General features: G+C 34.7%; 12 protein-coding genes across 17 annotated transcripts in view; 7 read left to right on the top strand and 5 right to left on the bottom strand.

The window, feature by feature from the left end:
- Positions 1 to 1,386: 1,386 nt before the first annotated feature.
- LOC133693622 (mitochondrial ATP-independent inner membrane protease subunit 2-like) lies at positions 1,387 to 6,152 on the bottom strand. Its single transcript, XM_062114866.1, has 6 exons — positions 5,931 to 6,152; positions 4,995 to 5,167; positions 2,975 to 3,158; positions 2,030 to 2,136; positions 1,810 to 1,921; positions 1,387 to 1,706 (listed from the first exon to the last, which is right to left on the bottom strand). Exons 1-5 carry the CDS (start codon positions 6,000 to 6,002, stop codon positions 1,840 to 1,842), a joined length of 618 nt encoding a protein of 205 aa, XP_061970850.1. The 5' UTR covers positions 6,003 to 6,152; the 3' UTR covers positions 1,387 to 1,706; positions 1,810 to 1,839.
- Positions 6,153 to 7,677: 1,525 nt separating this feature from the next.
- LOC133694724 (TOM1-like protein 2) lies at positions 7,678 to 11,366 on the top strand. Of its 3 annotated transcripts, XM_062116397.1 has the most exons (4): positions 7,678 to 7,833; positions 7,946 to 8,479; positions 9,961 to 10,242; positions 10,674 to 11,366. In XM_062116397.1, exons 2-4 carry the CDS (start codon positions 7,994 to 7,996, stop codon positions 11,112 to 11,114), a joined length of 1,209 nt encoding a protein of 402 aa, XP_061972381.1. In that variant the 5' UTR covers positions 7,678 to 7,833; positions 7,946 to 7,993; the 3' UTR covers positions 11,115 to 11,366. The 3 variants fall into 3 exon arrangements, with proteins under 3 accessions (XP_061972381.1, XP_061972380.1, XP_061972382.1); XM_062116396.1 differs by having other exon boundaries at positions 7,714 to 8,479; XM_062116398.1 differs by having other exon boundaries at positions 7,719 to 8,479; positions 10,677 to 11,366.
- A 2,269-nt stretch (positions 11,367 to 13,635) lies between these two features.
- Positions 13,636 to 27,507, top strand: LOC133693294 (structural maintenance of chromosomes protein 1). Its single transcript, XM_062114480.1, has 18 exons — positions 13,636 to 14,340; positions 14,758 to 14,994; positions 15,152 to 15,385; positions 15,688 to 15,926; positions 17,460 to 17,726; positions 17,920 to 18,190; positions 18,411 to 18,535; positions 20,104 to 20,213; positions 20,315 to 20,422; positions 20,515 to 20,654; positions 20,839 to 20,928; positions 21,020 to 21,228; positions 23,673 to 23,842; positions 24,532 to 24,641; positions 24,761 to 25,137; positions 26,122 to 26,373; positions 26,897 to 27,124; positions 27,253 to 27,507. Exons 1-18 carry the CDS (start codon positions 13,903 to 13,905, stop codon positions 27,299 to 27,301), a joined length of 3,654 nt encoding a protein of 1,217 aa, XP_061970464.1. The 5' UTR covers positions 13,636 to 13,902; the 3' UTR covers positions 27,302 to 27,507.
- Positions 27,508 to 28,860: 1,353 nt separating this feature from the next.
- Positions 28,861 to 30,445, top strand: LOC133693491 (patellin-4-like). The gene is made up of 2 exons (XM_062114711.1): positions 28,861 to 29,988; positions 30,066 to 30,445. Exons 1-2 carry the CDS (start codon positions 29,137 to 29,139, stop codon positions 30,192 to 30,194), a joined length of 981 nt encoding a protein of 326 aa, XP_061970695.1. The 5' UTR covers positions 28,861 to 29,136; the 3' UTR covers positions 30,195 to 30,445.
- A 2,858-nt stretch (positions 30,446 to 33,303) lies between these two features.
- LOC133694285 (11S globulin seed storage protein Jug r 4-like) lies at positions 33,304 to 35,070 on the top strand. Its single transcript, XM_062115775.1, has 4 exons — positions 33,304 to 33,610; positions 33,747 to 34,000; positions 34,095 to 34,580; positions 34,675 to 35,070. Exons 1-4 carry the CDS (start codon positions 33,304 to 33,306, stop codon positions 35,068 to 35,070), a joined length of 1,443 nt encoding a protein of 480 aa, XP_061971759.1.
- Positions 35,071 to 36,464: 1,394 nt separating this feature from the next.
- LOC133693342 (uncharacterized) lies at positions 36,465 to 37,367 on the top strand. Its single transcript, XM_062114540.1, has 2 exons — positions 36,465 to 36,766; positions 36,930 to 37,367. Exons 1-2 carry the CDS (start codon positions 36,639 to 36,641, stop codon positions 37,249 to 37,251), a joined length of 450 nt encoding a protein of 149 aa, XP_061970524.1. The 5' UTR covers positions 36,465 to 36,638; the 3' UTR covers positions 37,252 to 37,367.
- Positions 37,368 to 37,475: 108 nt separating this feature from the next.
- LOC133693341 (mitochondrial import inner membrane translocase subunit TIM44-2-like) lies at positions 37,476 to 42,023 on the top strand. 2 transcript variants are annotated; one of them, XM_062114538.1, is made up of 14 exons: positions 37,476 to 37,920; positions 38,016 to 38,128; positions 38,208 to 38,291; positions 38,425 to 38,500; positions 38,811 to 38,855; positions 38,938 to 39,354; positions 39,446 to 39,514; positions 39,614 to 39,678; positions 39,773 to 39,841; positions 39,946 to 40,018; positions 40,119 to 40,223; positions 41,488 to 41,559; positions 41,646 to 41,708; positions 41,824 to 42,023. In XM_062114538.1, exons 1-14 carry the CDS (start codon positions 37,846 to 37,848, stop codon positions 41,953 to 41,955), a joined length of 1,458 nt encoding a protein of 485 aa, XP_061970522.1. In that variant the 5' UTR covers positions 37,476 to 37,845; the 3' UTR covers positions 41,956 to 42,023. The 2 variants fall into 2 exon arrangements, with proteins under 2 accessions (XP_061970522.1, XP_061970523.1); XM_062114539.1 differs by having other exon boundaries at positions 39,621 to 39,678; positions 39,975 to 40,018.
- Positions 42,024 to 42,523: 500 nt separating this feature from the next.
- LOC133694257 (11S globulin seed storage protein 2-like) lies at positions 42,524 to 45,795 on the bottom strand. Its single transcript, XM_062115750.1, has 7 exons — positions 45,693 to 45,795; positions 45,397 to 45,564; positions 44,854 to 44,970; positions 43,910 to 44,146; positions 43,531 to 43,793; positions 42,988 to 43,440; positions 42,524 to 42,904 (listed from the first exon to the last, which is right to left on the bottom strand). Exons 1-7 carry the CDS (start codon positions 45,793 to 45,795, stop codon positions 42,524 to 42,526), a joined length of 1,722 nt encoding a protein of 573 aa, XP_061971734.1.
- A 1,665-nt stretch (positions 45,796 to 47,460) lies between these two features.
- LOC133694371 (uncharacterized) lies at positions 47,461 to 48,651 on the top strand. The gene has a single exon (XM_062115872.1). The coding sequence runs from the start codon at positions 47,640 to 47,642 to the stop codon at positions 48,201 to 48,203; it is 564 nt and encodes a 187-aa protein (XP_061971856.1). The 5' UTR covers positions 47,461 to 47,639; the 3' UTR covers positions 48,204 to 48,651.
- A 5,420-nt stretch (positions 48,652 to 54,071) lies between these two features.
- LOC133695143 (transcription factor MYB4-like) lies at positions 54,072 to 56,184 on the bottom strand. The gene is made up of 3 exons (XM_062116983.1): positions 55,835 to 56,184; positions 55,410 to 55,539; positions 54,072 to 54,711 (listed from the first exon to the last, which is right to left on the bottom strand). Exons 1-3 carry the CDS (start codon positions 55,965 to 55,967, stop codon positions 54,153 to 54,155), a joined length of 822 nt encoding a protein of 273 aa, XP_061972967.1. The 5' UTR covers positions 55,968 to 56,184; the 3' UTR covers positions 54,072 to 54,152.
- A 5,986-nt stretch (positions 56,185 to 62,170) lies between these two features.
- On the bottom strand, positions 62,171 to 66,076 carry LOC133695141 (protein root UVB sensitive 2, chloroplastic). 2 transcript variants are annotated; one of them, XR_009842379.1, is made up of 11 exons: positions 65,922 to 66,076; positions 65,677 to 65,796; positions 65,337 to 65,425; positions 65,138 to 65,222; positions 64,771 to 64,830; positions 64,590 to 64,683; positions 64,349 to 64,446; positions 64,011 to 64,190; positions 63,314 to 63,436; positions 62,726 to 63,238; positions 62,171 to 62,607 (listed from the first exon to the last, which is right to left on the bottom strand). XR_009842379.1 is itself a non-coding variant. In XM_062116982.1 (10 exons), exons 1-10 carry the CDS (start codon positions 65,931 to 65,933, stop codon positions 62,813 to 62,815), a joined length of 1,287 nt encoding a protein of 428 aa, XP_061972966.1. In that variant the 5' UTR covers positions 65,934 to 66,076; the 3' UTR covers positions 62,171 to 62,812. The 2 variants fall into 2 exon arrangements, 1 of the variants encoding a protein (XP_061972966.1); XM_062116982.1 differs by having other exon boundaries at positions 62,171 to 63,238.
- Positions 66,077 to 67,634: 1,558 nt separating this feature from the next.
- LOC133693841 (uncharacterized) overlaps positions 67,635 to 67,654 on the bottom strand; it is a 3,282-nt gene continuing 3,262 nt past the window's right edge. For both annotated transcript variants that reach the window (XM_062115175.1, XM_062115176.1), the window contains one exon: positions 67,635 to 67,654. This exon is cut by the window's right edge and continues 347 nt beyond it. The gene's annotated coding sequence lies outside the window, so the exon portion shown is untranslated.

Genomic DNA, 67,654 nt, shown 5'->3' on the forward strand with positions numbered 1-67,654 from the left:
CCGAATAGTTCTTAAGAAGCTTATTAAATTGCGGGCACTGATTTTTTTTCATTCTTTATTTCCTTCAATAGTTGTAAAACTCTGGATGTCAGAAACTCCAAAAAGATTTCACAGTTTGGCTGACAATGGATATTTGATGGAATGAGTGTTTTTTTTCATTGCAACATTAAAAATAATTGTCATGTAAAAAAATCTTAAATTAATATTTTTTAAATATTTTTAGATGATTTTGATATATAAATATTAAATTTTAAAAAATATTATTTTAATATATTTTTATTTGAAAAGCACTTTTAAAAATAAAAATATATTGTATAATACTAAACACATATAAAAGCATGTTCTTTTTAAATTATTTTTTATGTGAAAAAATATTAAATTAATATTTTTAAATGATTTTGATATATGAATATCAAAATAAAAAAATAAAAACAATTATTTTAATATATATTTAATTGAAAAGTACTTTTAAAGACATCATGTATAATACCAAACACATAAGAAAGCACTGGGCACCTTGAAGTGGTTTGTTAACCAAGTTTTCAAGAGCAAGAAAAAAAACTAAAAGGATGTTTCGAAGTGAATGTTTTTTTCTTGTAAATATATTAAAATAATATCTTTTATTTTAAAAAATATTTTTAACTTCAGCACATTAAAAAAATAAAAAAAATATTAATTTTAAATAAAAAAAATTCAAAAAATCATGAAACACAAATTACACTGCATCCTCAAATAACCCCTAATTACATGGTTAATAATACGGTGCAAGGTATTTTTGTTAAAGTATTCTTAATTAAAAAATCATCAAAATAATTTTTTATATATATTTTTTAAAATAAATACATTGACCCATTGAACCTTTTAAGATTTGTTTCATATTTCATTCTCACTTTAGTTTGAAAAATTACATATTTTATATCTCGAGTCAAATAAATATTTTGTACAAATAATTAAAAAGCTAAAAAAGTAAAACAACAATAAAATCTCGGAAGGTTTTTTGTAATTATTTTTATTTTTAACATTAACACATCAAAAACACCCAAAAATCATAAATTTAGATAGAAAACAATTTAAAAAACAATCTCCACCAAAAAAAAACAAACACTTCCTAAAACTTAAAGTTGATGACAAGAACTCCAAAAAGATTTCACAGGTCAGTTGACAAGGGAGCTGGAAAACCATCTCGCTTGTATACTCAACAAGAGGTTATGTAGGAGTCAGATCAGTAGAGCCGTCAAAGCGGAAGGGTTCACTTATACTGCCACGCCGAACAGACATAACAGGAGAGTTCAAGTCAATGACAAGAGTTCATTCACTAGACAGGTTAAATGATCTCTACAATATATTTGTGATGATAGTAAAAAACAATGAGACTGCAAGACGACATATCCATAAACAGCCAAAAATTTATTTCAAGTTAGAAAAACTATCCAATTGTTAAAGTCCCAGAACCAGATCTGAGCAACGACATATGTGGCAATGAAGGCAAGACAGGAGTCCCAACACAAGCAGCCTGCAAGACAAGAATCCCAACACAAGCAGCCTGAAAGGCAACTGCGTAAGATTCCATTTTCTTTCCCTGGTCTGATTTTCAAATTACAAAACTGTTCACCGCAATACCAAATAAAGTAGAAACTCCAAATTGAAAAAATCCGGCTTCCTGCTTTTAGGTTGCAAAGGAAGACCCAATTATCCGATTGCCACACCTGGCCAAAAATAACAGTAAACACATTTCCCTTCCGTAGCAGATAAAACTGAAGAAACATCCACGGTGGATAACAGAAAAGAAAAACTGATGCATGTACAAACCAAATGATTCAGCGTGTTGGTGGACACAGTCTATGCTTTGTGATGTTTTGCCATCTCTTCAACATCCAATTCCACCTCCAGCACTGGAGAGTCCTTTCTCGAGCTGAAATGGCTGGCATGAGACAGCAAAAAAAAAAATCAAATCAAATATCATCAAAGATTTGCAAAAGAAAAAGAAAGAAAAAGGAAGGTTTCAATAAACTAGCATTCAGCTGCTCACCTGTTCTGTACAGGACCATGGTCTACAGCTGTTTGCAGACAGTATATGACTCGGCCAACTATGTTTGACATGGAAATTGGACCAAATTTTCGACTGTCATTGGCTTCCTGTGACCCCCCAAAGAAAAATGATGAAAGAGGAAAAGAACAATCTCAGGCCATAAAAGAATCAAATACAATCTCCAGGCCAAAAGTCACAACTAAACCTAAATGCTCTTGAGAGAAAAAATAGCCGGGGAAATAGAGCATAAAAGAAGAAAAAATGACAACGAATATGAAACAAGGTAAAGTAGATATAAGAATCCTTCAGTTTGATACATTTAAGAAGAAATACTAACAAAATATAAGAAAGCGCTCTTAGTGATAAATGGCTAACTGGGAAACTGCCCGACATTCTAACTAGTACCAATAGAGCCCAGTCTTAATTGGAATGAAATGCAACAAGAAGGAACTGTCCAAATATTATTGATCTCATTTGGTAATATAGTGTTATGGCATATAGTGTCCCAAAGATGAAAAGGAAATTAGGTTAATTTAGATATCTACAGTGCAATGCATCCTTCATGACAAAAAGACTAGGTTTCTTGAAGCCTCAAATTTTTGTGAAATCAATATCTAATCCCATCACAAGCAAAACCATATGTCTAATTTCCTTGGTCAGCAATGAGACCCATACCAACTACCAAGTTTGGTCATGCTAAAAGCCTTATATGATGAACTTAATAATCATCAAAAGATGACTCGAAAAATTATTATCTTGATGGTTTAGGCATCCTTGGAAATATATATATATATGCAAATTTCAGTATTAGTTAACTTTGGAAAAAAGATGTGATAAGAGAACAGATCAAACAATCCATCAACCTATGCAGATCCTATTCAGAACAGATCAAACAATCCATTAGCCTATGCAGATCCTATTTTACAATGTCAAAGTAGCATGTACCTTGGCTTTCAACTTCTCATTGTCAGCCAATACCCAACATTCATCCTTGTCAAGAACAAATGGCTCATCTTTTTCATCAGTAGACGCCATTTCATAACCTTCAATAGCAGCTAATCTTCTGACAAGAAAGTTATCTGACTTCTCAGGATCCTTCAAAAGCACTACATCTCCGACAAAAACACGCCTGCCAAGAACTATGACTTATTACTCACCATGTTATTTAGAGCAAAAGAATTTTATATATATATATATATATATATATATATATATATATATATATAAAGCATGAAAAAGGGTGTATCAAGGTTGCCAATAACAAATGAAAAAAATAAAATGATCCTCATTTGCAGTAATTGAACATGGCATTGGTGGAACCTGAATGGGATGAAACAATGCTCACAGTCACATTTCTTTAATAAAAAATATATATGATCCCCGTTTGTAGAAAATAAAGAGAATTTTGGTTGAACATCAATAAGATAAACAAATACTTCTTACAATTTCTATCCTTTTCTCTCCTAGGGGTATGCATATGTACGCTTGTTTATCTTAGGCTATTGACCATGCCACATTTCTACAGAAAGACAATAAAATCTTTTCCAAATGATAGGAAATAACTGCAAAATATTCTGTTGTTACACCAAAACAAGCACGCCCATTGAAAGGTGAAGGATACCTATCAAGTATGAGCTAAGGAAGAATTGCCTAAAATGGTCTGGACAAATCCACCACCAACCTAAATAAAATTGATAGTATTGAAGCATTGGGTAGAAAAAAAATAGTGTGAATTGAAGAGAGAAATAATTCTACCGTCACAATAGCTTGTGAAAATTTAGCCTGTAATGTAACTAGATAAGAGGAAGCAGATCAATGTATCTATTAGTGTGCGTCCAAAAAATGGTTCAGTTGAACAAGTCATATCAAAGTCATCAGCCATTAGCACAGATTTCTGTTGCTGATAACCCTAGGATGGTCATGTATGAAGTTTGATATAGCTTTATACCTAGCAGCTTAAGTTTAGATGGATTCCATGGCGTGGTATTGGAATCTAACATCTGTTTTGCTTCAATGTAATGCTGTTATCCCTTGTGCTAGGTTTGTCTATGATCATTGTCAACTAGATTGCTCATGGAGTTTGGTTAGACCTGAACATAAGAGGCTTTCATGGTTCCTCTTTTTTGCTGTTGTATATATAAAGCTTGGTGTAGCTTATATGGCGCTTGGGCTTCTCTACCAAATAGCTCAAGCTTTCTTGTTGGAAAGTTTTACACAGAACAAGTTGAGGAAGCATTAGGGACAGAAGGCTGATATCACAATGTCAGCTTGTTGACCAAATGGTTTAAACTGAAGGATCGTGTGTCTTTGCATGCATATATCTTCCTTCCTCACTTGATCACTTTCTCATAAAGGCGAGACTCTTATCTCACACATGTACGTAAACATTTATGTATCCGGTCCTGAGCAATAGCATTAGAAGTTTTGTGTTAAGTCAACTCTTACGACTTGAATCCACAAGTTTACAAAATTGGCAGCCAAATACTTTGCCATCAAATGGGATTTGATTCCATAAATCCCAAAAGAATGAGCCTTACAGTTAGATCACGCAGAAAACCTCTTAGAGAAGCTCAGTTCAGATGACTAAGCGAGCAACACATCTACTAACAGCATGCCAATTAAAACACTATACAGATGGTATCAAGGATTTATTATCACCAGGCAGGGTGTCATGCATCTCGAAAACCATATGGCCCTCTAAGCACTATAAGTTTTACTCTCAACCGTATAGTTTAGTTTTCTAGCAAGCAGGCATCTATAAATCTGGCCCTACAACCAGCAATCAACAAAAACATCAAAATCCTACCTGGCAAGTGACAAGTTAGAATCGCCTATATGAATCACCCACATGCAGCATGTCACTTTCCTATTGCCTGATACATTATTTATCAAATAGTATGCTTCTCTGTGATGGTTAAGAAATAAAAAACCACAGACCCACACACATATGTGTAAGTATTCTTACATTGGATCAGCAGATGGTAATTTGCGAACAAGAAGGGTCCCCCCCTGGTCTCCAATTGTTGGGGCCATTTCCTGTCCTTTATTCCAGTGTAAAAAAGTCAACTTTCCCTGAAGTAGATTTTTCCAAACTGAATCAACGACTTCTTTATCATTGATTAAGCCACCCTTATAGCTCTGCAACAAGTTGAAGGTTATGTCAGAACAATCAATATAAAAATAGTTCAAAGATCCTTACTTTAACCGCAAATATGGGTGTAGAAACAACAGCAAAATAATGAAGAAGTGTGCGTGGATATCATCTGATGAGTTTGACAATTCAAAAACCAAAACAAAACAAAGCAATAGAAGAATCGGAAAATACAATGAATAGAGCATGTGGCAACAACTCCGAGGAACCTTGTAAAACTAGATACAAATCTTTCCCAATTTGAGGACCTTTTCGTTTAACAACAAAAATCAAGCACAATTCTCGTCACTGCAACACAATATCATAATTAAGCTTCCCAGTCAAAGCATTGTTCCCACATACATACTCATAGGCACCAAATAAACAAGTCCAGAGCAAACATTTCTTATAAGTAAAAGACATGGAGCACGTAAATCTGAATGAAATAATAGCCAAGAAACAAAGCTTAGTCTCCAAAAAAGTGCAAATCATAAAAAAATAAAAGAGAAATGGCATTGAAATATCCCATCACCAGTAAACCCCTGATCAAGATCAACAAAACAAAAACCCATCAAGCAAAAAGAAATCTTTCTAAAAAAGTTAAAGCATTTACACAAGCAAATGAGCCACCAAAACCCAGAAACCAAATACAAGGCAGAAAATCATCAAAACAAAGTATAAATGAGAATACTCACAAACACTCGTTAAAGCAAGAAATGAAATCATTAGAAAATGCAGGAAAAAAAAAAGGCGGTGACAGAGAGAGGGAACCTTATAGCTGAGAGAAACAGAGTAGTCGAGTTTGTTGGCTATGTAACGGAACCAAGTCGATACAGAAACCATTTCCTTTGCAGACAATTACTAATTTTGTTTGGTTAATATTAGTGTTTCCCGTCTTCTTTATCTTGGGCTGCCCGATTTTTTCTTAAACCCCTCGCAGATAATCCACAAGTTTCTCCTTTCTCTCTTATTTAACAGTGCCTCTCGGGAATGGCAACGGGTCCTGGTAACTTACTAACTTGCTTAAAAGTTATTTTTAAAATATTTTTATATATATATATATATATATATATATATATATATTAAAATGAAAAGAGATTAAAATAAAATGATTAGATATTAAATTGAAAAATAAAATTTAATTAAAAAATAAATAAAAATTAAAATAATAAAAATTAAAATTCATAAAAAAAACAAATGTTAAGAGATAAAATTAAAAACAAAAAAATAAATTTTGATACAATTAAAATATTGAGAATTACTCTTCATTGTTGCAATAACAATACACATTTTAAGATGAAAAAAATAAAAAAAAATAAAAAAAATCATCACTAGAAATTTATCGTGTCATGAAGGCTGCCGCATGCCAGCTCATCATTGAACGCCATAATGAAAGGCGATCAACAACTACTAGTAAGCACCGCATACATCAATTATTAATACTCTTGACTCCATATGATAATTGTAAAAAAAAAAACAAGGTAAAAAAAATACCCCTTGATATTAGGTAAAAAAAATCAATCTCAAGAGCTACGTGGTAATTACACTGTATAAAAATATAAAAAACCCCAATTACAAAATGTTTTTTTTTTTCAAGGGCACAAACATAATTATATTATGTAATAAAGTGTAAAATTTTTATTTTTAACCCAAATTTCTATTCAATCCTTCAAAATTAAATGGTAAAATTATTATTTTATAATGGCTTGCATTGTTTATAATCCACAGATAATGTATAGTAATAAATATTCATCATGACTTCTTTTTTTATATATATAATTATTATTGATGTCAATAGACATGGTGATTAGATTTTTTTATGGACACAGGTGATTTAGTTTGAATCGGGTTAAACACTAGATTTTGAGTGTGTTTAGCAGTGTGGTTGTGGATGCTTTTTAAATAACTTTTCATGCTGAAATGCATGCCAATGATATTTTTTTATTTTTTAAAAATTATTTTTTATATCAGCACATCAAAACGATCCAAAACATACAAACCATATTAAATTTTAGCAAAAATAAAAATTTAAATTTTTTTTAAAATATAACCGTAACTGCGTTCCCAAACGTTCTTTTTATGTAAACTCATCCACTCACAATCTATTTAAAAATATAATAAAAAATATTTTTCAAAGTGTTTTTATATGAGAATATATTAAAATAATAATTTTTATTTTTTAAAATTATTTTTTAACATCATAAAATATAATAAAAAATAGAAAAAAAAATTTTAAATTTTTTTTTTTTTAAATCACATGTTTAACTGGAATACCACATAAGTATGCATGGTTCAGAAAAAAAGCCCACAGCACTCGTTATTTGCAATACCGACTCCGTCTTTCCTTCAAAACGACGCGTCATTTTGTACCATGCTGAGTTCCTTTCTGTCACAAACCACGATCTTTTCGCCTTTCTTTGCCTGTTCTCATGCCATGCCTTTTGCCTGATGCCAGTACCGCACCATTCCCCTCGAACGATGTATCGTTTATGCGGGGCCGCCTTATTAGAAAACGACATGTCATTTTCTAGGGCACGTGTATCTTGAATGGCCTCTCATCTCCACCGGCAAAAGAACAGCTGAAAATTATAACAAGCCAATTCATCCAGAGCTTTCCTTTTCTCTGCTTGCCTCTCAACAAGAACCAGGGTTTTACGATAGCATCTGACCTCAGGTTGGCCAGTTGTTTTCCTCTTAATTCTGTGTTTAATCCCATGCTGTCCTTGAGACAAGAAAATCAAAGAAAAAGCTTAACCGATTTTTTGTTTCTTATAAATTGAATCAAGGTTGTGTATTTTAGCTGTTGATGTTTGTGTTTTGAGCACAAAGAAGAGATGGACAAGCTGAAATTATCTGAATGGGGTGAACGGTTGAAGACTGGTGGGGCTCAGATGAGTCGACTTGTAAGCGATAAGGTGAAAGAAATACTGCAAAGCCCAACACCTGAATCGAAGATGGTTGACGAAGCTACGTCAGAGACAATGGAGGAGCCCAACTGGGGTTTGAATCTGAGGATATGTTCGATGATTAATAGCCAAGAGTTTAGTGGTACGGAGATTGTTAAGGCTATAAAGAGGAAGATTTCGGGCAAGAATTTGGTGAGTCAAAGGCTGAGTCTTGATTTGTTGGAGGCCTGTACTTCGAATTGTGAGAAGGTGTTCTCCGAGGTGGCGTCTGAGAAGGTGTTGGATGAGATGGTTAGGATGATCGAGATTCCGCAAACGGATCAGGGGAATCGTGATCGAGCTTTGCAGTTGATTAGGGCTTGGGGAGAGTCCGAGGATCTTGAGTATCTGCCTGTCTTTCACCAGACCTATATGGTAAGCTTTCTTTCGGCAAACAAATGCTGTCATTGCTATGGAAATACACTAATTGTTTGTGTAAGATTAGGTAATAATTCGAGGTGTTTAATCAAGGATCACTATTATTTTTCACACTAGCAGAGTAGCAGGTGTGATACGTATGCCTTGCGCCTTTCAAAAATTAATTTTTTAATGTTTTTTAATATATTAATATCAAAAATAATTTTTAAAAAATAAAAAAAATATTATTTAACAAAAAATTAATTTAAAAAATAATCATTATTATAGTACCTGAAAAGTGATTCATAGTTGATAAGCTAGTTGGTTTGGAAAAAACAAGAAAACTAGTTGGATATTTCAGCTATCTGCATGAATGTTGTAAATGGGTTATTGTATTGAACTGTAAATTCATCATTATTTGACAACTTCTTGGGTTTTGCAATATGCTGCAAATTCATAAGCCTAATAAGCTACAGTTTTAAAAATGTGGGGTTGCGTACCCTTTTCCATCCGTATCTTTCCTCGTAGCTACAGCTTTTGAATTCCAATGTGAGGCAGAGTTACAAATTTAGCACTTAACTATATTACTTACCATTTCTTTTTCCTTTGTAAATTAGCGTGGTAAATTTAAAATTTTGAAAAAATGGTATCGTTTGAAAAAGATAGGTAGAATGATATAGTTTGATTTCGTTCCGTTTCAAAAACGTTACATTAATTAAAATTTAAGTGCTTTTCTAGATTGAATAACACATTCCAAACACAGTTTCTTTGCAAACCGACATCGCCTTGACTTAAACCTAACAAAAATCCGTAAAATACTTATATTTTTCCTTCAAAACAACCAAAAAATCGAACCCTTCCTAATTTATAAGCATCATTTGATGTTTTTATACTGAAAATCCACCTTTTCTATATTTTGAGTTTAGTTAGAATTTATTGATAGGAGTTTTTTTATTTATTTTGAGTTTAGTTAGAATTTATTGATAGAAGTTATTGTGTTTTTTTGCATGTTTTTTGCTTTTTTAAACGGGATAAAATTTAGGTATAGTTATTTATAAACTTTGTCTAAATTTTGTTAAAATTGTAAAAGTTTTTACTCTATGATCATGATCATGATCATAAAGTAAATTAAATTTTGGGTGCTAATTGACTAATTTACTCAACATTTCTTTGGGATTTGTGGTTATTAAGTGATAAACTGGTGCCACCTTTTTTCCTCGATGGAGAAAGATTATTGGATGGGGGTCATGCTAGAGTATCACTATGTCTCCCTGACTTGTGTCATGTCTTCGAATTTTTGATGGACTAACAGTATGCCCATTTATTCCTTGTGTTGATGGTCAGCACTATAAATGGACGTGCCACCCCCTCCCCCCCTCCCCTCTCTTTCCTATATTATTTTGTGCCAATTACTACTATGGTTCTCGTAGATTCTTGAAAGACAGAAAAGCCTCTGTTATTCTTTTCTCACATCTAATATCATTTTCTGGTTGTGGCAGAGCTTGAAAGAAAGAAGTCTGCCTGCACCACCAGTTGAAGATGGAAGTTCATTCCCCATGCAATATTCGTTGGAGTCATTTGTTCACCAGGATCCATTGTCTCCTCCTGAAAGCTATCCTATTCCTGACACGGGATTGCATGGTGCAGATCATGGTACTCTTCCATATAACTTTGGGGGGGTATCAATTGAGGAAAAGAATGAAACACTTGTAACAACTCGGAACAGTCTGGAACTTCTTTCTAGTATTTTGAATGCTGAAACTGAGCCAAAACCCGTTAAGGTAATTCCTTCTTCTTTTTTTGGGTGTTATTCAGTAAGAAATTACCACTCTCATCAAACAGCTAATCCACGTTCACCTCTGTATATGCATTTTAATTTTTTTTGGAGTAGATACCAGCTTTAAGTTCATTTTACATTCCTTTTGGTATGGCACAGGATAAAAAAATTCTCGTCTTTCAGTTTTTTTCATATTTTCTAATGCTATTGCATTCCACAAAATGATGTTGATACAAGCTCTAGTGGTAGTGATAAACAAAAAATTGTAATTACGAGTTTGAAAGCTCTTTGTGCTTAATATAATCCCTTTCTATGATCCTTCGCCTCATTGTGAAACACATGGCTGAGTGACTACATTTTTTCACAAGCAAGATAGAGGAAAATAAAAGCACAATGAAATAATTGCTGCTTTCATTAATAGTTCCTGTGTGGCAGCAGGATGATCTTACAGTAAGCTTGTTGGACAAGTGCAAGCAGTCACAGCCTGTCATTCAGAGGATCATAGAAAGCACCACTGATGACGAGGCAATGCTTTTTGAGGCCCTGAATCTCCATGATGAGCTCCAACAAGTCATTCTACGATACAACGAGTTGGAAGCTGGTATAAAATCCAGAGAGCACCTGCCTGAAAGTTCCAGTAACACCGGGGCCAATATATTGCCTGCTCAAGCTGAACCTCGTAATGAAACCAGGATAGCAGATCCTCCAGAAGGTCCTGCTCAAGCTGAACCTCGTAATGAAACCAGGATAGCAGATCCTCCAGAAGGGCCTGCTCAAGCTGAACCTCGTAATGAAACCAAGACAGCAGATCCCCCAAAAGGAGAGAGTGCTGAATTTAGCAGCCAGAAGAAAATTGACGAGCGAGAATTCAGTTAAAGCACAGTATGCAGGGTTTGTGAAAATGTACGTTGCAGGTGTACTTTCTTTAATCCTCGATTCCTTGTATGCTAATAAGTTGTCCTTTCCTGCTATGTAGTGATACATCGATAATCAGGCTGTTTTTGTTAGTTAAGAGATTTTACGTAATTAAGTTGGTTATACTTATCTCCCTCGGACTTTACCAGCTGGGAATGATTTCTGGGTTTTGCATTCCTGTGTATTATAAAAAATCATGTCAGATTATTGCCACGAGCTTTTTTTTTTCTCTGCCATTTTACTTAATTCGGTGTTTTTTTTTCATCAATGACTCCAAATTCTTCATCTTCATGTAAAAGATTGTTCGCTTCGGGAGTACGTTAACCTAATCCATCAGTGAGCTTTCATGGTATTGTTGATTAAATTTATAATTAGAGTTGTTTTACCTACCCAGTTCCTTTATATAATCCGAATTTTCCTCCATGACTAAGGTACCGTTTGGGAACGCGGCTGCGGCCGCGTTCCTAAAAAATTTGAAAATTTTTTGTTTTTTTTTTTTGTTAAAATTTAATATGGTTTGTACGTTTTGGATCGTTTTGATGTGCTGATGTCAAAAATAATTTTTAAAAAATAAAAAAACATCGTTGGCATGCATTTTGGCACGAAAAGTTATTTGAAAAGCACTCGTAACCACACTGCCAAACACGCTCTAAGACTTCATTTCGGAATGCGGTTAAACTCTATTTCTTTAAATTTTATTTTTTTAGTTAAATTTTTTTATGTTTTTATATAATTTTGAAGTATTTATCTTAAAAATAATTTTAAAAAAATAAAAAAAATAATATTTTAATATATTTTTAAATAAAAAGTATTTTAAATCATAACCATTATCACAATTCTAAACATATAAAAAACATGTTACTTTAATTTCCATGTAAAAAATAATTAATTTTATATACAACTACATAGATAAATACATTTGTTAATATAAATATTATAGCATTGTTTTTGCTGTGAAATCATGTTTCCAATTTTTTTATTTTAAATTAATTTTTTTAAGGTTTTAAAATGTTTTTGAATATATTAATTTGTTAATTTAAATTTTTTTTTATTTTAATATATTATAAAAAAAACATTTTAAAAAGAAAAATACCAAACACTATTTTTGTAAAACTTCGTGCCATTTGGAAACGCGTTTTAAAAAATTTTAAATTTTGTTTTATAAAAAATAAATTTTTTATATTTTTAAATATGTGTTGATAATAAAAATAAAAAAATTATTTTAATATATTTTTAAATAAAAAACAATCCTAAATATCCCTTTCAAGTTCTCTTATTTTCTTGTTTTAAAATTCGTCCAACGGTGGCTTTGACAACTAGAATGCTTAAAAAAGTTCCCACGTCAATCACTTTCGTTCCTATCATCAGACTACGTGGCACTAGTTAATTCGAATCAATTATGTTTTAATAGTATTAACTATTTCTTGCGCTTAGCTGTGATATATAGTGTTTTTTCTCTCGGTAATAAAAGTATTTGCGTTGTTAATTTTTTTTACTATTAATTTTTTTTGTTGTAAACTCAAAAGCAAAAATTTTATATATACATTTAATAAAATAAATTTAAAAAATATATTAATAAATAACAACAAATATATTGATTATAACAAAAAATTAAGTTGAGAAGTTAATATAAAAATATTATATTTTTAAGAGATAAATATTTGTTTTTATTTGAAATTGAATTCTAAATTTTTTTACTGGATTGAATACATAAAATTAAATATTATTTAATATAAAATGATTAAATTTAAAAATATAAAGAAAAATAATATTATAAGTAATTATTACAACCATAATAGACCGTATCTTTATTCACTATTTTTAATTTTTTTAATATTTATTTTAATTTATATTGTTTTGAATATTTATAATTTTAAAAATTATTTTACAGTTGATAAAAATTAATTTTGCGAAATCACAAAATAATTATTAAATAAAAAATAAAAAAACTCAAATACAAGTAACATTAATTTGATCTGACAAGGAAACAAATTTAGACCCTAAATCATATAAGATTGTACGGGTTTGTTTGAAATTATAATAGTGATAATGGTTTAAAATATTTTTACTTATAAATATTTTTTTATAATTTTTAAAAATTATTTATAATATCAATACATTAAAACAATTTAAAAATATATAAAAAAATTATTTTAAATAAAAAAATAAAAAAAATTTAAAAATATAATTTACACCAAACGCATCTTGCCCGGAGACAGAAGTTGAAACTTGAAACTTAAAACTTCCTCAGCAAGCTAATTTTTCGGTAAAGAGTGCGCAGCACACAACTGAGTGACCGAGGGATCCCAAGGACATTAATGTAAATACTCACAAAATACGGGGTCCAACTGAATTCGCGAAAACAAGACGTGATCGAGCGCGTATAAATAAATTATTGAAATTTTAATAAATAAATAAATACACGATTTATTTCAGCCAATGGCACAGTAAATAATCTTAAAAAAAAAACTTCATTTTATTCCGTGCAGTTGCTCGCACACTCGCATGAAAACCCACTACTGCTCCCCCCCCTAAAATTTCCTCCAAAATTCCCCTCCCGCCAATTCCCTCTATCCCCCAAAAATCTCGCGACTTCCCCTCCTCTCTCCACTTTCCCGGAAAATCCCCTTTCCAGCACCCCACAAAACCCTAGCACTCCATCCTTCCGCGTCGCTTGCTTCGATTTCCACTAAAAAAAACCCTAATTCCACTTTCTTGCGCACTGACGATAAACCCTAGGTCAGTCAAAATGCCTTCCATGTCTTCTCCAGGCAAAATCCTGAAATTGGAGATGGAAAACTTCAAATCCTACAAAGGTCTTCAAACAATTGGTCCATTCAAGGACTTCACAGCCATAATCGGCCCAAACGGAGCTGGAAAATCTAATTTAATGGACGCTATCAGTTTCGTTCTCGGTGTCCGTACTGGTCATCTCCGTGGAGCGCAGCTGAAAGACCTTATTTACGCGTACGACGACCGTGAAAAGGAGCAAAAAGGACGGAGAGCCTTCGTGCGCTTGGTTTACCTGTTGCCTGACGGGTCGGAGCTCCAATTTACCCGGGCTATTACTAGCTCTGGTGGCAGTGAGTACCGTATTGATGGCAGGGTTGTTAATTGGGATGAATACAATGCCAGGTTAAAAGAGTTGGGCATTCTTGTTAAGGCCAGGAATTTTTTGGTGTTTCAGGTGATTTTGTTTTCCCTGGTTTCTTTTTTATTTTTGATTCTTAAATTATCATAGTATTGTTTAACTGTTATTACTAGTGTCTATTTGGTAGATTTGGTTCTTCTGGCATGCATTTTGTGTTACAGAAGTGTTTTTTTTTTGTTTTTTTGTAAGATGTTGTGGTGACAGTGTATGTCATCCAATGTGGAGCTGCGTTGCAAATTCTGAATAATATCGGGGAGTAATCTCGTTTTTATTGAATAGGAGAGTCACATTTGTCTCGGCCTGAAGGAATCCGAATCTTGAACTTGAAAATATTTTGCTTGATTTTGAGAGAGAATTGACATTTTTATGTCATACTATATTGACATGGTGACTTGGCAATTGAATTGCCTGGAATCAGAGTTACATCTGACAAATGTGCATCTTTGTCTGTAGGGCGACGTGGAGTCCATTGCATCTAAAAACCCAAAAGAGCTGACTGCGCTTTTTGAGCAGATATCTGGATCTGAAGATCTCAAGAGAGAATATGAAGATCTTGAAGAAAAGAAAGCCAGGGCTGAAGAAAAATCAGCTCTTGTTTATCAGAAAAAGAGAACAGTAGTTATGGAGAGGAAGCAAAAGAAAGAGCAGAAGGAAGAAGCGGAAAAGCATCTACGTTTGCAAGATCAATTGGTATGAACCATAAGATTTCTGTACAAGTTCTTAGCATGATTTACCTCCCTGTACCTTGATCATAAGTGTGTTTTTCTGTTGACCATACAATATGTGAATAGCTTGTTGGTGTTTTCACAGAATTAATTGCTTTCCATCATCCTCTTTTTCTCTATAGAAATCTTTGAAGAAAGAACACTTTCTATGGCAATTGTATACCATACACAATGACTCAATTAAGATGAATGCTGAACTTGATGCTGAAAAGAGGAATCAGGAAGATCTCATGCAAGAGCTTGAGAAGTTTGGACATGAAGCAGACAAGAAGAAGAAGGAACAAGAAAAATACCAGAAAGAGATTACGCAATGTGAAAGGAAGATCAAAGAGAGAAGTTTAAAACTTGACAAGCATGTGAGTTTTTGCAGGCATTTGTTTCACTGATAACGATTATTATCTTAAATGTCTTATAATGTGGAGGACTTTAGAGTTTTAAACACCTGGGGAAAGAAAGTTCTCCATGCCCATTAAGTCAGCAGTACATGCACATGTATGCATGTTTGTGGTTCAAGGTTGCATTCCATATCTTATGGATATGTGAATATTTTTGGACTTTTATGTTTAATGAATAACCATGTTTTTTGTCTATTGTTTCATTGATTACTATAGGTAGTATTTTGTGGTTTATTTGTTCTGATGTTTTCTCCTGTTCACAGCAACCAGAACTTCTTAAATTAAATGAGGAAATGTCACGCATAAATTCAAAAATTAAGAGCAGTCGTAAGGAGCTTGAGAGGAAAATGGTAGAAAGGAGGAAGCATGCTGATGAGATAAAAGAGCTGGAGAGTGGCATTCAAGATCTGAGTTCTAAAATGGATGGTCTACGTGAAAAAAGTCGAGATGTTGGTGGAAAACTTCCCTTGGCTGATGGTCAACTACAAGAATACTTCCAGATGTAAGTTTCCTTTTAGTTTAAATTGATTATTTAATCCTTTGTTCTCTACTTTTGTTTTTTCTGGAATATACTCCTTTTGGGTCCTGAGTACACATTCCTTTTTATAATTGAGATACAAGGTTTTGGACAGACTGGTGGGCTATTCTTTTTGTGTGGAACTTCTAAGGTGTCTAGTTCATCATTAACTTCGATAATTGGAACAATTGACTGGGAAGTATGTATTCTTCTATCAAAGTAGTATATGCCCCTCTTCCCATCCTTTTTCATTAAACAGAGTATTGCTGTGAAGCATATTCCTTGATGTGGGGACAGTTTTAAACTCGGATGGAATCTCTTGGCCATGGAAAGCTTTGATGATGGTAAGGACCATAATGATATTATGTAAGTCAGAAATCCTTTGAATATAAATGTAGACATTGACCTTGGTGTACCATTTCTGAGGGAGAGAGGATGATAAATTAAGTGCAAGTGAATAAACAATGGTCCCTTTATCTTGAAGTTGTTGATTTACTAATTTGTTAGTAACATGTGATAGAAGCTTGTAATTTGTGTCGGTCTGTATCTCATTAACGTTCTATGGATCTGCCATCCACAACAGCTATTTGGAAGGTTGCATGCATTTTATTCTTGGGTTCTAGCTATCTCACCTATCAACTTTCTTGTTCTTCATGCTTTATCTCGTAAGTCCATAAGTAATTGCAGGCTGAATGAACAAGCAGAAGATGGTGATTGAGGTAATTAGTAGCAGTCATGGTTTGGGGGAAATGTGTAAAAATCTGGGCATTATTTTTCCATTAAATGGTTGAATACTGGGTTTTGAAAGGAGTCAAGCATTTTCTTTTGCTTATATATGATAAAGAAGGGACTTGTAAACAATTTCATTATGCAGTTTATACATCATCTTCTTTTAGATGCAGATAAATCAATCATGATTTGTGTCTCCACCAAAGCTTGGCCTACTTCCATAGCTGTACTCATGGTTATTATCAGCAGTTTCAGTGTAATAAAATTTGTTCATGATGGTTGTCATTGTTTAGACCATTAAAATTTCATATCAAATAGAGAATCAATGAATTAGTTGGGCTTTTTTCTCACTTGGTTTGCTTTAGGGTGGGAAAAGGACAACAAGTGATTACAGACTTGTGCTCTTCTCTGGGTACCCTGGTGCTTGTGAATTAAGAGGAATTGAGGAAAGTTTTTGAATTGCTCACTTTCCATGCAGCCAGCATGGATTGGAATTCTATTCCGAGCACCCCTGTGGTTCTTGTCTTCTGTGGGTTTTGCAGGGTTTGTCTATCCAGCATTTAAAGTGTTTTGAGAGGCCTTCTGTTTTGATTGTTTTTTTTTCCCTTCCGGTTGTGTCATATCAAAGGGGTGATTAATTCCCCCTGCTGCAAAGCTGATATGTAACATCTTTTCTATGACAAGATTCCTTTAAAAAAAACACAAGGCTTTATTTCTTGTCCATTGATCTTGTTATTGCATCATGGAATTCCTGTTGCCCTCTTCATTGTTGGAATTATAATGGTGCAGTAAGGAGGACGCTGGCATGAAAACTGTCAGGCTAAGGGATGAAAAGGAGGTTCTGGACAGGCAGCAACATGCTGATATGGAAGCGCAAAAGAATTTGGAAGAAAACCTCCAACAGTTGGAAAATCGGGCACATGAACTGGATGCACAGGACAAACAAATGCGTGAAAGAATGAAAAAGATTCTTGATGCTTCTACAAAGCATAAAAATGAGGTGATTGATCTGAAAAAGGAATTGCGTGAGATGCAAGATAAACATCGGGATTCCAGGTTATTTAACTTGTTCCCTTGTTGGTTTGCTTGTTAACATTTGTCTTTTCTCCATAGTAGTAGATGTTCCTTGTCTTAGAGAACTGTGTTCTTTGGCATCTATTTCTTCTCTTTTTGTTTGATCAGATGCTGAATAGTTCTTTTACTCAAATGAAAGTGATATTTGTTAACTAGAGATCCTTTTTGTTGTCAGGCACAAATATGAGAACTTAAAGTCCAAAATTGGTGAAATAGAAAACCAGCTACGTGAATCGAGAGCAGATAGACATGAGAATGAGAGGGATGCTAAGCTGTTTCAAGCAGTTGAGACTCTCAAACGCCTATTTCAAGGAGTTCATGGCCGGATGATTGATCTCTGCAGGCCAACCCAGAAGAAGTACAACCTTGCTGTTACTGTTGCTATGGGGAAGTTCATGGATGCAGTTGTGGTTGAGGATGAAAACACGGGGAAAGAGTGCATCAAGGTACTCATTTTATCTGCTGAGTTACTATTTTTTCTCTAGCATGTTTTGTAATTCTGGTTATTAATATCTGCACATTTCATTCCTGCATTATTTCATCTATGCTGTTACTGAAGTTCTGTTATTGGTCTCTTGATTGCTAGATGTAATTGTGATGAAGTTCGTTGAGAACTGTAGTTTGTCTGAAAGTAATACAACAATTCATTCATTTTGGTTTCTGCAGTATTTGAAAGACCAAAGGCTTCCTCCTCAGACATTTATACCCCTTCAATCAGTTCGTGTAAAGCCAGTAATTGAAAGGTTGCGTGCCTTAGGTGGTACTGCAAAGCTGGTCTTTGATGTGATCCAATATCCTTTGAAAAAGTTTGGTATCAGCCAAAATCATGATTATGATGCATTTCATGCTTTTGACATCAACTTTTTGATTGAGTTTTTGTTATTGAACTATTAATTTTATTTTTTTATATGCGATACATTTGTTTCCTTTTCACCGATTCTTCATATGGATTCTATGTTTTTATTTGTTTGATGGCAACATGCATGTTTAATGATAATTTTTTTTTGGAGAATGAACAATATGGTATTTGATGTTGCGTAATCAGTCACTCATGGATTGCATGTTAATAACTTAGATCCCTTGTGTGATCTTTTGTCTCTTGTAGAATTTAATGAAAAAGAGGTTATTGTTATTGTTTTTGATTTTATGATTTTCCTTTTCTGTATCAAGTTTAAGAAATGAAAGCTGTTGGGACTGCATGAATCACTGGTGGTTTTTACCAATTTGATAATTTTATGTATTTGCTGCGGCAGATATTTCTTATTCGATTTGCCTGTCTGTTTGATGTCTGTTGATAATGCTTGGCTGTTTCTGTTACACTTTAGGAGTTTCTAGCTGGCCAATATGGACCCTATTTTAATCTTTTGATGGAGTTTGGTGTGTTTGTTTATGGCTAATGTCTAGGTTTTACTGTCAAACTACAATGACGATAGCGAGTTAGTTGACATACTGTGGGGCTAGCATATTCCTATGGAAAAAAGGATGTGCTAACAAGAAAGAACAAGTGATGTTTCTTTAAGCTGAACTGATCTCTTGAACATCTTAGTGGGCCATCTTTCCGGTGTACACTAATGGCTGTTTAAGGTTTGGAGGCGCATAAGGTCGTCCTCTAGCTGTATATTTTGTGTCATGATAGAGGATATCTCTTAGCTCCTTTTTTTCCGAGGATGCCATTGCCAGAACTTTATGTTGGATTGATGTTTTTAGGTCTAGGTGGCTAAAATCTGTGAGACCTTTTCTTCCAGCAATATTCTATTTTCCTAAAACCTCTTTTTCATAGCTGAGACATGTCCTGTAGTGAGTGTTATGCCATTGGTGAATTTGTAGGGTTTGGTAGCAATTTTGATTGTCTAAATAATTGGGGAACCTCAAGGAACTTTTGTAGTCATAAATTTAATGGTAATGGTATGTGTTGTGAATCTCAGATCCACCTCCAGTAAGTGTCCTGCCCTTCCTCTGCATGATGGTGATGAGGTTACGAATAGCCAAACTCAGGAATGTGTTTCAAATCAAATCACTTTCTGCTTAAATATTCTCAAATATTTGTTGCATTGACTTGGAAGCTGCCATTCTGCCTTTCATCTCAATATCTGTTTTCAGTTTTGTTAACTAAGTTCTGGGGTATTGTAGCAAGACATGAGTAGATCTGCTCTCTTATTTTGAGCTTTATCTGTACTATAGATTTCTCTTCTTTGCTTTTGTGTTGCTCTCATCCTTATGTTTTTTAATTAAGAATAATTAATGTGTGGGTCAATAGATATTCAAGAGCGCTGTTAATTGCAGTCGAAAGAATTAACAGAAGAAACAAAAAATCAAATCAAATCAATCAAATTCCATGATTTTGACTTAACAATTGCACATTTGATCCTGTCCTGGAGAAGGCAATTCTTTTTGCTGTTGGAAATACTCTAGTGTGTGATGAACTTGATGAAGCCAAGGTTCTTAGCTGGACTGGGGAGAGGTTTAGAGGTAATTATTCAATACCAGTTTTTGCTACTAATGATTGGTATCTTTAGTTCCCTTTGTTTTCTATATAATTTAAAATCTGAAGTTATTTGTGCTTGCATCAGTTGTAACAGTAGATGGGATCCTGCTCACAAAGTCTGGCACAATGACTGGTGGCACCAGTGGTGGAATGGAAGCAAGGTCAAAACAGTGGGATGATAAAAAGATTGAAGGTCAAAACACCTGATTTGAATCATAGTTCTGCTCTGAATTACTCTTTCTCCTTTTGTCTATTTGCTGCAAGACTAATGTTGGTATTCTGTAGGCCTGAAAAGGAAGAAAGAACAACTTGAGTCTGAGTTGGAGGAGCTTGGGTCAATCAGGGAGATGCATTTAAAGGAGTCTGAAGCATCAGGAAAAATGAGTGGGCTTGAAAAGAAGATTCAGTATGCAGAGATTGAGAAGGTAATTTTCCTGACTAAGATTGTTTAACTTCATTTCTCTTTGTATGCAGATAAAACTTCTAGTCAGTTTTAAATGGTTTTGGGAATACTTGATTGGTTACCACTCAAATGTGTTTCCCCTTTGTAGCCCCTTTTGTGCTTCCACTGAGTCGACTCTGTTCTCACTTCTGCTGATTTTGTTGCAGAAAAGTATTGAGGACAAACTTGCAAACATGAAAAAGGAGAAGCGGGTTATTAAAGAAGAAATTGACCGTATAAACCCTGAACTTCGTAAGGTGAATTTTCAATCATGACCATGTGTGTATCTATCTTCACCTAGACATATTAAAACAGTTAAATATATTGCTTCTTTGATATTGCTTCCAGTTAAAAGAAACTGTCGAAAAGAGGGCCACTGAAATTAGGAAGCTGGAGAAGAGAATCAATGACATTGTTGACCGAATATATAGAAAATTTAGTGAGGATGTTGGGGTGGAAAATATTCGTGAATATGAAGAAAACCATGTTAAGGCTGCACAACACATGGCTGAAGAAAGGCTAAGCTTGAGTAACCAGCTAGCAAAGCTGAAGTACCAGTATGTTATCTTTTCTCCCGCTACCATATTTTATCTATATTTGTGTTGTGGAATGCTTTCCTTTTTTGCATGTATGAATTGTTGGCTGTAGTTTCTGTGGAAAATATGACTAACACCCTTTTCCCTGGCAATCACAAATGATTTTCAGTCTCTGGGAAAATAAGAAACTTCAATTGCCTGTAAACCTACAGTTTCAGCACCTGTAATCTCGTCTGGTCTATCGTGTAGTTGTTTTCATTGGTCTTTATACTCCCACCATAGCTGCTATGGCCATCAATTTTCTGTTGAGGCGATTCATCCATACAAATTGCAAGTTCACCACGTGATCGATCTTGATGCTGATGGTTGGGAACTGTCGGTCTTGTTAACTGTTTTAACAGAATAGCAGGTCTAGGACTTCTTCCTGGCTTCAATGCCTAAGATTTCTGTGTGGCTTTTTCTTTCCACCTTGACAAATATCTTGACAATATAGTTTTATTAAACCCCTCTCTAAATGCTGGAAGCTACAATGATGATTTATCATACCTTCCCCTCATCAAAGGGCATGGTCTGGTTTTGGATTTTGTTATCTGCAACAGAAATGCATGCAAGTGGGAGATTCTTGTTTTCCACTTTAGAACAACAGGGGTACATAATTGGTGGCATCAAAGGCTCCACCAATATTTCAAAGGTTTTTTGTTGTTGGAAAATATGTCGACTTAGATGTCTTGGATACAAACATGTTCTCTCAGGGACTTCTTTTCCTGTTAAATGACATGTTAAACATTGTTACTTTCAAGTGTAAAAACCAATGCCATTAATGGTTGCAAAGACAGGTAGGAAACATACATTAATCTTCTTCAAATGTTTCTAAGAGTTACCATCATCATCCAATCCTAACAGGCCTGTCGATTTACTTCACTGAGGTTTCTGAATCTAGTCCTGTTAGTTTCACTTCACTGGAGTTTCTGAATACTTCATCAGTCTTCTTTCAGTAACTGTATTAGCATAAGCACATCTAACATTTACTCTGTGTATTTGTTCACTTTGGTGTGATAAAAATGCTTAACTCTGGTGCTAGGAAGAAATTGGGCTGTCAAAAGAAGGAATAGAGGGAGGTAGAGAGACTAGTGGTAGCTGGTTTAACTTTGCAGTTTGGAGGATCCTTTTCTTTTATTTTCTTTTTGTTCTTCATCCTTAATAAAGCTTCTTTATTCATCCACAAAAAAAAAAAAAAAAACAGGAGTGAATATAGGAGCAAATTGTTTCTGTTCTTGTAATTCAAGTTTTTGTTTCCCTAGGTTTATATTGTGGAGAAGGAAGTTAGTGCTCTTAGTTTAAGAACATACCTTGTAAGCTATACATCATGCACATTTCAGAAAGTTTAGTTGATAGGGCTATAATACAGTGCCACGATTAAGTCCTGCAAACTGGTAAAATAATATATGAGCCATTGGACTAGAATCTTTTTGCTAATTTTGTCCTTTTCCTATAATTTCACTTTAGCTCTAAGCTCTGAATCCCTAAATTTAACAATTTATATGAAATAATCCTATTTACAACAAATGCAAAAAATTCCTAAAAACAATATCAATAATACAAGATAGTTCCAAAATATTTAATTTTTTACAAAATTATTCTGAATTTTATTATTGTTAATATTATTTTTGGTGTTCATGAGAGATTGAACAATATATGAATTTTTTCTTTTATATATTTAGATGTTTAACTTCAGTCTCAAGTTTAGGCAAAAACCTCCAATTCCAATCTAATAAAAAATGTTTCAAACATGAAAAGTACCAAATCATATATAAATTTGAATTGAAATTGATCAATTGTAAATATATTTAACCAAATGGGCTTAAGACAAAATTGATTGAATGAATAAGAGATCCAAAATACACGTGCCTAATTCTTTCTTTCTTTCTTTCTTTTTTTAAGAATTTGATTATGATTAAGTATTGATAGAATTGGCAAAATTAACAGAAACAAAATTGAATTCTTGTTCCATTTTTTAAAATTAAACAGTTAATTGTACGCTTCATAAATTAAAATAAAAAACCAAACTATTTTAGGACTTCCATAAATATTAAAGACTACAAGCCAAAAAAGAAAATTTTTATTACTCTATTTTTTTTTTTGTCTAGGACCTAATTACACAATCACAAAATTTAGGGATCATAATGTAATTTGATGTTTGCATGATGTGGGTTCCTTTTATGGGTGTCTCGGTGCCTTTTTCTGAGTTGAAATAATTGAAGACACATGCTAATATAAGGATGAGCCTCTGAACTTCTGTTGTGATGTGCTAAGAGCTGATGCAGTGATGTATAACTTGCCGAGTCATTTTATCTTTGTATAGTTGAGATTGTATTCGAAGGGAGCCTTCCTGTGATTATTAACTCTATTTGACCATTTATCTTCATATGAACTGTCATTTGCAAACCTTTTTCTTTCCTTTTCAGGTTGGAGTATGAGCAAAAACGGGACATGGAATCACGAATTAGAAAACTAGAATCTTCTCTCACTGGCTTAGAAAATGATTTGAAACAAGTTCAGAAAAAAGAGGCCCAAATTAAATTAGCATCTGATAAAGCTACTGATGAGATTAATAAATGGAAGGAAGAAATGAAAGGTAATTTGGTTCTTTATTTTCTCATATAAAGTGGAGTGTTTTGTCAAGGAGTTAAACTATAAGTAACAGACCCACCCTTCCAAATTTGTTCTACTGTAAGATGCGCATTTATGAGAAGAGATTATCTGCAAGTCTAGCCCATGCAAATTTCTGAGGAATGAATTTGATTTTCAATTGTATTCCAGGATGAGAAAAAAAGGCTGCTAACATGGTTGCCATTGTGTATTTGGTTGCGTTCATCTTAGTATGATTCACCATGACCTTGCTTTTTACCTTTCTTCCCTTTAATTTTGTCTCATTGTGACAAACTCATTAGTTATATAGAATAATATTTAAAGTAAGATGCTGCTGAAAATGTAGAATATTAAATTTGTTTTATGGGAGGCAAACAAAAAGAAGAAAAATACTTACCAACTTATCCTACTCAAAAGAACTAAAGGGTATTAAGAATTGAGGGAGCTTCACTGTCACAATCTGTATACTGGTAAGGCAAGTTCATTTGGAGTGAAATTTGCATGTTCAGCTAATTGAACATTGTGGTCAATGAAAATCATGTAGAATTAACTCCTGAATCTTTGAGAGGCCAATTGGCTTAGAATGTTGTTTTTTATTTTCTGCCTTCCTTCTCCTTCAAGTGGATATTCTTGTTTGGTCACATTTACAATTTTCTCATCTTCCTAATCTTATAGAGTGGAAATCCAAGTCAGAAGAGTGTGCAAATGAGATACGTGAATGGACGAAGAAGGGTTCTGCAGTTACAAGCAACTTATCTAAGCTTACCCGTCTTATAAACTCAAAGGTCCTACAAAATTTTCTTAGTGAATTTTTCTTTACTGAAAGATTCTCTTTTAACAGCAAGGAAGATGTAATGACCTAGCCCTCAAATTGGTGCTGACATATTTTCTGATGGTTTTACAGGAGACACAGATTGCACAGCTATCTTCCTTGAAGCAGGATATAGTGGAGAAGTGTGAATTAGAAAATATAAACCTTCCCACTGTTTCTGACCCAATGGACATTGACTCGCCAATTCCTGGGCCGGATTATGATTTTAGTCAGCTAAATAGATCTCTTCAGGATAGGAGACCTTCTGTCAGAGAGAAGATTGAGGCAGATTTCAAGCAAAAGATGGATGCCTTGATATCAGAAATTGAAAAAACTGCGCCAAACTTGAAGGCACTGGATCAATATGAGGCTCTGAGAGAGAGAGAGAGGGTAGTCACTGAAGAGTTTGAAGCAGCCAGAAAGGAGGAGAAGCAAATAGCTGATTCTTACAATGGAGTTAAGCAGAGAAGGTAATAATTGCATAGTTTTCTTCGGCAAGCCATTTAGTAAGAATGATCAGGATTCAGGACAAATTTTTATCTGACTTGTGTTTGAAGGAATAAAATCTGGTCAGTAAACACAATCTGGGAAAATAATTGCCATCTTTATACAAAAAGTGCAACAAATGCTTGATAGTTCTTTAATACGAAGTTGGCAACTGTATCTTTGATATTGGTTTCCTAATGATTGTCATCTGAAAGAGCAGACTTGGAGTGCTTACACAGAATTTCTTGTCATAAAAATTAGCAACTATTTTTATGGAATTTCTTGGAAAACACCTGCACTGCTTGGACTTGGAACTTGAACAATCTGTTCATTAGCTTAGTAAACCCCTTAATCAGAAGAAACCTAAGGATAGTCCTTGAGGGGAGAAAAGGAGGAAACTAGAATATTCAAATATATGGGGAATTTATTTTGGTGCATTCTGCATTCTCTCCCATAATAGAACTTTTGTTTGTTTTATCATCAAAAGGTGTTGTGGAAAAGGAAAGGTGATACTGCATAAACTTGCATACAGAGACAAAATGCATAAACACATATCTAGCATTGAGCAAAAACATATGATTGCTCATGCAAGGGCAGAGTATCTGCACTCATTCACTGGAATGCATGCTCATACCGATTATACAATACACATGTCCATGTTTCCTACAAGTAAAGAGGAAAAAGAATCAGATAATGGCTGACTTCAACTTCTTTATTCTTTAGTATGCATAGCTTGATTTTTTAAATGGGAATCGTAGTTGGTGGAATTACTGATAATATATACTTGGCTGTATATGTATTTTTCAGTTTCTTTGGTTTTGTGTTTATTAATCTTCAATCTTGTTCTGCTTGCAATGCCATCTGCTTCTTGATATTTTTCTTTGTTACTTTGATGGCCCAAATTAACTCAAAGTAACTCTACCAATATTTTACCAACAATACTTCTTACTTCATTTCTGTTTACAAAGGTACGAGTTGTTTATGGGAGCTTTCAACCACATATCAAATAGTATTGATAAGATTTACAAACAATTGACAAAGAGCAGCAATCATCCATTGGGCGGAATGGCATATTTGAGCTTAGAAAACGAGGATGATCCTTTTCTACACGGTATCAAATACACTGCTATGCCACCACAAAAGCGTTTTCGAGATATGGAACAGCTCTCTGGTGGGGAGAAGACTGTTGCAGCACTGGCATTACTCTTTTCCATCCACAGGTATGTCCTTAGAGATCAGTGAAGTTTCTTAAATGTAACAGTTAGACATTGCATGGTTTCTAATACCTTTGCATTTGACTCTCTTGTTCCTGGGGTAAAACTACAAGTTCTTGGCCCCTCGTGTAAAAGTAGGTGACCAAGTATATAATGTTCAGGCTTGGATTTTAGTTTTTAATAGATTTTGAGCATCAAAAGGTGGTGTGATGGTATGCTGAAAAAGCGTTGAATGCTTTATATACACTGGCATGGGTAGAAAATGCAGTTTTCCCTTGAACTAATACAAGTTACCCCTATTACGACAAAGTCCTTAATTTCTTCTCTTTTAATCCTCCATTTGGTGATCTTATTTATTTTTTAATGCAACTTTTAGTTTATAGGTGCTTCTTGTGGATTGATGATTTACTCATGCATCAAATTTCTGAAATAAAGCAGCAAAGTGTACTCGAGGGTCAGGGATGATCCTCACATGATATGCATTTTCTCATAATCTAATATTACTCCTTTTCCCGGAGAGTTGTTTCAGCTACAAGCCTTCACCATTTTTCATACTGGATGAAGTCGATGCTGCATTGGATAATTTAAATGTTGCAAAGGTAGCTGGATTCATTCGAGCAAGATCATGTGAAGGAACCAGGGGTATTGTGGATGCTGATGGTGGCAGTGGTTTTCAGAGTATCGTGATCTCTCTGAAGGATAGCTTTTATGACAAGGCCGAAGCATTGGTCGGGGTTTACAGGGACTCTGAGAGGAGGTGAGCTTTATCTTATAATCAGCATCATTATTCACGCAACTTTATCGGGTTATGGTTTTGCATGTCAACAAGTTTGATCTGTGACACAAGTGTTTTTTTTTTCTTTTTTCTTTTTTCCCTTACTGCAGTTGCTCAAGAACTCTGACGTTTGACCTGTCAGTATATCGACCATCTTGAGAATCCAATCGCAGATTAGCATCTTGTTTGTTTGGTTGGCTCAAATCTTTAAACTTTGTAGATATGACATTACAACCTGCGTAGCTAGTTCTCTTTCTTTCTAGGCAGTGTGATAGTCGTGCCAGTTTCTCACCTCCTCTGATCATCTAAATCCTGAGACGTGTATTAATGACCTTAGAGATGGAATATAAAATCTGATTTGTGAATCAAGGTCCCGAGAAATCTCGTACCGAAGCATTGAAGCATGCATTTCTATTACCATGCCATTTACACGTGCACCATATCTTCAACTTTTTAATCGTATATTTGAAATTGTTGTTAAAATCTTGATTAAAAAAAAATTATAGCCTGTAGTTTTTCTTCAATTTATTTTTTCAAACCACAATTATAATGCTGCCAGTAGAAGGCTGAACAAGATTTGTGATCCGAACCAAATTTTTATGGGTGCTAGCTAGGATGCGGTCTTATTTCATTTATAACTAATGATTGATGATCTATTTCCTATGGAAGGAGGCTCTTCTATTCGAGATAAGTTATATTCTGGCATTAACGAGTTCCGATTCCAGAAAATGACTGATTTCTTTCGCAAAAAAGATTTATTGAAAACGTCTTTCGGTTCAAATTAATTATTAATTAAGAAAATCTAAAGATCAGTGTTGTTTTTCCAAATAAGAGAAGTGATTTTTTAGAAAAAAATGGAATTTTGTTTGGTTCTTGAGTGTTTTGAGAGAGGAGAGAATCGATTTTTTTGAGTTTCTAGAGCCTGAGGTTCCAAAATAGTTCTTAGTGGAGGTTGGGATGATTCTGAAGTGCTTGGAGTTGAAAAAATAATGTAGAAATTAGGTTTAGAAGTTCAAAACCAACGATTTCCAATTTTTTAACAAATATTAGTAGTTGAAAGTGGCAGGCAGCGACGTGTCATCCAACTTTGTTCTTTTTATTTTTTTATGCTTGGGATGCGCATGTACAGTTCAAGTTTGTGGGCCTGGTGCATGGCTTGATCCAGCTCCCTTTCTAAAAAAAAAACAAAAAGAAGAGTATTTTCCTTTTTCATGATTTATTATTTTAAAAAAAAATTAAATTTTGTCAATGGTTATTTGGTGATTTTTCTATGATTTTATTAAATAAAATGAATATAAGTGATCGAGTACCTTTTTACCATTGATTTTCACATTCCTTCGATTATTTACTCTTCTAATTATAATTGTTTTTATTAAATAAATAGCCAATAGAGTGTTTTTTTCTTAATTGTTCAAAATCAAACATATTCATATAATATATTTAAACTTAAACATGAAATGTACACGTGGTTTTAAACACTACAAAATGCAAACTAAATTAAAAAGAAAATCATATTGATTCATTTTAATTTCATTCGCATAATTTTTTTTAAAATCAATTAAAATATTTAAACAGGTTTTATAAACTTATCCACGACAACGTGCCTGCATTATACTACATTTTGTCTCAAACTAGACAACACTTACCCAAAACCTCTAGCTTTTAAGTCGAAGATGTCCTGAATTTGGCTATGAATTCACATTGATTGTCTATGAATTTGCAAATATCCTGCGCCTAAACCGCAACTATTGTTAGCTATTGCATAATTTTGGCTCAGGCCTAAGTGGTTGGACTTCAGCAACCATCTAGCTTTTAAGTCGAAGATGTCCTGAATATATCACCTGTCTTCCTCGAAAAGTGGAAAAACATCTCATATTACCTTTTCCACTCTGCCTCAATTTCTGTCTGCATCCCCCTCTTCCTCTTCTCATTGAATCCCAGCGGCTGGATGGCCTCGGGGTTCAGCTCCCTGTAGGTATTGTCCATTTCTTCGGATGATTGAATCTTCATATCAACAACAATTAATGGAGGAGAAAATTGAGAAGAGACACCAAGACAACGAAGACAGGATGATTAAAAAAGGGCAGGAAGAGGGTAATGGGAAAAAAGTCACCTTCCAAGACCAAGAGATCTACATAGAAAATCTTGATCAATCAGCTGTTCAAGAAAATGAAGAAACAGCTGATTCTATTGAATTGGAGATGAGAAAGCAGAAGGCCTTGAACAAATTCAGGAGCATGGTGGAAGGTGCAATTATTGATAATTACCTTCTAGAAAAACCCAAAAAGAGTTTCTTAAGGAGAGAATCAGAGAGGGAGAAACAGCAGCAGAGGGAGATTAGCCTTTGGGGTGTGCCTTTATTGCCAAGTAAAGGCCATGCGAGCACCGATCTTGTGCTGTTAAAATTCCTGACAGCAACGGACTTTAAGGTTAACGAAGCTTTCAAGATGCTTCGCAATGCTCTGAAATGGCGGAACGAATGCAGGATAGATGCTATTCGTGAAGAGAATTTGCATCTCGGCCTTGAAAAATTTGTGTACATAAATAGCGTCGGAAAACAAGGTCAGCCTGTGCATTATATTTTGTACGGGGCTTTCAAGGACAAGGAATTGTACAGGAAAGTATTAGGAACAGAAGAGAATCGCGAAAAGTTTTTGAGATTAAGAATCCAACTCATGGAGAAGAGCATCGAGCAACTTAGTTTCAAAGCTGGAGGGGCAGATTCTATACTTCAGATTACAGATCTCAAGCACTCGCCAGGGCCAGAAAGGGAGGAGTTCCGTTCAGTCCACAAAAGGACCTCCACATTGATTCAAGCCAATTACCCTGAGCTCATTCAAAAGCATGTAAGAAGGGTAAATCATCTCATTGCAAAAGAACTGCATATTTTAAGTTAACATCAGATGTTTCCACTATTTTGCAGATTTTGATAAATGTTCCATTTTGGTACTACACATCCCGTTTTCTAACATCCAGGCTCAAGCATCAGAGAGGTAAAAAGAAGGTTGTTCTTGCTAGACCATCAAAAGTCACAAAAACCCTTCTAAAGTGAGCAACATTGTAATTAATCAAAGTATATATAACATATGCTTGTTGTATTATTATTATTATTATTTGTATGCCAATTGTCTCTTGAACAATTTGATCCAACTTTGATTGCATATGTCAAGGCACATATCCCCTGAAAACCTTCCAGTTAAATATGGTGGTCTGAAAAGAGAGAATGATATCGAGTTTTTTCCAGAGGACAAAGCTTCAGAGCTAATTGTCAAACCAAATTCAGCTAGCTGCATCCAAATTCCAGTCATTGAGGTACTGATTAGCTACGTATAAAGGTTGCATAAAGATTCAAAGATTTACCCGTATAACAGTTTTTTTCTTATCCACAGAGATTCACGAGGGGTGAGATAAGAACTTGCGAGATCATGGTTCAAATCTCACCTCTCATAAATATGCAAAAACCCCTCCTATGATTTTATTGTTGAGCCGTTTCCCTATGATTTAATCTTCTTCAATCTTTTCTGTTTAGGCCGGGGTAACAATTGTATGGGACTTTACCGTGGTTGGATGGGAGGTGACATGTAAACAACAGTTCATCCCAGACGACGAGGGATCATACGAAGTTCTGCTCAGGAAGGACAAGGAGAAGAAAATGGGTGACAATGTTAGGAATTCTTTTTACATAAGTGAACCAGGGAAGATTGTGATAACCATTGACAATGCAACACTGAAGAAGAAAAGGGTGTACTACAGATCCAAAGCCAAACCCACCGCACCGCCCTATATCATTTTCAAGAAACAGCTTTAACCTTTGGTTTAATTCAATCATGCCAATTCTCTGATGCGTTTATTTATATCTAAATTTGAGTTGCAAGCTAAATATATTTGACAAATCTGATGCTCTAGGAAAGCGTTCAAGTGTTGGTCGAGACGACGAGGAAAGGATGATACATCCAGTTCCATGTCTGAATCTAGCCATTGGTTTCTTGAAAAAAAATGATACATCAACTTGCATCTAATTAATCCCTTCTGCATAAGTAGACGTAGGATTTTTGGATATATATATGATATGAAAAATACATAGTTCTGATGAGGATCTATCCATACATTCATTTCATGAAAAAAAAAAAACAGAAAAGGTCTGGCTGCACACACACACACCCACATAAAGAATCTGCATGCATCGTCTTAAATTTGGTTTCTCTTTTTCCTGTATAACAGAAGTAGACTAACTAATTTACTTAGCATCACAGCAATTAACCAGCCAGTTATCACTACTCACTGCACAAATTGTATTCCCAGGCATCTTCGTCTTGCCAAATATATATCCACTGATTACTCTTGCGGAATCGACGATGAACATACACTACGTACACAATACATGCTGAAGTACCGAACCTTGTTTAATTCTGATTCAGACATTATTCGCCCAGAAGCAAATTCCTCTCCTTATTCCTTTAGGCTTTACTAGCAAACTTCCCGCGACATGCTGCGGGTGGTACCAAAGTTTTTTAAATATATAAGAAAATTATTCAACTTGGTATAGTGAGTTAAATATTAAAATTATCATTTTTTATATAACTCGGATTTTAAATTAAATTATATTAGAATTGTTGTAAAATAACTATTTCTATCTAAGAGTTTTAAGTTGTTAAGTGAGGCTTCAAAAATAATTTTTTATATTACTTCCTAACATATATTTCGATGTGATTTAATCAACTTGTCTTATCAATAGATTACCTCTAGATAATTGGTAAAGATATTGTTTGATGTTTTCTTAAAAAAATAATTAAAATGACATTTTTTTTAATATTAAGACGATAATATATTAGATTAATTGAGATTCATACTTAACCCATCATCATTTAATAAAAATTATATTTTTATTTAATTATATTAGGATAAAAATAGATACTTATAAAATTAGACATGAATCAAATGTTGTGATGTTTATTTGAGACTATGGAAATTCACAAATCATGAAAAATAATTAAATATCAATTAAATATTAAATAAAAAAATTAAAACTCAATATTAAAAAAATTAAAAACTTTAAAAAAATATCAACAAAAAATAACCAAGCTCTGTTTTTTACCTACTGTTGCCATAATCTAGCCTCTACTATTGCCAAAATCTTGCCATTACTATGATGGCCATACAATAAGGAATAAGGGTTTTCAGGCTGAAAATTTATTTTTATCTACAAACAACTAATAAACACTATAAAATCCTCTTTAAACTACTACGCAACCCTAAAAACCTAAAAGTAAAGAAGAAAAAAAACTGAATAAAAAATTAAAACAGAACATGATATTTTTTTTAAGACATGTTTATAGAAAAGCTCCACCAAATTTAATTTTTTTTAATGGAACCATGTATACTAAAATTAACAATTAAGTTAATTTCGTCACTAAAAATAGCCAAACTAACCAATTTATCTTTTTTTATTGTTTTCATGCAATTTCTCTCTCATGTTTCAAAGTTATATAAGAAGTGAAAAATGAACATAATGAATTTTTACACCACAACAAAAAAATGTTTAGAATTTGAGATTATACATGTATTTTTTCAGTGTTTTATATTTTAATTCTCCTCCTTTTAATTTGTTAATTTTACTATAATACCAAAACTAATTTCATAGGTTATAAGAGAGTTATATTCAAAGAAAAATGTTAAAAAATGAAAAGAAGAAGAAGCTAAGTGCTTCTGTTCACATGTGAACAGTGATGAAGCTTTATCAGACAACCCTTGATGTTTAGTATAAAAGGTAATAAAAGCTCGAGTGAACTAATATTAAGCAAGTATACGGAGTTTTGATTATGATAGAAACGACAAGCTTAATTATGTACAATTAATACAGATATTTCAAATTTCGATACAGTTCAAATACGTACAGACATAAATATCGTTCTGTCTCATGTTTTTCTTTTCTCTAGCCTTTTGTGCTGTTCTCTAAAGCTCGGGGACACCTGCCTCGCCTGATCTTATGAGGTGTAAGACGTTAGGGTCAAGTAGCCATGCAAACTGAGAAAGAGCTGAATACATCTCACCTGCCATCTCCCTTATGTGTCACTCACTCGGTTCCCTTTCTGATCTATAAATACCAACACCTCCCAGTCGCCACTTCACCTCAATCCACTAGCAACAAGCAGCCTATATCTATGCCATCCATGGCTAAAACTAATTTCCTGCTCTCCTTTTCTCTTTTTCTTGTTCTCTTCCATGGCTCCTTAGGTTTGACAGCTGATCGCTCACGTCAGCATCAAGGCCAGTGCCAGCTTGATAGGCTCAACGCCCAAAAGCCTGGTAACCGCATTAAGAGTGAGGCCGGTGAGACAGAGTCCTGGGATCCCAACCATGATCAGTTCCAATGTGCTGGTGTAGCCGTCGTCAGGAGGACCATTGAACCCAATGGCCTTTTGTTGCCATCCTATAGCAATGCTCCTCAACTTGTATACATCGTCCAAGGTAACTTCAAGATTAATTTAATTAATTACCTCTAGTTGGTTATATAGGATACTTTTTTGTTACTCTATATTATATGTTTTAGGACAAGTGAGCAAGATTATTAATTCGCTAATTTGTGTATGATTCTGATATTCAGGTAGGGGTATGACCGGGACCTTGATGCCTGGATGTCCTGAAACATTCCAAGAATCTCAAGAATCGCAAGGTCAAGGCAGCCGCAGGTTACAAGACCAGCACCAGAAGGTTCATCGCTTCCGAGAGGGTGATGTCATTGCTTTGCCTGCTGGAGTTGCCCACTGGTGCTACAATGACGGCAAGGAGCGTGTTATTGCTGTTACTGTCCTTGATATGGCTAACAGTGCCAACCAGCTAGATGACATGAATCCTAGAGTAAGACTCAAATCATTTTTATTCATGGTAACTTGATCCACCAAATCATTTTTCAAACACAAGAGTTATTGACATTGCTATGATTTTGTAATAGAATTTCTATCTAGCTGGTAACCCACAAGAAGAGTTCCAGCAAGTACAAGGCCAGCCACGCCACCGTGGCGAGCAGCGAACAGAGCGAGAACCATTTCGCGGGCATGGCCAGCAACAATGCAACAACATCTTCTGTGGAATGGACACAAGGTTCCTTGCTGAAGCTTTCAATGTTAGTGAACAAGTAGCAAGGAAGCTTCAGAGTGAGAGTGACAGAAGGGGCAACATTGTGAGGGTGAAAGGTGGACTTCAGATTGTCATGCCACCCAGTTTGAGACAAGAGGAACAAGAGCAAGGACAACGTGGAGAACATCGCAATGGCTTGGAGGAGACCATGTGCACAATGAGGATTAGAGAGAACATTGGCGACCCCTCACGTGCTGATGTGTTCACCCCAGAAGCAGGTCGCATTAGCACTGTCAATAGCCACAATCTCCCTATCCTACGATACATCCAACTCAGTGCCGAGAGAGGCGTTCTTTACAATGTAAGTGTGCGATATATATATCCTCGCCAAATTTCTTTGCATGGAATTAATGCCATCCTCAAAAGAAAAATTCTTAATGTTTGTTAATTCACAGGAAGCTATGATGATGCCACACTGGAACCTGAATGCGCATAGCATAATGTACGCAATCAGGGGTCAAGCACACGTTCAGGTGGTGGATCACAGTGGTCGAACTGTGTTTGATGGCGAAATGCGCGAGGGACAAGTCTTGACAGTGCCACAGAATTTCGCTGTTGTGAAACGGTCTGATCAACAAAGTTTCGAGTGGGTATCCTTCAAGACCAATGACAATGCCATGATCTCTCCTCTGGCTGGTCGCACCTCGGCACTCCGGGCCATGCCAGCCGAAGTTCTTGCCAATGCCTTCAGAATCTCAGTAGAAGATGCAAAGAGAATCAAGTTCGAGAGGCAGGAAACCACTTTAACTAGCCACAGGTCGACTCGATCTGGAAGCTGGGCTGAGGCTTAGTTGAGCATAGATGGGGCTACTGTTTAATCTGATGCTGCATGCAGGCAGTATCATTTTTTCTTAAAAAGAAATCAAGGTAGAAATAAAAAGGGGCTTTGAGGTCTCTTGTTATGTAAAGTAGAGTTTGTGTATCTACTTTCTAATAACTACTGCTGCTTGTACCTTTTTACAAGTGAGTAATGAAGTCCTGTAATTAGGCGCCTCTGGAGCTGTTTTCTTCACTTCATGTTGCTGCTTTCTGCTTTCTTAACGTTGATTATATAGATATGGCAGGTTTTGGTAGAGCTATAGCCATGGCTATTCTGAAGAAAGAACCTTAATATATCAGTATAGAAAGCATTGAGCTCACGAAAGGATCCATAAAAGAGGTCTGATATTCAATTTCAAAACCGCCCTGAAGCCCCAAAGCAATAGAAAACCATAATTCTAACCTCCGATTTGGTGACGGATTTAATGTTTTTTTTTCCCCTGTGAAAAGCACTCAAAAACATGTAGAAAGAGCCTCTAGATTTTCTGCATCGATCAATTACGCGTAAAACCCCAATAATCCCTCCGCCAAGAACAACGAGTTCAAAAGTTAATGCAGTCCTAGGACAACATAGGAAGAAAGCACGTGATGGGACTCTTTCCAGAGCTTCTATGCCATCCCAACTCACGTGCTATCTTCCTTCTCAACCCTTGGCTTTACTTTTGGAGCAGAACCGTCTCCGCAATTAAGCTTTGCATAGATGCAAGATCTCATTTGGTAGCCGAACACGAAAGCAACGGAAGATGCTAACTGCTAGAGTTCGTCTTTAGTCCACTTGGATGACATTTAAGAACTCGACATGGCGTTAAATCTGTTTTATAAATCCACTCGGATAATAAAGGTATGAAAATATTTTAAAAATTAATATTTTAGTTGTTTTCATCTATTTTTTTTTAAATTATAATTTATATAGCTTTTTTTAATATACAGTCATTTCATCACTATTAAATCAACTTGAATTAGTTATTTTTATTAAAATAATAATAATATTATTTTTTTAATAAAATCCCGTGAAATTAACTTGATTAAATTTCATTATATCAATATTTTTATATTTAATTAAAACTTAACTCAAATAATATTTTCAATCATAGATTTTTCAAATTAATATAGTGAATCAGATTTAATAATTATAAATAGTATATGAATATTGAATATAGTTTTACATCTTGGCTTGGTCTATGATTGTTGGACGGTCAACTAATTAATCATGCTAATAATTTTTTTAATTTTATTTATCATTTTAAAAAATAAAAAATAAAAAAACATCAAGCCTCGCCAAATTTTAACCATATGCTTCAGTTATGTTCTGTTTAATCTTTTCTTTTCTAATATTATTATATTATAGAATATTTTTCGAAAAACGGAGTCCGGTCCAAAATCACAGCTACCCGTGCTAAAAGGACAGAGACACTCACTGGTCTCAAATTTGAAATCGTGTCCAAAGATATATAGCTAGAAGAAACTCAGATCCCAAACAGCGACATCAGAGGAAGAATGGAAGCTTAAGCACAGCCGTAACAAAAGTTAAAGCACGACGATGGGTATGCCTTTTCTACTGAGTCGACTCGTTCTCATCATCTTTGTTGCTCACTTTGCAGCTTCAAAAGCAGCAGCCACAAGACCTGGTTTTATCTACACAAGAACCAGAGGAAGATGCACTCCCCAGTAAGTCCTCTGTTCCCCAATCTTCTCTCCTTCAGTTTCAGTCTTAAGAATCATGTAGAACGCCTTCCACGTACATGTACGTTACATACGTACGTATGGTGTTGTATTGTAATGTATAAAGGTTGTGGATTGAGTGACATGAGCGGACCCGAGTCTGTCTCAGGTTCTGGAGCAGCAGGAGAGAGTCATGGCCAAGGATGGTGCCGCAGAGAGCAACAGTATCAAAGGTGTTTGGATCAGGAGTATTTGAGCGGTACGGATTGGATGTGACCTTGCTGGAATCAACGACTAGGAACGACGATGAGAACGCATTTGCTGGGTTGTTGAAGCAGGCGAGTGCAGCCCTTCTGAACTCATATGCTAGAGAGGGGTTTCCATACTCTGCTTGGGAAGTGAAGACTCTGCTGATACAGGCATTGGTCTCCAAGGAGGCTGCAGCCACTCAAGCCAAGCAGTTCTCTGTTGCCAACGAAGCTTGTAATTAATTATAAACTACTATACATTTTTACTTGTTTTTGTGACCAATCCTTCTATGTGTTTCTCTGTTATTGTTGTGTTGCAATGTTGCCCAGATGTAAAGAACTTGAAATTTTAGCTTGGATTTTGTCGTCTGGCGTGCTGTGCTACTAGGATTGAATTGTGTTGTGTGTGCGACTAGGATATTGTATCCTCTCTTGTTTGATCCAGTTGTGAATCTCTTCACTAATCTATTTGTGTTTCCAATCTTATTCTTGAAGTGAAATTTGAAGCGAACCATTTCTCTTAACCCAGCCCAGCCCATACCAGATCAGCCCAGACCAGAAGTTCGGCCCTAGGTTACTGTTTGGTCTAGACTCATATGCTAACCCAAACGAGCTCAAGTTATTCTGACATCCTGAGTTCCGTACAGATCTCTCGTTACCCGAACAAACCCTTCCCTTCTTCTCTATAGGCAGCAGCTAAATACAAACACACGTTAGGGCAAAAGAATAAATACCGCTACCGTTGCTGGTTTGTTTCTCACGAAACATTGACAACCTCCCCCCCCTCGTCCTCCTTGCTCTGGAAAGAATTAAACCAAAAAAATTGTTCTGTTTTAAATGGCGAGCAGGAAACTTGTTCGAGACTTGGTCCTCTCAAGACAGCCCATGTTTCTTCACTTGATATCCAAGCAGGTTATTTTCCAAAGAAAGCCTCTCTCTCTCTCTCCCCCTTTCTTTGTCTTTCTGTATTGGGGTTGTGACTGTATGTTTTGTTTTTGGCGTTGCAGGTTCCAAGCAATAGATTACAGGTGTTATCAAATTACGGGTGCCCGTATTCCGGCTACCGTCGATTTAGCGTCTTCAATGAGTTTTCCAAGAAAGTTAAAGGAGAAGCTCAAATGTATTTATGGTCCCTTTTTTTTGTTAGTTGTGGAGTTGTAATAATTTATTTATACATTTGTCGTTGATATTGGGTGCAGAAATCTAGAATTTAAACAGTCTGTGAAAGAACTGAAGGAAAAAGCAGAGGAACTGAAAGGGGTGAAAGAAGAGCTCAAAGTAAGGTAAGGTGTGTCTTGAGAATAAATAGCAGGTTCATGGTTTGTGTAATTTGTTAGCTTTAATTAGTAGTTAATAGGCTGAGACATACCGTTGTATGTCAAGGAAGAGCCTGAGATGATGAAATGGCGAATGCAGAACAAAGCAGACAACTGAGAAGCTGTACAAGCATGTGGATTGCGTTTGGACTGAAGCTGAAGCTACTGCGAAAAAGGTGTGTGATTCATATCATTGATCTTCAGATGTTGTTGACCGTAGAAGTATCTTTTGCTTGGAACATTCCATTTCTGTGAATAGATTGTTCATATTTTGCAAGATTAATTTTTTCTTTCCATTCAGAGAGTTTCAAAGTCTTTTTTGCTTTCTGTTCAGAGAGTTTTGAAACTGACCTATTAATCAGATAGGCGGACAGTGGGGTTGGTTTCGAAGTCTCGGAATTGGAGAATCTAGGATTATTGAGTTTGTAATAATAACACGTGTTAGTTGGATATAATTTACTATTAGCATTTGTTTGTTGTTTTTAGGTTTCTGCCAATGTTAAAGAAAAAGTTTCAGCTGCCACAGAGGAGGTATGCTTACCTTTTAAATTATCAGCCTATTCTTTGGAGTGATGGCCGTGAAGTAATTATTTTTCACATCCTGGGTGATTAGGTCAAAGAAACTTTTGGGATTGGGAAAGAAGAGTCATCTGAGTCTGCTGGCACGTCGGCTAAAGATGGTGTTGGTGCTGAAGAATGTAGAAAGGCCTTTCCTGGTGAAGAAGCAGACAAGCAAACTGGAACCAGTGATACAACAGAAACATTATTTGGAAAGTTTAAATCAAGAATTCCTTCCTCAAAAGTGTCTTCAGCCTTCCAGAAATTGAAAGAAGCAAGGGTCAGTGAAATGATGAAGAAAGGATATGATGTCGTGAAGGATGAGTTATATGGTAATACCAATACGAGAAAGCGCCTAGAACACACCCCTCCTCCTTCCTTCAGCGGTGAAATAAGTACAAAAACTGACATTGCTGTTCTACCCTCAAACCAGTCTCGATGGAGTAAAAAATGGGAGGCAATAAGAGAAAAGGTAATTTTTCTAGATATGCATACACTTTTTTAAATTATACTGTCTTGCTTCTTCACTGCGATGATAATGTTTTCTGATCTTTTAAACCCAGATGCAAGGTCATCCTTTATTCAAGCATTTTGCTGGTCTCAGTGAACCTGTTGTGACAAAGAGTCATGAGGTCTGATCTTCTATTATTTCATATCAGATCTCGAGGTGTTAGTTCACCGTGCCCCTCTCAAATTGTTTTTGTAACTTCCCTTTTGGTTGAAATTCCTAGATTGCAGAGGACATGCGGGACAGATGGGAGACAAGTGATAGTCCCATTGTTCACAAAATCCAGGAGTATGACCCTCTCTCCCTCCCTCTCTCCTCTGTGCTCTTGCTAGAGAGGATGAATACCTTAAAGAGTTCATAAAACATTTTCCTTTCTTGACAGTGTCAGTGATTCCATCTTTCAAGAAAGTGACGCTGCAGCATCAATCAAGGAAATACGTCGTCGAGATCCGTACGATCAAATGAGCTTCATTTTTTTGTTTCACAAACTAATGTTCTGTATTCCAACATCTTAAATTTATGAACTTTTTTGTTCCTCGTATATGTTTTTACCAGATCATTTTCTTTGATGGATTTTGTGGCAGAAGTTCAGGAAGCTATTAGACCTGTCCTTAATGCTTATATGAAGGTGAGCACAAAGTTCATTTATCACGAGTCTCCACCTTTTGCCCATATGAGTAATTGAAATTCTGTCTCATCAGCAACTAACTAATGCTCTCTATGTACAGGGGGATATAGAAACTTTGAAGAAATACTGCACCTCTGAAGTGACTAATCGGCGTGAAGCAGAACATAAGGCATTTGAGGCCCATGGTATATTCTTTGATAACAAGGTAACAATTTCCACTTTAAAACACTTTCTTTATTTTGCAATGTTCAAGGCTTTTAATGGCATGGCTTTTGCTGCATTTAGCTGATTGGAGTGCCATTTTGTTGAGCTTAGTTTTTTGTGCAGAAGAATGTCTGTCTTCCAGTGGGTTTGCACATTCCTTCTTAATATTTTTTTTTATCCATGGTAGAGGCAACTGTTGTTCGTTTCAATTATTGTATTTTTAGAGGACTGTGTAGATGCTTTTGCCAAGCATAATTATTAACTTAATTCTCTTAAATGAGTTATCAGATGTGATAGTTATTCTATCACATTTCCGCTTCAAGTTAGACCGTGGTGCTGTGCTATATATAACTGTTCTTAGAATTACTATATGCCGAGTTCGAAAAACGAAGAAACAATGACAGGGTATGTTGAGACTCTTACCCACAGTGTATGCATATCTAATATTTGATGGATTTTGCTACATTTACAATAATTTGGCAAGTTTCTTGAGTAATTTGAGACCAGAAAATAGCTAGGCCTTTAATGCTAAATATGTTTCTAAAAGTCAGAAAGAACTTGTTGTCATAATCAAAATTGACAATATCACGTATCAGGATGCATACTGTAGTTATTTGCTGATGTCATGGGTGCTGAGTTCTATCTCATCATTAGCATCATAAACATGTGCCTGGGTAGAGGGTGGTGTACGTGCAAAGCATGCATGTCATGAATGAAGTAATCCATTTGCATTTCTTGTTGACCTTCAAATTGCTTTAGTGATAGAGCATGTGGTCAAGTGATTCATCAGACATAATAGTTAATGTTATTGTATTGCCTATTCAGTAAATAACTGTTTTTAGAATTACTAAATGATGAGTACAAAGAATGAATAAACAATGACTGTATAGTGATTCATCAGACATAATAGTTAATGTTATTGTATTGCCTATTCAGTAAATAACTGTTTTTAGAATTACTAAATGATGAGTACAAAGAATGAATAAACAATGACTGTATAGTGACAAGTGTGTGCACATCTAATATTGAGGGATTTTGCTACATTTACAATCGTTTGGTGGGTTTATCGAGCAATTTTAGACTAGAAAATAGCTAGGTATTTAATGGGCTGGATATGTTTCTCGAAGTTGGGAAAGAACTCATAGTTGTCATGACTTGTAGGTATTGGATGCAGACTGCAGTTATTTGTATATTGTTTTTAGATGGAATGCATGGTATATTCCAGTTTGATAAGTTGATAAAAAATATCCTTATGATTGGTGCAGATTTTACATATATCTGATGTGGAAGTAAGGGAGATCAAAATGATGGGAACCTCTCCGCTAATCATTGTGGCGGTATGCATCCCTTTTTGGCCAACTTTATTGTAATCATTAAATGATTTTCTGCCTATTGATGGCCATGTTTCTTGGAATAAATGCAGTTCCAGACACAGCAAGTCCATTGTATACGTGATCGAAATGGTGCAATAACAGAAGGGGGTCAGGTAAATATGAATGTTCTTTCTCAAAACGTTTTTCCTAGAAATCAACACTCTTCTTTCTGCATTTTCTTGCTTGCGAGAGTTTGAATGTATTTTTTGGTATTTATGGCTATCGTAGGATACAATCCATACTGTATACTATGCATGGGCTATGCGACAAGTAGATCCAGAAGAACTTGGTGGGGGTGCAATCTACCCAATATGGAAGCTAATGGAAATGCAACAGCTTGGAGTCCAATCCCTCATCTAGTTTTTCATATTTTCAAGTTACTGATGGATGTTGTACAATTGAAATTTACTGAATTTTTTTATTTTCCAGTTTTGTTTTTTGGGCCTTAACTTCCCAGGGTTTTCACTTGGCCTGGGAAAGCTTAGCAAGCATTTATTTTTCATTTGATCAAATAAAAAAATCACTTACCAAGTAAAAAAATCACAAAATTCATTGTCTGAGAAATGGCTGCTGTTATTTGCACCAGAGTTTTTCTTGGCCGTCGTTTTCAGAATAGTACTGCAGAGTTTATGCTGTCATTCCAGGATATGCGACATTTTCAGTGGCTATTTGTTCTTCGTTAACCTGGGCAATGTTAGGGGAAGAAAGATTATATGAGCCAGAGTCCATGTAGAAATGGAAGGCTGTCATAAAAGAAGGCCACGTTTTATTGATCATAAAAGAAGGCTTACATGCATTCTTACACTCGCCCACTAAGTATACAGAATCTTCTGGGTTGATGGATCCTTCTCTAAGGAAACAAGAAGGGATGTCTTAGTAGTAGTGGCCCTCATAGTACTGGAAGTGGCTAGCAGAACAAAAATTCTGTTCAAGATGAGGTCCTGGTAGGGGACAGCAGCATGGATTGTGGGTCTCTGTTCATTTTCAATTGTTCAGCTTCTCTAGGGGAAATCTGGTAAGCGTTGGAGATGACATCAATGGGCATGGCCCTCATCACGGAAATTGAACCAGCCATAGGACTCTTCATTGGCTGGCTGCTTGATTTGAATGACACCCATTCAAAACCATTGTTTCCTGCCCTCATCAATGTAGCATAGAATTGAGGGATCACAAACATGTCACCTTGCCTTACTCTCTCGTTCATTATGGTGTTTCCTCTTTCATCCACAACCTGTGCGTTCAACTCACCGCGGAGAGCATAGACGACTCTGTTGTCTGTCATGGACCAGTGTGGCGTGTACAATGCATTCTGCGAGAGGAATGATTCTAAGAAGTTGGATTAAAAAAATGCACTGTAAATTAAGGGTTGAAATTGGGTTAAATGTTACGTACTGGCATAAGATGGCCTCTCTCAGCGCTCATGTCAATGAATTGAAGGATAGGAAGCTTTTGCTGGTTGGCAATGTTGATTCTTCCGCCCTGTTTAGTGTAAACATCGGCTTCTCTTTGGAGTTCAATGTTCTGTTTGATTTTCATGTTGCAGAAAGTTTCTTCCAAGCCGTTCCGAGGTGAAGATTCGCTTTGTTCCTCCTCTTGATCGGGTGACATGATTCTCATTTCTTCTCGGCACTTGACAATGAGTCCTCTGTTACTATCTTGACGCATTCTCCTTACAGTCTCTCTTGGAACGTTGAAGGCCTCAGCCATCAACTCTTCGTCAAATCCACGGAATATGTTCTGAAAGGTCTCTTCATGGCTCCTCTCAGATTGACCTGCATATCTCCGAGAAGCTCTCTCGTGTCTTTCCTGTCCATGCCTGGATTGGCCGCCCGCCAGCATAAATCCCTTTGTACATAAACAATTACCAACATTTAGCTCGCTCACCACAGATTAAAAGTTACTGGAACTTCGAAGGAAAATGGAGAGAAATATTACTCTAAGGTTCTGGTCCAGCTGGTTAGCCTGGTTGTTCAGATCAAGAACAGAGACGGCGATGAGCTCCTCATTACCATCATTGTAGCACCAATGGGCTGCTCCTGCTGGCACGGCAATGACATCTCCGCGGCGAATCCTGTGAACTTTCTGGTGCTGGTCTCCTGACATTCCTCTCTGGCCTTGGCCTCGGTCTCTTGAAAATTGCTGATCATTGTGATATGTCTCTGGGCATCCAGGATAGCTGACTCCCATTACTCCCCTACCTGTTCCATTTTACTTCTCATGTTAGCTACCTTTTCTCAAAGAGCATACAAATGAGCTCTTAATTATTGGTCCATATTATCAGTCAGCCTGATCTTGTAAAATCGGTTTATCTTACCTTGCTCAATGTACACCAAGCGAGGGGCAGAGAAGAACTTGGGCAAAGAGAGGGAATTAGTCTGTATAGTGTCCCTCATGGGAGCGAACCCAGCACACTGGAATTGGTCCTCCTCTGGGTCCCAAATCTCAGTCACACCACCTTTGGACCTCATCCGATGAGAAGGTTTGCTGGTAGAGATCTTCCGGAGCTGGCATTGTTGTGCTTCCCTCTGCTGCATTTCAGTGCTTGCTACAGCTGCATAAGCAAGCAAAGAGAGAAGCAATAATGCAACAAGTTTAGTCATGCTGGAAGTGTACTGGGCAGCAGAAGTAAGAAGAAAAAACTGGGAAGCGGTGACTTGGGCTGGCACTTGAAGCCCACTTTATAGGGTGCAAGAGGTGGTGGCTGGCGGGGTTGTGTGGCATGGAGGGTTGGTTTGTTCTGCATGGAGGCATTGTCGTGATGTTTAAAACGATTCGCCACCTCGCCTGGGTTGCAAGTTGAGCTGGTAAGGCCATCTATTGTACGCGGTGCTGTTCCTAGCTAAAGTCCTAAGAACAACATTTGCACCCGCCACTTGCCTTTGCTTTCTCTATTTGTCACAGAAACAGAGAAATCAAACCAGCCAGCCAGCCAGCCAGTGCTCATTTAATTTCTATGCTTTCTGAAGTATCGGTGTGGGTGACAAGCTCTATGACAAATGTAGAATTAACCTCTTACGGATGTGTTAAACCAGTGATGAATGTAGGGAGTGGCCCTCAAAGTTTGAAATTCTTTCAAAATCATCCTTGAATTCATACAATGTTTTAAGGTATTTTTATGAAATGGCCCCCAAACAAAAAAAAACTACACATTCTAGCCCCCCATTTCACTAACTGAGATTTTACCACAAGAAATATTCTTGGGAGCGCAAGAGTGCTGATGTTGGCACGTGTCTTTTAGGGCTGTTCTGGCTTTCCTACAGCCCTGTAAATCAGCACCAAGAGCTGTGTTGGGCCTGTTGGCCCATTTATTGTATTGGAGTGAGTCTGGGCCGTGAACGTCAGGCTGCCTTCTTTGCCAGCACTCATCAGTATTCCCTTTTTGCGGGATAATTACCAAAATCCTTTTATAACAAAACTTTTCTATCCAAAAAAAAATATATATATATTTATAAAATACTAACTTTTTGGGGGATAATTTCGTACTGAAAATCCCAAATATCTAACTCTCTCCTTGTTTTTTTATTTATTTTTGTGTATGAAAAATTTCTTTTTATGGTGATAGTGCAGTCCTTGGAAACGAATAGGAGAGATAGGAGGCCGAAGCTTTATCATGAAGCCAAACAGTTGAAATTCCGAGAAAAATAAAGTGTAATGGTCACTGGCACATAATTGCCAGTAATACAGAGAAGCCTAGCTTGGCTACATGGAGACCATCTCCTTATTCATGTCCTCATAGACATAAAAAAAAACGTACAATTAAGATTTGAATACTTGGAAAGCATGCAGCTTAATTTGATGTGCCTTCAACGCAAAGCCATTGACCAACAAAGAGCTTGTCACAGTCGAGATTGGGGTTGATTGCTTTGAAGTCGTTAGCAGTTAGGTCGAACTGCTTTTCAACAGCAGTGCAAGTGTCTCCAGTTACTACTCCATGCACTGAGACACACTCTGGTGTGGATGCTGCTGCCCCTAAAAACCCGAAAACAAGACTAAGGGCATCAATTCATACTGCAATATTGCCTGCTATCCTTATGGCCAAGAGAAGATAAAATTGATCAAAGATTTGAAATTACACTAGTGTTTGATCTAAGACTTACTGCCAAGAACTGATCTGCTTTCGACGACAGACGCAATGAGGAGAAAAGACAGCATCAAAGCCAAGTTGAAGAGCAGTGTTGTTTTGTTGCTAGACCTGGCCATATCTTCTGTATCTGTTCTTTCTCCGAGGCTTATGTTAATTTAATTCTTACACCCTGAGGAGAAGTATATACCTCAGTCCTTCTATTTATAGCTTGAAACCTATGGTAGAGACAAACCAGTTGAGCATTGTTACCGTTAATCACACAGTTGTACACAAAATGCCGGCTTCTCTATGCGGCATGAACTCAGCATTGGTAGTTTACATGATTCTTTTTGTGAAATATTTTAGGCGGATTACACTAAGCCAAAGAGATGCAATGCAGTCCATAGAGAGACTTCATTGTGATCAAATTCCTATTGCTTTTTGGCAGCATCTTCAGTATAATTGATGCCCATTTTCTAAGTAAAGGGAAAGCAAAAAAATATATCTCAACTTAAAAATTAAGTTTAAATTGTTAGATTTTATATTATTTTTTAATATATTTTTAAAGTTAGTTGTTCGAGCTTAAAACTTATAAATTCATCATTATTATATATTTAATTTTATAAAATAAAATAAGATGATGATAAAATTCAAACTTCTAATTATGTAATTAACAAAATTCTAATATCATATTAAAAAATTATTTCAATTCAACTTCAAAATATAATTTATATTATTTTTTAACAATAAAACCTATTGCTAGCCATGCTAATGTTTCTTATCCAATTTCGATCAAGAACTCTTGTTTCAGACAGAAAACACCATTATGGTTCACTTTGTGCTGATAAAGTATTCTGTGATTAATTATTATTGTACGTTGTTGTTGTTAGATTCGTAAACACTGTGACAGAGAGAAGAAACAGTGGTTTTAATAAGATTGGAATCTATCCTATATAAATTTCTCGCTACCATGCATGTAGCCTTCAAAATGGAGAATAAAGATCATTTTTTGCTGAACACTTCTACACGACGGTGGAATCTTTGAGTTGGTAAAGAAAGACGCGTTACAATCACAGATGTTGTAGAGAACTGGAAAGGCATATATCAATCCCTATCGAAAATTTCGATTCCTTAGGTATATATCTTGCAAAGTGTAAACTCAGGTGAGGCCTAGACTAAAAGCTGTTCGATCTATTTAAGGCAGATATTAAGAAGCCCTGATTTAAGAAAAATGCTTTCTGGCAAAACAAAATCACGAGTCCGTTTGGCCTGATTTAAGAAAAACAACTTGATCATAATTCAAAAGTTATCAGATAGAACTGCAGTAAAGAGGTTATTCTTTAGTCACAATGCAAGATATTACGCGTTATCGCTTAGAGAACAAATATAGTCAGCTGAATCCTTCATCACCTATACATTAATATCTGCTAAATTTCCTAGAATCATCTGGCAATCGTAGTTTCATGAAATGTTCCCTTTGCTAGCTTTTCATTTCCCTTTGTCAGCAGGTGGCCATTTCGTGCGTAAAATGGGTATATAACTTCACATATGTAGCTCCACACAAAACAAAAAATGTTGGAGTGATTATCTAATTATAACCATCAGTAAGTGAATATCTAATTTATATTATATTTAGTCTTAAGCTTTAAGTTGATCCACCGAACTGGTTGATTTCCTCTTCTACCGAACTTGATTAGTTGATTATAATAGCGTAAGAAGTAAGCGGGTCCATTTATAGCTACTTGTATTTTCTCACGTCAAACATTTAGCGTATGGACTAAGCCAGTCCTGAGTCCACAGAAAATTTATGGCACAAGTCGAATACGAATCCCGTACCCGTCAGACAAAACAAATACAGTGCAGAAAGAACAATCTTAGCTACTCTTCTTATAAAGCACAGGTTTTAACACATCATCTGTTGATCTGTACTTGAACGCGCACATCTTCTTTTCTTGTTCATCCCCTTTTCTTTCTTTCGTTCATGTCTTGCCTGAATCTGAGGCTTCCGCCAGCCAAGAAGGTATGGAAGAGCTTCACATCCAAATTCCAAAGAAAACTCCACAAACTCAATATGTCCAAATCTATCAAGAAATCAAAATATCAAACAAACAATATTATTAACAACGCGTTTGATCATAAACGTGATGAAACCAGAAAGAGGCCTGCATACCAACGTCGTGCACTTCCTTTCAAACAACGTAGCAGCCGGTTTGGCCATGCACACAAAAAATTAGCACCTGTATATATTGATAAGCTCTTTCGAGAGCCTGTAAGTGCTAGTGAGTTGGTGGCAAAGTTTCCGCCAACTACAAAGAATATGAAGATTCTTGATCATCAGGCTGCGACAACAGCAGAGCCAGGAGGAACGAGCATGGGATTAGATGAGATCATGAGAGGGGAAAGAGGCTGCACGGCGGATGATATGTGGGAGTCATTGGGATTTGCATCTCCCCAGATGCAAGGAATAGATGAAAGGGCTGAGCAGTTCATTGTGTCATTCAGGGAAGAGATGGAGATTCAGGAAACGATTGAAAGAGGTTTATAGCCTTGTTAGTTCATATAATTAAGGAACCTTCTCAATAAGATTTGCTTTCTTTTGCTTGCAGTTGCTAGAAATATTGATTAAAAGATCTGGTACGTAGACATATATATACTGATCAGGGGTTGTGGCTTGGTTATATAAGATTATGTACATGTGAAGTATTGCTTATGATGAGGTTGTAGACATATGTATACATCAAAGTTTTTTCAAGGTAGATGACTGGGCTGGAACGTTGAAGATAAGTTGTTGGGTCTGAAGCTCACAAACTTCTGGGAAAAACAAAAAAAAAACTCCTCATGGAGGCTCTCCAATGCTTGAGTTAATAAAGCAATAATGGATGAGAAATCTCAAGAGGTTATGTTATGTATCTATGTTCGCTTTATATGTACTGTGTGTAGATGAAGATGGCCAATGTGTTGAAGATCTATAATGAAATTAAACTTCTTCTCTACCTTGAGGTTCATGGATGATGGATGCATATTTATACCTATAAACCCTGTCCATTTGCATGGTGATGATGAGAGTAAAAACAAAACAATTGTGACACCTAAGCGGATAGTAATTATTTAGATTTATAGTCACCAATGGGTAATGCTATTATATTAGAAGAAAACGATCTTATCAATTGTTAACTGAGACTAAACAAGTCCAACGTGACAATTGATGTGTAGGCTACAGAGGCAAGTGACCTCATTCGGGGTTGCAGATGCAAGACCTTATAGAAAGAGAAAGGACCCCGAGCCTATTAGAAGGCAACTAGGGTGTTGGATAGGTTGAGCCGTTGAGCCTCCTAGAGGGTCATGCCTGGGTCCAAGGTGATCCTATCCGAGTATGGGATACCCAGATGGGAAGGACGATCTACCCAATCCAAAGTTGGGGATCAACATGGTGATGGGTAGAAGCCCAATCCTAGGCTAATTGAAGATCGAGCTGGGTTTAGACTAAGAAATAGAGATGATAAATCTGAGCCTATCTGCTTATTAATTTGGGAGATACTCGTGTTTTATGTGAATGCATGGGATTACTTCGAACAAACAAAAAAAAAACTACAATTGAAAATGTCTGTAGATTAATTAGAAGGCTCCGAGAGATCCCTATACCCCATATTCAAGTTTCGGCGAACTATTTTGAAAGCTGCTATATTGGTGGCTGATGGGTTTGTAGCGCGAGCAGGGAGATGAAATTCCTGAGATATTTATTTCTATGTATATAGCTTCACGTATCGCAAATCCCAAACAGTTCCTGTGCTCCCACCCCCTGATGTTCACGCTTCTCAACCTTTGCAAGGCCCATATTTGTATATGACTTTTCAAAACCAGAACGAAACACGCGCAATAAAACTTTTAGGTTGGATCTGATCCATTTATTTTTCTCTTCTTAACCTTCGCAAATTGGGAAATGGTTCAGCGAAACCATGCGTTTTGTACAGCTCCCTTTCGTCAAGGCAGTTTGGGCTTACACTCTTTAGCCCTTTGGGATTCGGAAATCCAATCTTGAACCACCAGCCATTCTTAATAGAGACACAAAACATGAGCTGCTCGGCTTGGGCCAAACTTATGTCCCATTAGGTTTGGTTAAATTAGAAATCCAATCTTAGATTTCCTCTTTCTCTCCATATGTATGTATGTATTTATTTATTGTAATATAATTTAGTAGTTAAACTAAATTTCTTGTATTTTAAAAAATAAAATAAAAATGATTTGCATATAAAAGCACTGCTGACCATTATGAAAATGATGGTTCCAAGTCTTTGAAATGGCTTGTCTATGACCACCTAATAATAAGCACGCAAGAGGCATCACACAATTTTCATCCATATAGTTGTTTTACTATTTCTTTGACAAGAGAGGTCAGCAGATCCCATACCTCTTTCTTTATATCTTTTACAAGTTTGTCATTACTGTTTCATCCAATCAAATTAAGATTCTCAATTCCATTCCAATACAAACACACACATATATAATTCAAAATATTAATATAATTTCAATTCAAATCCAAAGATAAAATAACTTGAAATTATATAATTTAAATTTCAAACACAAGTAAAAAAATAAAGAGTTGAATCGATATAACCCGATTAACTTGACAGGGTCAAAGACAACCTGGACAAGTAGTAAAAATATTATTTGATTAAAAAATATTCAAGGCAACATCATTTTTTAAAAAAATATATATTGAAATGACGATATTTTTAAAAAAATATTCTAAATTCATGACCCGGGTCATGAGACTATGATAACCGTAAAAAAAAAAAAAATTATAAAGCTCAATTACTAATAAATTCATTGTTGAATGATAAAATTAAAAAAAATAATCTAAAAAAAAAAACACAATAAAATGACATTTCCGAACAAAATTATGAATTTAATCAAAATTGCAAAAATATCATTCAGTCTTGCAAGGCCCTTCTAAACTCTGATTATTCTAAAATTTTAACTTGAGATATAACAATATGTAAGGTCCCTGTAAAAATTTATCCAGATCCAACGATCAAATTAAGAGATATAATTAGAAATTTAGATGAAATTTCTGGAACAGGTGGATATTCTAAACGAGATGAAACTGTTCTAGTTTATTCTGTTTTTTAAACTAGAACAAGATATACCGGCCATTCCAGATGAAATGAAATAGAATTAACAACCTTGCATCAAATAGTAAGTTTAGTGTTTAAAAATTTTTTCTTTTCTTTTCTTTTCTTTTTTTGATTTTATGAGTTCAAAAATTAATAAAAAAAATATTTTCTAAACTAAGATGGAGGTTATGCTTTAAAAATAGTCTAATAATTTTATTTTTTAGTTTTGATTATGTATAAAGATAAAGCTAAAAAAAACTTTTATAAATCAGGCTTTTTTCGAACAATAATAGATTGGAATATGGATCTTATCTATAAAATAATCCCTGGATGTTGAAGTTATTTTAAGGGTTTTTTTGTGAAATGATTTCATATGATAAGGAGAGTTAAGATTATATGTTTTTTTACCTTGAAAATATCTGAAAAATTCAGATATGAGCTCAAAAAGTTTTTTTGTTTTTAGTGGATTTCAAGTTTAAAGCAGTTGTTTACATTTTTCATAACCATGAGTTGGTTTAACAAGGTGTCTAGGATGTTTCCTATGTGTTTTGGATTAAAACTGAGTTGAAAATAAATTATTGAATAAAAAAACAAAAGACCTTATTTTACCAGCCACCATAGTGGCTGATTTTTTATGATGAACAAACGTGTCTTTTTTTTTCTGATGCATGAGGCTGGTAACACGTTGTTCATCCCATTAAATTTTAAAAAATATAAACCCTCGCGTGGGTCATTGCTTGATTGAGCTAGGCACTAAGTCTAGCCTAATTATTTTTTAAAAAAATTGATTTTTTTAAAAAAATCATGATGAATTACTTGATATTTTTTTTCAAATAAATTTTGAGTTTATGTTTTAATTAGTTTGTGATGAGTTTTTAATAATATTAGGTGTGTTCAGTTTTTAAATAAGTTTGTATGATTCATTTGTGATTTTCTCTTAATTTTATATATAGATTAATTTTTTTTATATAAGATTTTTCATATGTGCAACCTTACATTTTTTTTTATTATTCAATAAATTTTATATGTTTTTCTATTACAAATTTATTTTGCAATTATCTATTTTTTCTTTATTATATAGTTAAATAAAAAATATTTTTGATAAAAAAAAATTATAATCCCACTTGAATTCATAATCGGGTCTACAAGTTTGGTGTGCTAGCCCGAGTTGCCCGATTTATGGGTCTGACGAGTTCATCCACTGGCCGAATATGTTTTTTTAGTTTTTGGTTCATTAATTCTTTTTAATAGTTTTTTTAATTTTATCTTTCAATATTGGATTGGTTGGGAAATAAATCACATGATTTTTTTAAGGTTATTATTGTCTCAAATAAGTTTTTAATTTTAGGTTAGTGCTTAATTTTATATAATTAAAAAAATATATAATACAAAACAAATTATTAAACTCAATGGAGTCTATAACACTATTTACTTAAGAATTGAGATCGATCTAATCTGTCATTGTCTCAATAGTTTTTATGAAAAAAGTTATTATCTTAAAATTTTGTTAAAAGTTAAGTCATATTTTTACTGATCATTAAAATTATATTTTGATTCATAAAATTAATCAATTTAATTTAAATTAATTTTTATATAATTTAATTTGAAATTTAAATTAGATAAAAAAAATTACAAGATTTTAAAATTGATTTCATTAACCGATTTGATATCACTCTTCAATATTTTTTTTATATTTTTAATAAGTTTTATATTTTAAAAACTACAGCGGAGCAAGAAACAATAAATTAGTAATTTCTATGGTGGAGTTAGCACAGGAATAGGACAGCCATCTCCATTCCTTCCGGCCAAGTATCCCGGCTCGGGATAGGATCAATCATCGCTCAATTCCGGAAAAGTCTACTTGTTTCTGTGGTTTGCATGCCACCCCGATTTTTTTATCGCAAGTCAAGTGCAGCTACAAGCCTAGGAGTTAGCACAGGACCAGCTGGACAGCCAACCCCATTCCTTCCGGCCAAGTATCCCGGCTCGGGATAGGATCAATCATTGCTCAATTCCGGAAAAAGTACTTTTTTCTGTGGTTTGCATGCCACATGAGCCCACACAGCAGTGGACGTCACACTAGGCTAGTTTTGTGTTTAGTAACATAGCTCCATCATCCATTAGAAGCTAATATTCTGCATAATGGCCCTTAAAATAGGCTAGATAATGTTTCACCACTTTTGCCCGTTTCTCTACGCAATTTGATGTTTTCCATGGGTACAAAAGCCTCATGAGACACAAGTGAAAAAGAGTTCTTACAACACAGAATATTTCTCCTCCTACTTTGTTCATGTTTATTTACTTCACTCCCCATTTCTACACATTACATCAGGCATTTTTCTACACATTATACCTAGCATTCAAGGCAATATATTTTCTTAAGTATCAGAAAGTTTAACGTAATGGATTTATTTTGTGAGAATTTGGGGACTACCCACCCAGTTTCTTCTTTGCCAACTCTCAAAGCTCAGCACATAATCTCCAACCCTCCTAGCTTAATCAATCTGTTGTGAAAAGGTCTAAGTATCTCTTGAAGCTAGCTTCAAGCTTTTCCACAAGTACCCTTTTCAAGATTTGATTTAATGTTCAATATAGGAATAAGTTAAAGATCTGACAAAAGGGCAATCCTTCATTGTAGAATTCAAAATCCGTGACAACTTGTTGAAACCACAAGAATCTAACATCATTCAAGGCCGGGGGTTTTCATTATGTATAATTCTGTCTTGGCTCAGTGCGTGTTAATTTAGTTGGAAACTTCATGGAAGATCACCATGCTTATACTTTATAGTTGCGATATATTTACTCATTGATCAGAGGAGAGTGGAATTTTTTTCTTTGAATCAACTTAAAATAGAGTATATCTCATTAATTACATCGTAATCTCAAGGAGTTGGTTTAAGTGATAAGGAAAAGATTCATTCAGCTCGAGTTCAATTACTAATCTGTTGATAAAATGATTAAAGGATGGCAAATTCCTTGCTTTCCCTGAAGAGGAAACCTCATTATGCTTGGTTTTGCTCGGTTTTATTTACCGGCAACAGCAGGATTTTTTAAGTAGAATGTTAATCCTCAATTTCGAACCCGTCAAGATAATCATGCTTATACATTTTCTCTTCCAGTTTTCCTTGCTTGGAAAAAGATTGCTTGCTGGAAAAACGAACTTCTGGTTCAAAAAACGGGACAGTTTTGCCGAGTATCTGTGCTCTTCCTTTCTTTTATTATTATTATTATTATTATTATTATTATTATTATAATTCTATAATATTTTTGTCTTCCTTCTAAACAGTCAACAAACTGGATAGAAACAATCCATGATCATCTGCCATCTAACTAAACAATAACTAAACAAATATAAAAGGAGGAAAAAAGGTTACAATTGTTCAAATTTCTGGTAAATCTAGTGATCCCCCGGCTCTTGTGAAAAGGTCGTGCCAATATTCAGTGCTATCATACATATTTGAATTAGTGGCATAGACTTGTTCCACCTCAATTACTAGTGGAGAAAATGGAAATTGAAGTTGTGGCTCAGTGCCAATGGCCGAAAAATCACTCACAATTCTTGAATTATCGGCAGACAATACTTCTAACCAAAAACTCTCATCCATTTCAGGAAAATCATCCGACGACTCGATCTTCATGCACATGTTATTACTGATATCAATATCACCTGTGATCAAAGAGGAGGTGTCACTTGAACATTGTTGCGATGAGATTGGTCTATGTTCCTCGGTCTGATCAGATCCTGCTGCAAGATTTGATGAATCGAGTAATTCTTGATCTGTCTTTAATTCGTGATCAAATCTAGAAATATCAACGGATCTTCCCCTGATTTCTGGGGTGACATGATTTTTCTTAAGTCTTTTTTTCAAGTGGGTGTGCCAAACATTTTTAATTTCGTTGTCCGTGCGTCCCGGTAATCTTGCTGCAATTGCAGACCATCTGAATAGAAAAAAAAAATCATGTCAAGACATGCACTAACCTTTATTTTGATCCTCTTTGATTTGCAGAATTTAAAATGCTAAATGACTTGTTGGCATGTATCAAGTCACATGAATGATTACTATTGTGTCCATTAACCAAAGTGTGCCAATCTTGTTTGAGAGTGCTTCAACTTGAAAAAAGTGTTTTTTTTTTATTTGCATACGCTAATGGAAACTGCCAGGAATCTGTTCAGACACACATGTTTCTGATACAACCATGAAAAAAAAATGACATGTTGGTCAATCACATGAGGGGAAAAAACTTTAAAATCATGACAAGTTGAGTTTTTTTTTTTTCTTTCTAGTTTTTTGGTCTAGGGGATATTGTGGGGTGGCGGCTAAAATGACAAAGTCATTTAATCACGTGAGAAATAAGTGTTTTCTGCCTAGCCTATCTCCCATCTCCATACGAGGCACTAAGTATCAATTCTATGTTCTTCAGCTCTAGAACAATGCCCCATTAGCAAATCTTAACCTTAATTTAATGATAATTGCTTCCTTGCATAATTTTTTTCCGGCGAAGCCATCCTATCCTTCCCTTAGCGCTGAATGGCTTGCCTAGAGCCTAATTTAGCATTCAGTGTGTCTGTGTTGTCAATATTATACCATGTAAATTATGATAAACAGTAGTTTGACTGAAATGCTAACATTGCATACCTGTTTCCTAACATCTCATGCAATTTGATGATGGTATCCTCTTCTTCTCTGCTGAAATTTCCTCGTTTGATGTCGGGCCTCAAGTAATTTATCCATCGGAGCCTGCAGCTCTTTCCACACCTCAGTAAACCTGAAAAGGGAGTGAAAAGAGAATTGATTCAAAACCAAAACATTATGCAGTTCTTGTAATTCCCAAAACTTTCAGATGATCAATTTTACTTGGTAATCCATGCAATTGCTTAGAATTCACTTCAGAAGTTCTAACTGATCTTATAATTAAAGCACATAAAACAGGATCACCTTCTTGTGAAATTCCAACTTCAAATCACAAACTTGTGTGGCAGAATCTTCATTTTATTCTTAGTACTAATGAGTATATGCTTTTAACAGGAAATTTTTGTTTGAAAGCGATGTGTATAAATTACCAGCTTGTTTAGGAAGTGCACGCCAATTTCCATGGCCGTGAAGTTGAATGTAATTGATGAGAATCTGATCTTCCTCAGCAGTCCATGGACCTTTCTTCAACCCCATTTTCTCACAGCATGGAGCTCTCACCATTTTTTATACCTCAGAGGTTGAAAGAATGGCTAGTTCTGTGCAAAGAAATGAAAGAAACTAAATGCTCAAAATATGAAGCAAGACGACGAAGAGGTAGTGGGTATATATATAGCATGACAAGAGCATACGGGTGTGTGTGCGCGCATCCATTTTTTTCGAAAGAAATATCAGCCTGCAATTTCTAGGAAATATCTTTCTCTCTCTAGTGTTGTGCAGCTATTTGGTTCGCAGAATGGTCAAATAAAAACGTGGTCATTTGCTTTAAACGGATGTGAACATGGTGGCTATGTGCAAGTGCAAGCATGAACATGGGATGCAGATGAGCTCAAATTATTGAAGGCCAAATAATTTCTCTCGGAAGACATTAATTTTCAGTAGTTGAAACTTCGATATTTTCAATAGAAAGTTTTGGATGGATCAAGTTAATGTCATAATCTCTTCGAGGAATTGGTTGGAGATATAGAGATTTTTAAGGAAAAACTATCAAAGTCCGAAGCCTCTTGCGCCGTTGAAAGAATAAAGGCCAATTTTTGCGGTAATAAAAAGAATGTGTATTTTAGAATTCTAACATAGAAAAGTTTTGAAAAAATAATACAGATGAGAAAAGTATTAGAAAAATAATAAAATTAAATATAACTGCTGTTCAGTTGAACGTAACTATAATTAGGAATATCGAGTTATTTTAAAAATTATGTCTTCTTTAATTTAATTAACATGTAAAAAAATCATTCTAAAATTTTATAAAAATTTAATGGTCAAAAAATAAAATTAAAGATCCAATGGTTAAGAAAGAATAAGTCATCGTGGACACACCAAAACTCTGTTTTTGACATGTCCAATACCGTTAAAAAGATCTCAACAAGACGATTTTAATCACACCTTAAAAGATCACGAAAAATGATCGTAATTTGTTAGGAATTTTGTTCGAAACTAATTTAAGATTAATTACAATCTCATTTAATGTTCTTTCAAGGTATAGATAGAATCATCTTGTTGAGATCCTTTTAATAGTATTGAGTGTATCGAAAATAAAGCTATGATATATCTTCGATGAGTCTTTTTTTTTGCTTTATTTCTCTGTCCTGTCACATCATCGTATCTTTTTGTTTTCTTAGCTATTAAATCTTGAATATTATTTTTTAGTAATTGAATCTTCATAAAAATTTAGTTTGATTTTGTTTAGGTTAATTAATTTATAAAAAAAAAATTGAAATATAGCTAAACAACTGCTATTAGCAAATTATGTTATTTTTCAAAAACAATCCATAAAATCTCAATTAATAATGATTTAAGATGTATTTTCAATATGTTATTACAAAATCAATTTTATTCTTATAAAATAATCAGAATATATTTTTTATTAATTTTTTCATTCAAACTAATTAATTAAAACATTAATATGACTTAAAATTATAGTAAATAAATTCTATAGATATTTCAATTATGTATAAAGCAAGTGATGAACACAATTTTTTTATTTTTTTTTACAAACACCGCGTACCTCTCTCTTTTTCTTTAAAACCTTTTATCTCATACAATCATTCTTTCTCTCTGGTGAGCCCCTCGTCTACTAAAGTTGTCACTTTTTATATAATATTAAATCATATGAATTATTAATTATTTAAACTTGGACAAAAATATTGATAAATTAAAGACTCAGTATTTTTTAAAAATAAAATGAATTCAATGAAAATGTCGGGAGGAAAAAGCTCGAAAGCAAACCATCACTATGCAAACGTAAAATGGTTTCTTTCGCACAATCTCTTAAAATAAAATTAAAAGCATTTTCTATAATAAATATGGAGCTTGTGAGCGGATTTTCTGTTTTCTTCTTCATGGAAAGAGATTAATTCGAGTAAACCTGACTTCTTCCTGCTCGCCCTATGTAATTTTATTAAAGATGTATCTAATTACGACCTAAGGATACATGGACACTTAATTAACGTTGAACTAAATATATGGGTAGGCAGTGGTGCAATGAGATTTTATAATTTAATCTTTTTTATTGCTTAATACTCTAGTCGAGGACATGTTTTGGAGTTATTTTAATAAGTAAAATTTCTTTTTTGTTTGGTGAAAAATATATATACATGTATATTTTTAATTTTCACATTGATTAAAGTATGTATTATTGTAAAGAGCTTCTGCATTTAAGGTCAAAGAAAGAGGCTAGTGTATTAGGTAAAAATGTTGTAATAAGTAGGTGTAATCTATTGCCAAGTGAAGGTCGTCTGAATTGATTAGCCATTAAGGGATGAGACAAACACTGGTCAAAACCAAGAGAATTTGGTCGTCTTAATACTGATATTGTAGTTTCGATTTCTTGACTATTTCTGTAAAAAACAGTGACGAAAATATTTATAAATTCCAATTTCGTCAATTAAATTTTATAGAACATGTAGGGAGGGAGGCGAATTAAAGTTAAAATTAACCTCAAGCTTGAAAGAGAATGTCCAAAGTGGACGCCGGTCGTTGCCTTCCCAGGAACATGTAGGGAGGCGAGCTAAAATAATAATTTAAAAAAAAAAAAAAAAAACACACAAAGGACCATTCTTTCGGGAAAGAAAGGATTGTTGATTGGGACTGGCCCCAAATATTTTCTTCGCGTCATCTTGAATTTCAAAAGAGTTTAATAAAGAACTCTCCCCTCTAACTCCCAGCGAAGAAAATAAATGATGCTCAGTTTTTTTTTTAAAAAAATATCTTTGACTTGAGGGGTTTTTTTTATCTTTTTATGTTAGGTTATTTGGTAATTAACCAAACATAAATTTTCAAATAAATGATGCATATAGATCCTTCAGATCTCTACAAATAATTTTTCATTGCCAGAACTAATTAATAGCCTTACGTATCCATCTTTGAATTAACAAGAATTAATCTTATTTTAAAAGAAATTAAACTAATTTCATTTGTTTATTTAAGTGCATATTCATCAAATGATATTGCTGATCGGTACTTTCAAAATCAAGACATATTTTTTTACAGTCGTTTAAGTTAAATGATAAATGAATTTATTTTTTGTAAATTCATTTCAGGTTTAATGAGCATTTGGAAACGCAGTTCTACCCGTGTTTCTAAAAAAAAATTATAAATTAATTTTTTTTATATGTTTTGGATTGTTTTGATGTGCTGATCTCAAAAATAATTTTTTAAAAATAAAAATATATATCATTTTGATATATTTCAACACGAAAAATACTTTAAAAAACAACCACAACCATACTATTATTAATAATTTCTTGTGAGAATTTTTCTATCCACGTTCACGAGAAAGTGTAGCTAGAAAGTTAAAACTCATCTAAGCCGGCCCTACCCTACTTAATAATACTATTCTATATATAAAATGCCAAAAATGCTTTTGTTTTTACATAACGAGTATTTAATTTCTGATTAGTTTGTATATTATTTAAAATTAAATTCTTTATTTAAATGATTTAAAAATATACTCCATGTATCATCATCTAGTGCATTCATCTTTGAATGCTTAATTATTCAAAGATTAGAATTCAATGAATGAAGATATATATTGATCCCTTAAAATTGTATTTTTCAGTCCAATTTCTTTTTTTGCTCAGACAAACTACTTGTCGTCATTTGATTTGTTTTTTAAGCATTAGAGATGATTAGGATCCAAGTTCTTGAATCCAAAATTAAATCAAAATACGTACCCTAAAACTTCTGTAAATTCATTTTTAACTCTAAAACACAATGGGATCACCTTAAAAAAAATCAGGGAGGAAGCAAGTGCTTCACATCCTTGAAGAGATTAAATATTTTGAGAAGAAATGGGTCTTTTTTTTTATCATTTTCGGGATCAATATCTGAATTCTTTTAAATAAATAGACTAATGCATAGTATAAGGAATTGACCATTGTTCGATTTTTTTTTTTAATTTCATTTCGGTGACTAATGCATTATAAACAATATCAAAACGGTGCAAATTAAACAATAAAAATTAAACAAACATAATATTTTTTTTTACTGTTTGTTATTTGGGGGGTTAAATAATTTCACCCAACTAGTTATTAAAAATTAATTAGACCTGTCTTTCTTTCTTTTTTTCTCGTAACTAGCAGTGTGAAAATTGCAATTCTTGAAAATCACTAACCCTAATGCATAGTTATTTTTTTTATTATTTTTTTTTCATGAAAAACTTTCTCTTCTTGATTTCATTTAACTTCTGCGTATCTTGTTCTCTGTGTTTTTTTCTCTGCCAACGGCTGCAAAGGGAACATATATAATTTGCTGTTGCAGAGCAGGAGTCGCTTTGTAATCTCTTTACTACTCTTTTCAACGTTTTATTGTTGAAGATATTTTTCACATTAATTGCATGAAGACCAAGTTATGGTCGATGGAGTCCAAGCCATCAATTGCAACTGCACTTCATTTTTTTTTTATTTTATTTATGTCAAGCTTTGAATGGAACTGACCTTCAAGCTCTTGGCTGGAATAGAAGTAAAGTTTGAGGCGTAGAAAAAACTAGTCAAACCCGTGATCCATGACCTATCCTCGTTAGATTTGGCTCCCCTAATTAAAAAGGCACTTTAACATAAATTTGAGAGCTAGTTGTTTGGTTAACGTTTCTTTCACAGTCGACATGTCTTGTCCTCGGAATGAAGCGTTCTCTTCACAAGGAATAACTCCCTCTTACAATACGGTCGGCAAAGTGTTATTAAAAAAAACAAAAAAAAAAACTGTTTCGGTGCATGCATAATTACATATACGAGACAGCAGGCAGGAGCAGGTAACATATGAATTAGCTATAAGTCACTATCCGGAGATGAACCTTTCCAATTCCAAATTGTGGATTGCAACGTGCGTAATCAATTGTAATTAAAACTTATATTATGACACTAAAAAAAAATCAATTAGTAACCAATCACCATATTAAAAGGAAAATCTTTTTCGAAGATCATTCAATTGTCAACTTAGTGACATGATTCTTTTGATTTAGAAACGCTAGCAAATAGCTGGAAGTATGTTTGGCAATATGATTATGGTTATTTTTCAATTAATTTTTCATATCAAAATACATAACAATAAACCATGTCACTAATACTTTAAAAAACAATATTTATTATATCCACGAATTCACACTAGTTTTGGACTCGTTGCAATTCAGCGATATTGAGCTGTGAAGTACCCCACTTGAATGCTTATAATAATTTGAAAAAATAATCTATGTCAACAAAGTGTTTAGAAAAATTAATTAAATACTATCACGTTCGCTTACGAACTGATCAGGGATTTGTTTAATTTTTTTTATTTTTTATCGTGCGTTGATGAATTCTCTAATCCAACCATATAGAGTTAGTAAATCAAAACCAGCACAGAAAAATCTAAAAATAATGCAAAAGTCAGGGGGCTTCAAGTTGAGCTCCCGGTAATCATTTTAGGCTGACTTCAATGCGTGCAGGAGTCCAAGTCAAAGCGTAAGACGACCATAACTCGGTGCATGATGATACACCATCGATGACTACAGGTTATACCAGTGATGATCTTCTGATTGGAAAGGGCAGGCGGTGTGAATGCAAGCTACAAAATTTCCTCATTCTCTCCGGCAGATCAACAATGTTGTCTTTGATAAGTTTACAAAAATGATAGTGTGACCAATATCATAACACTAGGTGGTGCTTGATGTCAATGATTTCCTAAAGCAGGACCCAGTTCCATTAATCATCAAGTTATGTGCCTGCCTGTATAATAGCATCAAGTCAACTAAACAACCTCCTCTCGATTGCCCAACTCATCTCTTTGGCAAAAAATTAGAGGCTGAAAGTCTTCATTCAAAGAGGGTTTGTTTCCTGGTCGAACACCAAGCGACGAACCATGTTAATTTTGTCAAGTATGCTTTATATGTGGTGGAAAGATCTCTCTCACTGAGATTTGTATATCCCCAATTACCAAGACAGGGGAGGATTTATCACGTTAGTCTGGGAGGGGCTTTCTATCAATCGGGGATTTGGAGGGCCTAGTTGAATAAAGAGCCCGGTTTGGAGGGCTACAATGACTCTTTCGGAGCTTGTCATGCATCTGTACCCTTTCTCTTCATAAGAAAAGGGATAAATCTTGATTTGGATATGGATTCTCCTTGATCTGCCAGAGCTCTTGCAACGAAAAGGTAAATTAAGATGCCTATATTAGTCCTCGAGACGAGCATAGTCGTGGATATGCTAAAGTGGCAAAATGATGGATATCAATCGTGAAAGTACGCCTACCTTTCTGGTATTCCTCAATGATCAAAGCATCTCATCATGTTACAAGTTGTACAAGTATTATTGGTTAATAGTTCCTTGGCAATCAAGTTCCATTTACAAAGAATCTTGCTGATTCTACACCGGCTGCTGCACATATAGTATTACTGTTCCTAATCTTTGCAGCTTAGTGTTTCAATATAACAGGGCTGCTGCTACGTCTAATCGCACTTGAAACTTGGCCTTCCAGCAGAAGGTACAGGATATATTGGCTGGAAGAATATGCCTGCATTGTTTTCAATTCTTGTATCATTAAACTCCGCATCACTTCAGCAAATAATAAATTTCCTGTTTCGGTTGTTCAAGTCCAACAACATTTGATGATACTTTGAATATAACTGGAGTTCGACATGACTTCAATCCTTTAATCTGAGCTTTACTCGGTCCTTTTTGAGAAAGAGGGAGGTAGGTTAGCTAGAAAAAAGGAAACGAGTGAAAAGGACAAAAAAATAATTGTTGCCTCCCTAAACAAATACAAATGTTATGTAAAAAGGCAAGAACCACCTTTAATCGCTGCCTACTCGATTTGAATTTCAACCAGCGGGTCAAACTATCTTGAAGGGTTGAAATACTACCCAAAACTATAAAATGCTACCATGAAAACCGGCTTCCTGTTCCATCAAGAAAACGATCAGTATGCCACCCTTTGGCTTGCAGCTCAGATAAAAATGGATCAAATACGCTATTCATCTTCTCATAAGCATCTTGCAAGGTGACAGAAGTAGACTCATGAGAAGACTTCTTCATGCTCGAAGCATATGCAGCCACCAGCCATGCCCTTAATGCATCTTCGCCACTAGCATTTTGCTCCAATACCAAATCAGTCCATTTATTCCCAGGACTTAGAATAAACTTCTCCCCGGGAAATATTTCTTTCAATTCACGAAGTTTTGAAGGCCTCACCGCCCTGTGCAAAGCCTGCCCAACTTTTACATTGCCAGCATCTTCTATAAGTCGGCCTGGAAATAAGAGATCTTCATGGTACCTAAGATCAGCAGGGCTTGATATTTTCCCTGTCTGAATTGGATGACAGTTGACGAAATTAGGCAAGTGGAAATAAAAAAGTAAGTCGTGCTGAAGTGTGAAACAAACCTTGACAAAATCAGCCACAACCATTGCCGTCCTCTGTGGATTCAATGTATTAACAGGGGTAGCTCGCATTTCTTCAATAACACAACAAACATGTACAATAGAAAGAAGAGGCCCAGCAACAAACTGCAAGAAATATTAGAAAATAGAAGCTAAGAGTCACTTAGACAACATAAACTGCTAAATCAGCTCTTTACAAAATATACCCCCATGAGTCACTTAGACAACATAAACTACTAAATCAGAACATTATAAAACATATTCCCCATAAATTGCAGAGGTTCACTTTTGTATATTGAATAAAACAAGCAAAGAATTGAGCAAGTCTAGTGGATATGTATAAAAAAATACACTATTTAATCAGCACGAGTTTCAGTTTGTTTTGTTAACTTAAACATGTCAGTGATTGATTCAAAACTGGCTTAAGAGACACCACATTCCACTTGAGGTCGTGGCCTCAAATAGACCACGCCACAGCAAAGCACGGAGTCTGCTGGCCACAGTTTTGAGCCTGTTAACCAAGAAGATGAATATGGCACAGGGATCCCAAAACACAGCTTTAGTGTTGGGTCATAATAGTGATCTCCTAAACATCAGCAACCTTTGGAAATGGCTACTTGCACTCACTTTTGAGAACATATGCATAATGCAAAAAGACATATCAAGTACTTGTATCAGACAGCAATGATAAACAGTGTACCTTCCCTTGCATTGATGAACAGACAGTGGATGCTAACTGAATTCCTACTCCTAGTCCAAGAACATTGAAAAGTGTTGAGATGGCCTCCCCTTTTGCAAATAGGTCACTTAGATTGCCTTCTTTGGCAAATGAAGAATATATTGGCAACCTTGTTGCCCTTGCTGCAACCACTGCCATCCCCTATCAAATCCAAGGAAGTGGAAGTAAACTAAACATATTGGTCTATGCCAAAATGTAGGACAGTAAAGATAGAGAAGAAGACAAAACCCAATAACACCCATAATGAGCTACGTTAATATTTTTATGCAGATTTCAGTGGTTGTTAGCCTAAAATATACCTTTGCAAAATTGCCAAGCCCTGCCACCTCAAGAAAAAGATGTGGACATAAAGGAGAAAGAACCTCTAAGCCAGTGCCCAAATCATAAAGCACATCAGCTGCAACACAGAAAACCCATCCTAGTTAGACACTTGAAGAAAATAAAGTATGACCCCAACCAACTCCTATCCACATTCATTAAGTGAGAAGAGTCCATAAATACAAAAGCAAAAACTCAGGTTCTTGAACCAAGAAAACAAACCTAGGATTCTCCAACGTTTGGGCTCTGAGTCCATTCTAGCACCCAAATTGCTACATATGAGCTTTCCTACGTGCTGCATCCCATCCTTCAGTATCTGCTCATCAACAAAATTCAATGAAGAACTAAAGAGTAAAGCAACCAGGACAAAGAATCTATCAATCGTTTCACCAGTGCAACTTACCCAACTCACTGCAGTTGCTTGTGCAGGTGTAGGTCGCAAGCCAGCAGCAAATAGTAGCGACTGCAAAACAGTAAGAATATAAAGACAAGACCCCCAAATTATAGCCCTAGTTCCATAGGATTAAAAAAACAAAAAAACTATGGAATCATGCTAGCTAATTAGAATACATGTTCAACTTGCATAAATAAATGTTAACAACGTTAGTAAAAGAACACAAACAAAATATCCATTTCAGACAATCAACAAAGATAGAGGGGCATCAGCATTGCATAGTATCTCTAGCCATCAGGGACAAGAAACTAAATTAAACTAAGACAAAGAAATTGAAGTCTGAGTGTAATAGTTCAGAATAGGCCCAGAAAAAGACCTGAGTAGATAGCACAGATAATGCAGCACTAGAAAAGTGTTGCAGCGCACGAAATTGAGTGTATCTAAGATATCCCTCATTCACACTGCAAAAAACGAAACACCAAAACACACACATAAAACAATAAAGCTTCCCAGCAGTGTATATTCAATTGCCAAGTTTGCACTGCCAACAAGGAAAAGGCAAGGTACCAACTAACCTGTACGGATATCCTGATGGAAAAAACTTGTTCAAGAAAGATTCAGCCACTCTACGATAAACTGGTCTTGCATCATCAACTACCTTCATCTGTTGTTTGCATACAAATATCACTGACTGAACTCAAATTCCCCAAGCAGCGAACTTTATTTTGAATTGGCTTCTTTTAACAAAATCAAAGAAACCCACAATTTAATTTTGTAGACATTGCTCACAGTTACGCAGACTAGATTATTTTTCACAAGTGAAACAATCACGCACACCAAGTATTCGTAAAAATTTATAAGAGAGAGGGGATTAGGATTAGAAAATTCCAAGAAAGAAAACAAGAAAAGACTCACAGAGAGTTGACCGTCGGGTTCAAACTGGAAGTGACGAGAGACAGAATCAGAGGTTTCGATCCAGTAGACTGGAATTTCTGGTGCTTTGTCAGGCTCCTTCTTCTGCATCTTAATCTTGTCCTGTGTTTTTTTAAAAAAATAAATAAATAAGTACAGAAACAGAACCAAAAAAAAAAACACTAAAAGATAAGCTGCTGTAGTTGTTGTTTAAGGAGTCGTTTTTTGAAAACATAAATGGAGATTACCAGCAAGTACATGGTTGTGTGACACACAAAGAGATAAGACACGCGCCGCTCTTGTCGGGGCTGCCCTTCGAGGTTGGAGGGAGCTAAATTCTATGAAACAAAACTAAATGGGAAAATTACTAATTAATTAAATAAAACGCAAACAGAAAACACCGACGTCGTTTTTTCTTCAATTTAAAGAAGAGCCGCTAATAGCGGCCTGCTATCCTCCACAATAAATAAGAAATTTAAGTGTGGCACTCGTAGCTAAATTAATCGAATTTTGAATTTGTTTTTTTTTAAATTAATAGTTTAAATTTTATAAATTTTAAAACCACTTGTAATTTACATAATCATTAATTTTAGAATTTATATAATTAGTTGAGATATATACAAATTAATTTAAACACCTACATTAATAAAAAAAAATTAAGTTTTGCATTCCTGAAAAATTATCTTAGCTTTAGCTTTGATGAAATAATAATTACAATTGAATTTAAGGTCAGCCTAATGATATAATAATCTCTATGATAAAGTGTGCGTGATTATACAAAACAATTTCTAATATGATATATTTTAGTTTTAAATCTGATTATATTTTAAGGATAATTGGATGAGTGAATATTTAGCAGTCATGGATAATAAAAAATTTTAATATTGTTATTAAATCTAAAAATATAGTTATTTTTAAAATAAATTTTTATATTAAAATATTTCTTGTTTATTTTATCTAGTGCAATATTTTTAATTTGAATCATTATTTATGTTTTAAAAAATGTTTTATAATTGTTAAATACAAACAATCTAAAAAACTAGTGTATTTATATTTTGTGTGATTGAAACCTAAAAATGTTATAAATATAATAAAATTATATTCAAAATCAATGTAAATATTAAAACCAACTTTAATGGAACAATTTATTATTAGTATTATTATTTTCAGATAAGATACATAAATTTTTCTTGGACTTTTTTTCAAAGGCCTTCTTTATTTTTTGAGAGAAAAATGTGACAAATAACACGTTGTTATCACAATTAAAAAAACTCTTACACCTTACGTGTAACCACAAGATTGTTCCACTCGTTAGCCAACTCAGCCATAACAAAGAATTGTTATTGATCAACTTAAATAATATATTAACATGTTTTTTTATATATATAAATAGTAAAGCCTAATTATCAAACTAAATCTCAACCATACAATCATGAACCCTATAATTTCTCCAACCGTTATTAAACTTGACCCGACCTAGCAAGTCAACCCAAAACACAACTAGCTTGTCTCCTTACCAAAACCAAGTATCCAGGAAAAGTCAATTTAAAATTGTCTCGATTTAATTAATATTATTATTAGTTTTTATCTTTATATATTTTTTAAATAATATTTTTTTTACTTAAAAAAAATTATCAAACCGGCCTAATTTGTAACCCAAACTTTGTGTCAAGTTAATTGAACCGGGTCTAACAACTATTTTCAGCTTCATATAAATGCAGGTCATAAAAAAGACTATTGGAAGCCAGGTACTATAATTTAATCATTAACATATTAATTTATCATTACAGTTAAAATCTTTACAAATTAATATCTTTAAAACCATGAAAATTTATTTATTAATTAAAATACTATTTAAACATTAAATTTAAATTTAGATCCAACAAAAATATTAATTAATCGAGATTATTAATTTATTAAGGTTACTTGTAAATTGAAAAGTGTTTTTTTCCCCGCCAAGATGCCAAGATAACAGTTATTA

This window comes from Populus nigra, chromosome 5 (assembly GCF_951802175.1).
Source record: "Populus nigra chromosome 5, ddPopNigr1.1, whole genome shotgun sequence".
NCBI lineage: Eukaryota > Viridiplantae > Streptophyta > Magnoliopsida > Malpighiales > Salicaceae > Populus > Populus nigra.

Bases quoted from the DNA above. Each gene is read 5' to 3' on its own strand.
- LOC133693622 (XM_062114866.1), bottom strand. From the start codon at position 6,002: ATGGTTTCTGTATCGACTTGGTTCCGTTACATAGCCAACAAACTCGAC. The intron at 2,137-2,974 runs GTACATGCTACT...GGGGGGTCACAG, and splicing joins ATGAGAAGTTGAAAGCCAAG to GAAGCCAATGACAGTCGAAA. The intron at 1,922-2,029 runs GTGAGCAGCTGA...GTCTCATGCCAG, and splicing joins CATGGTCCTGTACAGAACAG to CCATTTCAGCTCGAGAAAGG.
- LOC133694724 (XM_062116397.1), top strand. From the start codon at position 7,994: ATGGACAAGCTGAAATTATCTGAATGGGGTGAACGGTTGAAGACTGGT. The intron at 8,480-9,960 runs GTAAGCTTTCTT...TGGTTGTGGCAG, and splicing joins TCTTTCACCAGACCTATATG to AGCTTGAAAGAAAGAAGTCT. The intron at 10,243-10,673 runs GTAATTCCTTCT...CCTGTGTGGCAG, and splicing joins CTGAGCCAAAACCCGTTAAG to CAGGATGATCTTACAGTAAG.
- LOC133693294 (XM_062114480.1), top strand. From the start codon at position 13,903: ATGCCTTCCATGTCTTCTCCAGGCAAAATCCTGAAATTGGAGATGGAA. The intron at 15,386-15,687 runs GTGAGTTTTTGC...TCCTGTTCACAG, and splicing joins GTTTAAAACTTGACAAGCAT to CAACCAGAACTTCTTAAATT. The intron at 18,191-18,410 runs GTACTCATTTTA...TGGTTTCTGCAG, and splicing joins CGGGGAAAGAGTGCATCAAG to TATTTGAAAGACCAAAGGCT.
- LOC133693491 (XM_062114711.1), top strand. From the start codon at position 29,137: ATGATTGAATCTTCATATCAACAACAATTAATGGAGGAGAAAATTGAG. The intron at 29,989-30,065 runs GTAAGAAGGGTA...ACTATTTTGCAG, and splicing joins CTGAGCTCATTCAAAAGCAT to ATTTTGATAAATGTTCCATT.
- LOC133694285 (XM_062115775.1), top strand. From the start codon at position 33,304: ATGCCATCCATGGCTAAAACTAATTTCCTGCTCTCCTTTTCTCTTTTT. The intron at 34,001-34,094 runs GTAAGACTCAAA...ATTTTGTAATAG, and splicing joins TAGATGACATGAATCCTAGA to AATTTCTATCTAGCTGGTAA. The intron at 34,581-34,674 runs GTAAGTGTGCGA...GTTAATTCACAG, and splicing joins AGAGAGGCGTTCTTTACAAT to GAAGCTATGATGATGCCACA.
- LOC133693342 (XM_062114540.1), top strand. From the start codon at position 36,639: ATGGGTATGCCTTTTCTACTGAGTCGACTCGTTCTCATCATCTTTGTT. The intron at 36,767-36,929 runs GTAAGTCCTCTG...AGTCTGTCTCAG, and splicing joins AGAGGAAGATGCACTCCCCA to GTTCTGGAGCAGCAGGAGAG.
- LOC133693341 (XM_062114538.1), top strand. From the start codon at position 37,846: ATGGCGAGCAGGAAACTTGTTCGAGACTTGGTCCTCTCAAGACAGCCC. The intron at 38,292-38,424 runs GTAAGGTGTGTC...TGGCGAATGCAG, and splicing joins AAAGAAGAGCTCAAAGTAAG to AACAAAGCAGACAACTGAGA. The intron at 38,856-38,937 runs GTATGCTTACCT...CTGGGTGATTAG, and splicing joins TTTCAGCTGCCACAGAGGAG to GTCAAAGAAACTTTTGGGAT.
- LOC133694257 (XM_062115750.1), bottom strand. From the start codon at position 45,795: ATGGCCAGGTCTAGCAACAAAACAACACTGCTCTTCAACTTGGCTTTG. The intron at 43,794-43,909 runs GTAAGATAAACC...AAAATGGAACAG, and splicing joins CTTGGTGTACATTGAGCAAG to GTAGGGGAGTAATGGGAGTC. The intron at 43,441-43,530 runs GTAATATTTCTC...TTATGTACAAAG, and splicing joins AGCTGGACCAGAACCTTAGA to GGATTTATGCTGGCGGGCGG.
- LOC133694371 (XM_062115872.1), top strand. From the start codon at position 47,640: ATGTCTTGCCTGAATCTGAGGCTTCCGCCAGCCAAGAAGGTATGGAAG.
- LOC133695143 (XM_062116983.1), bottom strand. From the start codon at position 55,967: ATGGTGAGAGCTCCATGCTGTGAGAAAATGGGGTTGAAGAAAGGTCCA. The intron at 55,540-55,834 runs GTAATTTATACA...CTCCCTTTTCAG, and splicing joins TGCACTTCCTAAACAAGCTG to GTTTACTGAGGTGTGGAAAG. The intron at 54,712-55,409 runs GTATGCAATGTT...TTTTCTATTCAG, and splicing joins CATGAGATGTTAGGAAACAG to ATGGTCTGCAATTGCAGCAA.
- LOC133695141 (XM_062116982.1), bottom strand. The intron at 65,223-65,336 runs GTTAGTTGGTAC...CGTTTTTTGCAG, and splicing joins CCATCAGGATATCCGTACAG to TGTGAATGAGGGATATCTTA. The intron at 64,191-64,348 runs GTATATTTTAGG...TGGATTTGATAG, and splicing joins GGCTTGGCAATTTTGCAAAG to GGGATGGCAGTGGTTGCAGC.